Source organism: Hydra vulgaris, chromosome 15, assembly GCF_038396675.1.
Source record: "Hydra vulgaris chromosome 15, alternate assembly HydraT2T_AEP".
NCBI classification, from domain to species: Eukaryota; Metazoa; Cnidaria; class Hydrozoa; order Anthoathecata; family Hydridae; genus Hydra; species Hydra vulgaris.
The window spans coordinates 35,842,501-35,895,000 of NC_088934.1; the positions used below are offsets into that span (position 1 = coordinate 35,842,501).

The 52,500-nt window shown below is 27.6% G+C and overlaps 1 protein-coding gene and 1 long non-coding RNA gene across 2 annotated transcripts in view; both read left to right on the forward strand.

The window, feature by feature from the left end:
- Window positions 1–13,380: 13,380 nt before the first annotated feature.
- Window positions 13,381–25,427, forward strand: LOC136091452 (uncharacterized). Its single transcript, XR_010643989.1, has 11 exons — window positions 13,381–13,603; window positions 15,172–15,463; window positions 15,549–15,648; window positions 15,798–15,975; window positions 16,293–16,581; window positions 23,638–23,703; window positions 23,975–24,270; window positions 24,516–24,621; window positions 24,706–24,793; window positions 25,004–25,145; window positions 25,285–25,427. It is a non-coding gene; the product is annotated as an uncharacterized LOC136091452 (long non-coding RNA).
- Window positions 25,428–37,882: 12,455 nt separating this feature from the next.
- LOC136091285 (TNF receptor-associated factor 5-like) overlaps window positions 37,883–52,500 on the forward strand; it is a 138,562-nt gene continuing 123,944 nt past the window's right edge. Inside the window, exons 1-2 of the mRNA XM_065818648.1 lie at window positions 37,883–37,936; window positions 38,014–38,122. The gene's annotated coding sequence lies outside the window, so the exon portion shown is untranslated. The remainder of the gene's footprint in view (window positions 37,937–38,013; window positions 38,123–52,500) is intronic.

The window sequence follows — 52,500 nt, forward strand, 5'->3', positions numbered from 1 at the left end:
TTAGAGTCAAGACACCATGCTGGGTTTTTCATTTCATAGCTCGTTCCCAAAAGAGTTCGTAATCTTCTCTGCTTTGGGATTTTTAAAATCATAAATAAAAAAATTATTTGACTAAAACCACACCATATTTAGTTAAAAGGCAACCATCTTTTACATTAACTTTTATTTTATTAGACACTTATGAAAAATTATTATTAAATTTACAAAAAAAAAAAAATCCGAATGCGTTACAAACACATTGTTCTTGATGAGTAGTTATTTTTGCAGATCGCGTAAAAATGTATTATTTCTTAATAACGTATGTTACTATTGTACTTGTCTGATTCTTACAGAAGATCATTCTTGCAACAAAAGTAATAAAATAATGAGAAAAAACGTTGTCACCATTCAATAACACTTTTAGCGAAGACATGAAACTATTGATTCAGTTGACAAATAATATTCTCAAGGAATAAAAGTTATGGAATGTCTTAAAACATTTTTTTGCATATATAAAACCTATCTGCTTAAAATATTTACATATATGATTTTCTCTAATAGCTTTAATTTAAAATTTTTATTTTATGGGGGAAAGAAGAAAGGCCCCATTAATTCCCCCCCTCCGGCTTTACCGCTCTGATATATATATATATATATATATATATATATATAAATATATATATATATATATATATATATATATATATATATATATATATATATATATATATATATATATATATATTGATATTTGAGGCTGTTTTGTATTATAATAATAAAACAAAACTCATAGTCGTAAAAGAGTGCTCATCATTAAAAAGATACTACAAATAGAGCGATATACATATATATTACCGAAGAAAAAACAAATTTTTCTATGGTACTTTCAGTTTCAGGCCTATCCGGCAATCATCAGCCATGGTTATCCAATGGCTGATGATTGCCGTATAGGCATGAAACTTAAAGTACCATAGAAAAAGTTGTTTTTTCTTTGTTAATATATATGTATATATATATATATATATATATATATATATATATATATATATATATATATATATATATATATATATATATATATATATATATATATATATATATATATATATATATATATATATATATATATATATATATATATATATATATATATATATATAAATATATTCATATATATGTATATATATATATATATATATATATATATATATATATATATATATATATATATATATATATATATATATATATATATATATATATATATATATATATATATATATATATATATATATATATATATATATATATATATATATATATATATATATATATATATATATATATATATATATATATATATATATATATATATATATATATATTATGTATATATATATATATATATATATATATATATATATATATATATATATATATATATATATATATATAAATACATATATATTTATATTATCTATATCTATATATATGTATTTTTATATATACACTGCAGGCCAAAAGTTTCCGGACACTTGGATTTTGTTTAATTTTTTAATCAAAACTCCCATAATTATTTCAAAAAAATTCTTATATCATATTTATTTTATAAAAGATACATATAGTTACTATTTAAGAAAAAAAAAAAGACAAAAAATACTAACAACACTATTATTATTAAACTGTCTTTTCGTCAAAAAATAACCCACGAGTTTTTATCACTTTTTTTGCGATCCGTGGCATCCTATTTATTAATTTATCTATAATTTCGGGTGTAGTTGATAACCAGGATTCTTCTAATATCTGCCACAGGTGCTCTTTGGATGTTGGGCATTTTTGTCTGACCTTTCTGTCCAATTCTTCCAACAGTAACTCCATTGGGTTCAAATCTGGTGATTGAGCCGGCCAGGTCATGTTTTTGAGGACACCATTATCCTCTTGAGGTGTGTTTAGGGTCATTTTCCTGCATAAAAACAAAACTACGACCAATAGTTCTTAAGCCAGAAGGTATAGCATTGTTTTCTAGAATTGTTTTATATTGTTCTTTTTTCATAATACCCTCAATTTTAACTCGGTCACCAACACCAGCTGAAGAAAAACATCCCCATACCATAACTGACCCACCACCATGCTTGATTGTCGGCACTAAACACTCTGGGATCATTTTTTCTTTTGTTGTTCTTCTGATGTAAATTCAACGTCTTTGCCCAAACAGTTCAAATTTGGACTTGTCGGTCCATAGTACTTTTCGCCAGTCTCCTTCTGTCCAATTTTGGTGGTCTATAGCCCATTGTAACCTTTTCTTTTTATTTCCAATCCGTAGCAACGGTTTCCTGACCGCTATACGGCCAGAAAGTCCTGCTTGTCTAAGACGTCGTTTCGTAGTGGTTAATGAAATAGATTTTGAATGACTCCTATTAAAGCCTGAAGTTATTTCCGGGGCCGTAAGTCTTCGATTCCTTTTACTCATCAATATTATGCTATTATCTTCTGCTTTTGTTGTTTTCCGTGGTCTACCAGATCTTTTTTTGTCTTCAACAATGCTTGTTTCTTTCCATCGTTTGATGGTATCTTGTACAGTACTTCTGGCAACTTTTAATTTTTTGCAAATTTTACGAACTGAATAACTTTCTTTATGTAATGTAATTATTTCAGAACGTTTTGCAACCGTTAAAGAAAGTTTCTTACCCATATTTTTAGTTAAATAGTCGAATTATAAAATTTTAAAATTTTTTTCAAGATTTTTTAATGTAACCATCATTAATACCAAATGAAAACCAAACAAAACTAAATATTCTTAATCATTTTAGTCGGCTATCATTATATTATAAATATTTACTTCATGTTTCAACAAATAAATAACTTTAACAAGACCAAACTCTTAAGAGTAATGTAACGCCATATATCAAGTTAAAATAAACAATTAAAAAAAAAACTTACTTATTTAAGTTTGAGGTCAGTAATACCCAATTACTGACCTCAAACTTACATAAACACTTAAAATTAGTAAGTGTAAGTATTATAAATTAATTTTATTGGTTAATTTAATGATACAGGATAGATTTTAGCTTTTTATATAAAAATATCATGTGTCCGGAAACTTTTGGCCTGCAGTGTATATATATATATATATATATATATATATATATATATATATATATATATATATATATATATATATATATATATATATATATATATATATATATATATATATATAGGTATAATTATAGTTATATTAATAATATTAGTAATATTAATGGAGGATATTTATTTGGAGCGATATTAGCCAGATTTATTATACTTGAAACAAATTCGAGTTTTTATATCTATCATAAAAAAGATCGTTGTCGAAACTTGTGAATATGGAATTAAAAAGAAACTCAAGTATATATTGTTTTAGAGTCCATTATAAATTTTTTTATCCTTATATTGAAGTGAATAGCTATGCCTTTTATAGGATTAGGATATGTTTTCTATAGCGTTCCTTGCCGGCACAAATACGTATATAATACGTATTATATACGTATTTTAAAATATTACAAAAAGTATTTAAACTGTCTTGTATTGGTCTTAAAGGCAAACTTTTAATACGCATTAATAAATATAAATTCAAGAGGTATTTTAAATATTTACGTATTTTAGATTTGCGAACAATGCGTGAATAATACCTTAGCAAGATAACTCATAAAATCTTTTTTTGCGTCGTTTTTTTTAAATTACTTTTTTTTTTTCAGAAAGAATACAATATTTTTTGAATATATTATTTCTAAAAAGTAAAATTAGATAAATAATTATTTGTCTAAAACATTATTATCTGTGAATTTAAAATTATAATTTCAAACTCAAATTAACAGTTTTTTATGCGATACTTTTGTAAACTAAATTATATATGCTTTTTTTACAGCACAAAAGATTTGATTTATCAAAAACAACTTAATATATCATATCAATATTAAACTTATTATATTTCACAATACAACATTTTCAATTTGATGCTTGATCGCATTTTAGTTGTCCAGGGGCATTCTTCAGCTTATTTCCTATAGCTGCTGTAAGTCCTTTTGTTTTAATGTTACTGAATTACCTGATGACTACCTCTAAAACATAATTAATTTGATTTTGAACTATTAATATGGAAAGAAAAAAAGTATACCATAACGGGTAATGCGGAAGTTATTGAACAAATCCTAATTTCGTTATTTGAGCATAATAATTAGTTTTTGTGGTTTAATGCGTAGGCATAAACGTTCTATAAAATATAAACTTTATTATTTGAAACACAATTATTTAAAATGAGGTTAAATGCAGCTGAACGAGAATCTTTACGAAAGCGACTAAAAATGTTATTTGTAAATAAACCTAGTATTTAAAAAAAATAAAAAATCGTAAATCATTTTGAAAAGGAAGGATTACCTCGAAGTACAATATATGAAACCTTAAAAGACTTGAAACTTTTCAATCGTTTTCTGATAGAAAGCACCCTGGTCGTCCGACATCCTGGACTAGAGAAAAGAAAGCCGAATTAACGTGACTTTTCAACAATTAAAATGGGGTCAGTCAGAGAAAAATAGGGATTAAATTCGGTGTAAATCAATACACAATTGATCGTCAGTTAAAAAAAATGAATATTAAATATAGAAAACATGAAAAGACTCCAAAATACACTATAGAACAACAAATAAAGGCAAAGAAAAGAAGCAGGAAACTAGTTAACCAACTCTATAACACAAAATCGCGTCTAGTTATCGATGACGAATAAAACTTTTGTTTTGCAGGGGACAACATGCCTGGAAAACCTGGATACTACACAAACAACAAAAAGACATGCCCAGAAAGTGTTAGTTTTATAGTAAAAGAGAAATTTCCAAAATAATTATTAATGTGCTTAGCCATATCTGACCGTTGTATGTCCGAGCCATTGTTTCGCACTTCCAAGGTGGTAGCAATCAATTCATCAATCTATATTAATGAATGTTTAGAAAAACGACTTCTTCCATTTATTCACAAGTATCATGGAGACTTTAACTATTTAATTTGGCCAGATTTAGCAATTTCTCATTATTCTGAAGATTCTCTAAATTGGATGGACCAATATGTCTATTACGTTGATAAAGAATCCAATCCCCCAAATGTGCCTTAAGCACGACCAATTGAAAATTTTAGGGGACATTTGGCACAGAAGGTTTACGAGGGAAATTGGCAAGCTTCAACAGAGCAAGTTTTGATTGATCGCATTAAACTAAAACTACAAGAATTTGATTTAAACTTTTTATAGTCGCATCTGAAAGGCGTCAGAGCAAAATTGAGATCATTTACAGATGGTGGTGATTTTTCATATAAAAAATAAAACAATTTTATTAAAAGATAAATGCTTTATTTTAAAAAAATATAACAGTAGTTTTTTTTTTTATTTATAAATAAGTTATTGACGTTTTTATTTTGTCCAATAACTTCCGTATCACCCGTTATTACATTAAATATTAATCTCCGTTGTGCAATAAAAAAATTAACTTTCTTACCTTGAATCACACTGAAGAATCGCAAATTCTTAAATACTATCTTTGCTTCCCCCTGTCTAGATGACTTTTTTATGTTCATTTTCAACATAACGGAAATGCTAAATAACATTAAATACATTTTTTTAAATTTCTCTTCATTATATTGATTTATGAAACAGAAATTTTAAAATATATAAATTAGGTTATTTATCTTAAACACAAAATTATGACATACCTGTCTAAAATATTGTGTACCATTTTGCCACAATCATTTCCTCCAACACATTTTAACATTTCTATCTATAAACAGATATAACAAAAGTTACAATATAAAATGTATATAAAGTTAAAGAGAATTAACCAAAAACTATTATTACTAAAAACTTCAACATAATGTGTGGAGGACCTAAAAAACAAAGTGTCATATATAACTTGAATGTTCCTGATTTAACACAGCTAGATTACTAAATAACAAGTAGATTAAACCTAACTAGATACTAATTAGATTACTTAACTTTAATCAAGTTTGCTTTTTGCACTCCATGCCTAGGTTTCGAAAAAATATATTAACTTAAAGCATTACTCCTTATTGATGCATCTTTCAATTCATTATTTGCAGCATATAGGTCTGAAATGTCATTAACCTTAACTATATTGATAGCTCCATTGACACTCGGTGTGTTTAATAAACGGTTAACCCCATTTCTAATTTCTATTAACAGCTTTAGGGATTGCTTTCGATATAAAATAATAATCAGCTATATATAGTAGGGCGCTCTTGAGAAGCATGGTGAAAAAAAAATTCTCTCAGAACCTTGCTCCCTGGCAATTTTCCCATTCGTTCATCTATTTTGTGATAAAATACAAAATATCAAGTCGTTTAGTCATGTTTAAGCCTTGCCACCAGCTCCCTGAATTTCCTTATTAAAAGTTACATTAGTCCTTTTTCTAAACTTATTGAAATATTTTTCTAAAATTTTTTTAGGAAAAAAGTTAAATGAAAAAAGGTTAAACAAGAATTACTCATCAGACAGAAGCAGACTGTATTGTTTGTTTGAAAAACATTTTGTTTATTTTAAAATTTTTTAACAAAATATGACAAACAGATTTGATTAAAACATATTATGTAAAATTTTGTGGCGCTGTATAGTGTACATATTACACTATAATACGGAATCATTAGTTTTGAAGGAACTGTTAAAAACGATCATGAACAGACCTGTCCTTAGGAAAGATATTGATATCTGGTTATTAAGAAAACCCTTAACTGAATTATTACCAACAAGAATTCCTTTGAAAAGAGATGTGCTGCGTTTTTTCTTCTTTTTGAAGGACGGGTCGATGAAACAAACCAAACATGTCAGTTGTAATGGTGATATAGCGGAAAAAGTTGCAGTGGAAATTAAAGATCAATGGGATAAAGCTGGAATTGCAATACAACGCAAAGATAAAGTTAAAGCTAAAATATTGGATCTCTATAAAATTTATATAACACTCCAGAAGAAAAAAGGATGTCAATCGAATGAAGCAAAGGAAAAAATGTTTACTGAAGATATGAAAAAATAATTTTATATTGTTCACCAAGATGCTCAAAACAAAATAGAAACTTTGTGGTAGGCTTTGTGATAGTGAGTAAGTGAATGTGAAGGCTTTGTGGTAATGAGCAAAAAAAAGAAGATGTTGAATTTCTTACAGCAGTTAAATCTTAAGAAAGAGTTATTTTGGGACTAGAAGACAAAAAGTACAAGCGAAAAGTTTGTACTTTTTGTCTTCTATCTCAAAAAATACAGCGAGCGAGAATTGAATTGGCAAGAAAAATGGCTGAAGAACTGAGAAGTCAAAATAATCTGGCAGCAACAATGAGCACCAATCCTGAATCGACAAGTGTTTACTCCCCCGAGTCAGACATGGAATCAGAAGAGGATATTAATGTTACATGTAGTTCAGACAAATGTGAAGATGAAGATTTTGAATGACAGGAAGCTGATACTGTTATAAGGAAAACCAAACCCGACAAACAAGCAGTAGGACGGCTGCTAAAAAGCTTTGAACAGAGAATGCCAATGAGATTGAAACTACATTTGTTTCCCCGAAGTACGTAACATTACGTTGGGATGGGAAAATTGTTCCTGAGGATGCTGAGCTGCTAAGTGCTCTTGTGGCTGGGATTCCAAACTATAAAGAAGATAAATTTCTTCTGTTTCCAGTATCTTGGATGAAACTGGTGCTACAATGGCTAATTCTCTTGTAGCTATTCTCTTGTAGTCAAGTGGAAAGTAAAACAGCCCATTGTTGGTCTTGTTTTCTATACCACTGCATCAAATTCAGAACGGAAAAATGATGCATGGTACAGTTGGAATTGATGCTAAACAAGAAAGTTTTATATTTTTCTTGTCGTCATCATGTGATGAAGAGATATTTGTGTTCCGCTTGGCAACAGATTTTTGGTCCAACATCCAGTACCGACACCCCTGAAATAATGGAATTTAAAAAATCTTGGGATACAATGAAACATCCATTAAATTTCAAAATTTTAAATAATATTGGTTGACGTCTCAAGCAACAATATAAAAATATTGTTAATTTCTTGCAACAAATTTTGGCCTCAGAAGGTAACAGCATGCCTCGTGATGACTATAGAGAATGTGCAGAATTTGTGCTCATACTTCTAGAAGAAACGCCTCCTCGTGGAGTGCACTGGCTCAAGCCTGGTGCACACCATCATACACGCTGGATGGCAACTGTTACATACCGTGCTAAAATGTATGCTTTTGGTGATCAGCTGAATTATGATCCTGAAAAAATGGAAAAGTTGCGTTGTATTTGCACATTCAATGCCCTATTTTATGTGAAAACTAGTATCCTCAGCAAAATTGGTACATCTGAATGGCAAGAAATCCTGGCTCCTGTTCAATTTACTTGGAATTGAAACAGCCTGGTTGCACTTGCCTCCAAATCAGTGGGAAACCGACAATAATTTTCAAGAAGCGGCTATGTTTATACGTTATGCAAAAGTTGTCAATGATTTAGCCGAGAGGGCAATGAAGCTCATCACAGACTTTGTAAATACTTTAACAAGAGTCGAAGCACAAAAACAGTACATGTTACAAATGGTGGAACAACACCGGCGCAATGTACAAGATTTCAGAAAAAAACACTGGAAAATCTATGCAAAAACTTACATAATTGTTTATCCGAATACGGCTGAATCAGTATTTTTCTTAGGCCTAACATTATCATATCATGGTAGGTAGGCTAGATCATTGTTTACACCTAAATTTTGATTGCTTAAATTCAAACTTTAATAACTTTAGTACACTTCGAACAATTTATGTTACTTTTTCAATGTTAAACAATGTGGCAAACATTTTTGTCATGGTGGCAAGGCTTATAGTTATTTTAAAATCTTGGAGTATGATTTTTTTCACTTTAAATACTGAAAGGAATGGGAAATTACCTGGGGAGCAAAGCAATTTTGAGAGAAAAAAATTTGGAGCACCCTAATATATAGCTGATTATTCTTTTGAATATATATTTTAATCACAACTAGAATGGCACAAAAACTAATAAAAACATTTAACTCACTTTCTTCAGACATAAAAAATTCATCTTTGATGTTGTCTTTTGCAGCCACAATGGTAATAATTTCTATAAATAATTTATAACATTTTAAAATATTGTTGAAATTTTATTTAGTTGCGGTTTCCAATATAAGCTATAAAAATGTATAACTATGCTTAAATGAACAAAATTTATTAGATATAATATTTTAATAAAGATAATTAGAAATACCATCTGGATTGGGCCACAAATAAAATTTTTCATGCTGTGATATGATCTTAATAAATCACTTTACTGACAACTTTAATCAAGATATTATTGAGTATTGCAACTATTATTAAATATCATATTTAATAATAGTACTGTTGGGTATCTTGATTAAGTCGTCAGTAAAGTGATTTATTAAAATTCCATTACAGCATAACAATTTTTACTGCAAGCTTAATCCAGATGGTGTAGCTACACCAATGTTTATTTCATTGTATAAAAATCAAATGCATGATGTAAAAAACATCCTGATGATCCTAATTTTTTTACATCATGATGTAAAAAAAAATTTATTTTAAATTTTCCTTTAATATAGACACAACACTTGTGATGAATTTAAGAATGCCAGAAAAAATTAAATAAAAACAAAAATAACTCTTTAATATATTTTGTAAAAGAGGAAACTAAAATCACCTTCCTTAGCAATTGGCAAGTCTTTTGCTTCATTTTCTAAAGAAATAATAATTTAAATGGATTACCATTTTGAACTAATTTAAATATACATTTAAATTAAATTATAAATAGCATTTTGAAGTAAAAATATCAAGCAATATGAAATCTTAGCACATCATACAACTATTTTTACATTCATTATTATATATTATCAAACATTCATACCAGATTTTTTAATTGACGTTGTTCCTGTTGTAAACTCAAAGGAACTTGTATGACGTTTTGTTTTTACTGATTCTCAAGACTCTGTATGATTGGTATGAAGATCTACACAGTGAGATTCTAATAAAAGCATAAATAATAAAATAAATATATACAAATATTTCATAATCTTACTTTTGTCAACCATTGGTAAATCTTGAATTAAGTTTTTTATAAACAAACTTACAGTATTTGTTGAAAAAACTGCTTCTTTTATATATAGAATGAAAACTTGGATTAATAATAATAATATGATTAAATATATAACTAAAAAATAATAATACTTTTATTTTCCTTGAAAGTCATCATGAGCGGTTTAGGAAGTTCAGGTTCAACACTAGTATTGATTCCTAATAAATAGTTATAAAAATATTTTATAGTTTATAAACATATAATTTAAAAACAGTATATTAGTATTGAGCTATTAATATGAAAATTTATAAACTGCAGCATTTTCTAAATCTATCTCCTCCTCTGTGCTACATTGCTCTGCTCCAGAAGTAAAATTATAATCAAGACAGAGCTGTTTATCTTCTAAAAAAAACATTACCAATATACTATAACTGGATATATTACAAATATAGATTAAAATTATACAATCAAATCAATTACCAACGACAATTTTAGTTTTAATCCAATGAAACTTTCTCCATGTTTTGTCAACGCCAAATTGTTCCAAAATGGCTCTTTGGACTAACATAGTTGATGGCCAAAATACCACAAACTTATTTTCATTTACCGAATGTGCTGGAATAACATCTTCAAATTGAGAACCAGCTTTTTCTTCCCACACAACTTTTGTCCAAAGAAACTTATTTTAAATAGTTTTGCTTGCCATATTTAACTAAACCAAAGCTAATATAAAAATAATTATCAAAGATTTTGATTTTATATTTGACTAATTAGTAGATCATTAAATTAGAGAAAGTTATTTAAACCAGTTTTATTTTATACAAAGATCACTTTTAAATAAAATCAAATGAATTCATGAACTAATGACATACAAATGAAACGCGGTTCTTTCTTTTACAAAAAACAGATTCATCTATTTCAACAATGCAACCAGGACCGCCTATTGGGTCAGGATTATTGAGGAAGTACTCGACGCAAATGTCTCTGCAAAATTGATTCCAATCAACAATAGTGTGATCAGATGCAATATTAAGCTCTTGCCTAAGATCGCTTACCGAAAACTCTCGACTTTTATTTGCGCCTCTACTCCAAACGTAAGTCAAGCCTAATACCTGCCACAAGTGTAAATGGGATTTCTTGAAGAAGCTGCCTTTTCTTATACTAAAAGTTCTTTTACAACGTTTCACCGGACATCTCCAAATTACTTGATCGATTGCATTGTTTTTAGCTTGCTGTGTGCACGGAACGCCACATACACTACAACTCATACTTTCAGCCAGTAAACCATGAGTTATGCACCAACGAATTGTATCTTCTAAATTGCATTTAAATTTTGCTCCAATTTCTGTTAACGAAAGTGAGTCAAAGTCGTTCATTATTGGTCTTCGAAGAGCCTTGTTGCTTTATATACTTATATACTAGCGCAAAATGTCATTTTTACTTCCAAAAATGCTTTTAGAACATATAAAGGGGGTTAAATTAAAACTTTTGAAAAAAATTTAAAGAAAGTCATGACAGTTTCAAACAAACTTTTTAAAATTGATAACTTTGTTAATTAATATTATCTAATTGAAGAATTATTTAAATATATTTAATAAAAGTTATATTTCATTTACATAATACCAAAAAATTAAACACCCCAGTTAAAACAAATCGTTATCGTAAAAAATAGCCACCAGATATTATTTATCTTTTCATTTGTCCACATTCTAAGGTTCTTTTCATATTTGCTTCGAACATTTTCAAATATCAATTTTAATGCTGATGGAAACCAGCTAAGTTTATTGCGCAAGGTTAATAGTAATTAATTTTGATAAGATTTAGAAAAAATGGCGAATATTAGCGTTTATAATGGGATTTTTTTAAACTTTGACGTCGAATTAGAGCACTTTCCGTTAATTTTCAGACCTATGTTTTTATACGGTTCTTAATCAGCATAAAATTCTCTATCATAATCAATCATAAAAAAAGGGGGGGGGGGAGAAACTGCAGTAGCGCCTCGTGCTGGTGCATCACATATAAAAGTTTTACAGCATATATCTTATCATTAAAGTGAATACCATCATTTCTCAAAATATTTATTTCATTTATAAAATCATCAAGATAATCTGTAACACATTTAGGTTTGCTTGTTCCAGAATATAAAGCAATACTAAAAACATTTGAGCCATCAAAATTACCCGAAATAGGCCAAAGCTGAACCTTTGATGATTTGAATAAAGGAAGTCTATCAATGTTGATATATAGGTTTACAGAATCGTGGTTTAAATAAAAACTCGGAAAAAACTGACTTCTTTAATACTGCACATTTATACCAAAATAGATATATTCTGTAATAGAATATCGTAACCGCCTAGAATACCATATCCCCCATAGAAAAATTTAAAACGCAGACACGCTTTTAAGTAATAGCATTTCGAAGTGCACCAACTACGTCCGCCAAGTTTGTAAACATTGTTCACAAACTTGTTCATAATCAAATATGATTGTTATTCATGGGGGATATGATATTCTAAGTGCTAAATTGATCTTATTTCCTATATTTTACTAGGTTTTAGGTTGAATACGATTGTTATACATGGGGGATATGATATTCTCAGTGCTAAATTGATCTTATTTTCTATATTTTACTAAGTTTGAGGTTGAATACGATTGTTATACATGCGGGCTATGATATTCTAAGTGCTAAATTAATCTTATTTCCTTTATTTTACTAGGTTTCAGGTCAAATACGATTGTTATACATGGGGGATATGATATTCTAAGTGCTAAGTTGATCTTATTTCCTTTATTTTATTAAGTTTTAGGTCAAATGCGATTGTAATTTATGGGGGATATGATATTCTAAGTGCGCAAATTGATCCTGTTTCCTTTATTTTACTAGGTTTTAGGTTGAATGCGATTATTATACATGGGGGATATTATATTCTAAGTGCTCTATTTTTTGCTACAAAAAATTTAAATACGATGTTTTAAATAATTTCCTGTATTTTACTATGTTTTAAGTTTAATAGGATTATATGTTTTAAGTTTAATAGGATAATTATTGTCAATGTGTGTACACACATTGACAATAATTATCGATTACAAAGCACTTAATTTTCAAAAACCGCACAAACGTTACTTCTTTTTCTTGTTACAACCATTTCAACAATTTATGTATTTGCAATTATTTCATCATATAATTTTTATGTAACTTTATACATGTAAATGTTGTTATTTAGCATAACATTATGTTAGAATTTTTAGATAGACGGCTCTTTATTATTTGGAGCAATTATTTTTCAAGGATTAATTTGATTATTACTTTTATACTTAAGTTGTTGTTAGGGTGTTGTTTAAAAATAAAAAATTCAGACATTTCTGGCCCACAATGGAAAAAGAGACAAAAAATGACGAATATTTTGATAATTTTTTTAAATACTTAACGGAAAGCAAATACCCGTCTGGTCTAGAAAAAAATGACAAACATAGTTTTAGAATTGTGGCAAAAAGATCTTGTGTACAAGGTATGGTAAAGAAAAGTTTTACAAATTTATCAAATAATAAGCATATTTTAAAAAATAGCAATTAATTTTAGATGGAAAGCTTACGCGTAAAGTTTTCGTTAATGGGAATTGCTTTTATGCAGACATTATTAATGATATAGAAGTGAGACTGCAGATATTTACTGCAGAACACAACAGTCCTATAGGTGGTTATAACGGACAAACAAAAACAACTGCAAAGATAATGGAAAAATATTATTTGCCTAATATTAGTGGAGACTTTAAAAATTGGGTAATTATTACTAAATAACAAAATTATGTTATTTTGTTTATTTAAGTTTATTTTCAATACGTGTATCCAATAATTTTTTATAAGACGCACATTTTTATAATTAGCTATTTATCTGACTTTGTTTTGACTATATTTCACAGGTAAAAAAGTGCAAACGTTGTCAAAAATCTGGTCATCTACTTACTGTACCAGAGCCATTACATTCGATAAAAGTAAAATTTATTATTTTATTAAGGTGGCAACCCACTATTGAAAGTCTTAAAAAAAAAAAATTCTTTCTATATTTTGGAAGTTTTAACCTTTATAAACAATAAAATATATAACAATGGAAGAAAAATTAATAAGTTTGCCCTAATTTTGTTCCTTAAAAAGGGGTAAATATCCAAAAGTTCCTTAGCAACGGCCTTAGTGACAGTTGGAACTTTTTTTTCCAGAACTAATATGCCCTTTTTTTCCATATTTTTACTGTACCTTAATCAAGTTCTTATCTACACTGTTAAGTTATTCCCGAGCTAAATGACATTGGTCAAAAGTACTAAAATCAGACCATTTTTGAATTTGCGGCTTTTTATTTTTGAATTTTTTTTTCCAATGCGTTTTTCTCCATTTAAAGATTTTCTACCTTCTAACAAAGATATCTTTGGTTTTGTTCAATATTTTTCTTTGAAATTTTTTACAGAAATAAAACTTAGTTAGAGTCAAAAATATATATACTATGGTATCCCATTCAAATTAAAATTTGGGTCAATGGGGCCATTTTTTAGGGATTTATATAAAATTGTAAATTTCAGAGAATTGAATAAAAATATCAGTTTTATTTTTGACTCAGCACACAGCTCATATAAAAAGCAAGGTTTTTGAAAAGTTTCACTTGATTTGGAAAACTCTGCAACTAGTTATCCTTGTTAGAAAATATGCTATTTTTGAGTTAACTATGCGCATAATTAATGACGTAATGTTAAAAATATAAATTTTATGTTTTTTTTGTCCTACTTGATTCCAATGCAATTGAAATGTTTAAATATGGGGGAATAAAAGGGTTCATTTAAAGATTTTATTTAAATAGTGGGTCTCCACCATAATGAAAAACCTTATAACTAATTTTCACTAACAATAATGAATTAAATACATGTATTGATACATAAGTTGCAAAATAAAACTGGGAAAACTAGTTTCACAAATAAAGCAGCAGTGAATCAGATGTTATACCCCCATTTCTATAATCCATAAGCTTTAAGTTTGAGCAAGAAACAATAGTGACCTGAACGAGGTTGAAATTGGGTAACAAACTTATCAGATATTTGTCTTACAACTTCCTTATCATGCCGAAAGGAAGTAATAATACTTTTTTTTAGACAACACGAGTATGGCAAATTATTGGTATCAATTTTGCAGGACCATTTACAGAGACATCAATGGGCAACAAATACTTTATGAGTTGCACAGATTTGTTTTCAAAATGGCCCGTTGCATACGTATTACCAAACAAGGAGAGTATAACGGTAGCAAAAGCAATAATAAAACTTGTAACAACTTTTGGATTTCCGTCTGTAATACTTTCCGACATTGGAACTGAGTTTTGTAATGTGGTAGTAAACTTATACTTAAAAACATCTAGTTTTCAATTATATGAATGTTTGAAAAATAGATTAAAATTTGTTCATTACTATTTAGCTAAACGATGAAATGTATAGAGTCCTTGGAATAGAAAGAAGGAAAACTGCCATCCGCAAACAAATGGTCAAGATGAGAAGACAAATAAAAGTATAAAAAGGTTGACACTTACTTTTAGATAAAATTAATTACTTTTCTTATGAGGTTTTTGGTTTGAGGTTGAGGTTTTATTTTTACTGTTTGTAATGTTTAAAACTAAAGTAATGATATGAAACTGTTTTTGTAAAATGCAATTAGTTGTTCATGTAGCATTTTTTTATGAAAAAAACAAGAAAACTTGTTAATGACAATCAATCAAATTGGGATAAATTCTTAGATGTTGTTTTGTACCCGCTGAGAATTGAACGACAAACATCCACAAAAAGTGTCACGATTTCAGATAATGTTTGGTGGTCGCTTACGTATTTGCAGTAGTGAGTAAAAGGAAGTAAGTACTTTTTGTATAATTAAGTTAAATAATAAAAGTTAACAAAACCACCAAAAAATTTGCTTTTATTGTTAGTATATTACATGAAATAATATAGTTGTTCAGGGCATAGCTATATTAGCAGCGACTGATGAAGAAGTTAAACTTAAAGTAGAGAAAAATAAAAATAATATTGAAATTTTAACAAGTTTGATTACCAAGGTAAATTTGCAAAATAAATTATTTTGGTTTGTAAGGTAACAGCTACTAGCTTTTACTTCTTCATTATTTTGGAAAATTTTATTAGTGCGCATCTATTTTTTATATATTTATTTTAGAACATAGAAGCAGCTCAAACAAAGCGAAAAAGATATTATAATGAGCGAGTTGGGAGAAATACGAAAATAGAGGAAGAATTTATTGCTATAGGTGATAAAGTTTTGCTTCTGGATATACGAGGTAAGAGAAGCAAAGGTGCCGTTTTTAAGCCAAGATTTAAAAGTGCATATTATGTATTATCTGCTACAAAATGCGGCAATTTCAAGCTAACTGGAGAAAATAAAGTTCCTTTAAAAGGAACACATAAAAGGTTGCATATAAAGAAGTTTATTGAAAGTAAAGATAAAGGTATTTAGATTATTATAAGTTTGGGAAAAAGTAAATTGTGTCAATTAGTTTTCAAAAACAAAATTCAAATATTTTTTTAATTTAGACCCATTGCAATTATTAAATGAAGCAATAAATGAAAAGACACATATTTTACCAGAAATGATAGAAGGTAATTTTGTTTAATCACTTTTACAGTTTTTGGGAATTTTTTTATTATTTTAAATGTTGATTTGTCAATATTTAATGAAATAAGAGTTTACTTTTTATGAAAAATCAATTCAGAAAAAAGCCTAATAGTGCAAGATAGCATAAATAGTTTTTTATCAATATTTTCACACATCTGTTTTGACTGTTCTTTAAAATGCTTTTTATATAAGGGCTTTATAATGTAAAGAAAAAAAAAAAAAAAAAAACCGGCGATAAAATCTCTTATATTTAGTACATTACCAGCACAAATGCCAGTGATATGCCAGTTTTTAACTGATTATTTAAACAAATTCAGGAATACATTTTATAGTAGACTTCAAACACTTTTTTCTAATTTATAAATACTTATAGAACTTGATAACAATTCAAAATCCGGCATACCATGTAAAAAAATCTGGTACAGCCCTAATTTTCATGTTTAAAGAAAAAAATGCTCATTAATATTTATATTAATACCCAGTTTAAAGATATAAAAATTTTTGCCTTTTTGTTTAGATGTGATTTGTGCAATAAAAAAGCTGCTTGATTGAAGATATTAATGGTACGTAGTAATAGGAGGTGTACTCAGAAAATCGTAGGGTTGTGTGCTAAGTATTGGATTTTAGAATAATTTTATTTGGCTAACCTCCTACAAATAATGATGTAGTCTAGTGTATCGTATATGTATTATTAGAGTAATGAAGTTTTGTAGTGTAACAAAAAGTTAAAAAAAAAAGACGTATTTATATTTATTTTAACTAGCAGTAAGCAACCCGTAATACGGGTTAGTAATAAATAAATAACAATTTGACTTGATATATTATCTAAACAATATAAAATACAAATTCATCTATTTGGGCTGCCATTGTCCAGGTTTTATCGCTGAAGAACGCTATAAAAGGTTTAATTAGTTTAGCATTAGTTTAGCATTGTGCTCTCCTCCGTAAAAATTTTACAATAGCAACCTTGAGCTTTTATTGGTCTTGGGATTTAGTAGAGACCACGTAACTTTAAATATTAGGTTATTTTTAATAACAGCAAGCACTAGAGAAGGAAAGCCAAGTACAACTTACCAATACCAAAAGAAAAAAGAGATAATCTCAAACTACAAAAGCATTACTTTACAGATTTATTATTGTATTTTAGAATAAGTAAGTTTATTAATAAAGGGGAGCATTATTTTTTATATTTATTATTGTGTTCATGAATTAGCGACTCGTAAAACATTTCTTAAACATGGTCAAAATCAATTATGGTAACAAAAAATACATTTGAGCTTAGTAATAACAGAGCGTTCCACAAGCGATCTCTTTTATTATTAAACTTTCGTTAAACAGAACAGACAGACTGTGTTTCAAAGACAATGTGTTAAAAAAAAGTTACAATAAGTTATTATATTAATAAATTAGTTGTTTTTAATGACATCGGCAAAAAATACATATTAGCACAAAATAGCAACAGCACAATTAACCATTAAAAAAAAAGCTTCGTAATGTTATCACTAAACAAAATTATTTTTAACTCAATAGTTTAGAATTCCAATTTCTTCTTAACTGTGAAAAATGAATAACACAGTAAATTTCATATTATATGAATTTACGAAATTAAAACGATGTTTCAACAGTACGTAAACTAATAAAGCAATGACAACTAAAAAAAAACAAAAAGCGAATACAGTTATGTTTGAAATTTAAAAAAAATATACAAAATCATTTTATTTTAGGATAATAATAATCAGTTATTTGAAAATATATTAAAATTTGATTCGTAAAAAAATGCAGTGACTAATATTAGAACTAAAATATATATAACAAATCTGATAATAGTCTAATTTTTTACAGTCATAAAAAAATTTATTATAATAATGATCTTTACCTTATCAGTCGTGGTATTGTAGAATATCTGAAAGAAATGAGAAATAAAGTTGAGTATAATAAAAAGTAGATATATGTAAGGTTGAATTTTAATTAAAATATAGATATTAGCACTTATCTGATGAGTCCAAGAAATTATATTTGGTAACTTTGAAAAAAGAAAACGATATGTACCTTAACAAATTCTAGTACTTATATTTTGATACTGATTATAGTAAGATATATACTTAGTTTTAGTTCTAAAGTGTGTTAAGTAAAAAATAATTAACGGAAATTAAGACCACCCAGCACTATATAGTGCAAAGTAATACCACAACTTAGTAACATCTCTCGACTGGCAAGGATAACAATCTTGCTTTACGCACTGCTAAGTAACACGACTTTTTAAACTTTAAAATAAAATAAAAAAACAGAATATAAACTTTAACAGAATATAAAAAAACAGAATAGATAATCTTTGAACATATCATATTTTATAAAATATTAACATTAACTCTAATACAAATGAAAACATACCTATCATAAACTATTAATCAAACTTTGAAAATAAATTTAAGTGTACTTTTTATTTACCACACACCATTTTAGCGGTTGTAGGCAAAAGTAATAAAAAATTTGATTTAACAGATCTTTTTATTACTCTAACTTTTTAATTGTATCCGTAGCACTTTCATAGTTTTTTTTAAGACTTCAAAGTAAATAAAAAACTAAAACGCACCCTTATGGTCTGACATGATTTTAACCAAGGTTGCTTACATCTTCATATTAGGCACCATATTGGATGCTTCTTAGCTGACATACTCAATATAACTTCTAAATGACCTTTTGGGTAAATAACTTCCCCAGAAGCAGGTGGAATACCATCTTCTCCAACAAATAATTATAATCTAGAATAGTATCACTTCTTGATATACAATACATTCTTTTTGTCTGGCAACATTTCTTAAATTTTGAGAATGATTTATCTCGTTTTGGCCAATCTCTTTCATTAATGTTATTATTACTTTTAACTCATCTAACCATGATGTTCTAATATAGGTATAAATTAATTTCTTCTTACCGAGCAGCATTTCTTACAGTTTGTTGACAATTAATTTCAGCTTGCCTAATCATTTCATTAAGATATAAATTATTTTTAAGTTGATAGTATTTCTGCTAATAACTTATTTAAGCCTAATATCATCCATTTAAATTTCACTTTTATTAAACATATTAACAGTGGTATTACTACTGTAGTAACAAATAAACATAAAAGAATTTCAAGAGTTATGATCTTTCCTATAAAATTATTTACTGCTATTTTAAGTGAACATAAGAATAAAATAAACAACTTTGATAAATCACCATTATTTTAAAAAGAAAAAGAAAAAATTAAAATATCAAAATATTAATAGTCGAAAGTTGTAAACATATCTTCAGTAGTAAAAATATCTATCAAGAGATAAATAATAATTCAAGATTCAAGTAAAAATCAACAAAACCCTGCAATTCTAATTACGAAGATATTACTTAATAATAATAAAAAAAACAAAAACATAATGTTGAATTTTATTGGTTTCCTATCTATAAAACAAATTTATATAACTATTTAAAAGAAAAAAAAGAAAAAAAGAAAAATGCTTTATGTAATGTAAAGCAATTTATTAAAAAAACTCAAATGTACAATACTTTAGAATATATGATATATAAACCTCTACAAATTAACTCATTAGTTTAACCACTCGTTTACCATTGAGGTCGAAAATTGATAAACAAAAATTAAAATAATTTATTATTATTATTTAAAATAAAAATTTTTAAAATAAAAATATTTTTATTTAGGGTTTATCCATGTTTTTTTAGCAATATCAGTATATTTTTATCTAAAGTAATAAAAAAGATGAAACCATTTAAGAACAAACTTAAAAATATAAATATATATTCAGATACCTTTGACAACTTCCAACAGAGTTTTTTTTACTTTTTTCTATACCTTATTTATTTTATCTAGGAGAAAGTATACATTTAGATTCAGAGAAATTTAAAATATACTGAAATATATGCAAGTTTACGTAAATACACTTACAAGACACAAATAACAGTCTTAATTTATTTAAAGAAAAGGAAACAGGCTGTAAAAATTAGAAAAATACAAATAACCAACAACAAACATTTATTTAAATTTTTATTGAAAAATTAAACAATGAACAACATCAATTCCACTTGAAACTAAAAACTTATCAGCTCTAATCGGCTTGTAGACCTTGCTTGAAAGACCATGTGGAGTAAAGGAAAGCATTTAAAAAAGCCTAGAAACTTCTGTATTAAAAGCGAAAGCGAAACGACACTACTATTTAATTAACGTATTTATATTAAGATGAAATATAGAAAAACAAACATATAATAACACAATTATATCCTAAACCACAATTCATGCAAGAGAAATTATTATACATTTATTGAATAGCCAGAAACATTTTTTTTAAAGAGCAAAGGTTTTAACAATACTATAGATAAATTTTATTTATAACAAAATGTTGTCGTGGCTTTTATCCTAATTATTAAAAGCATGTGAAAGCATGAAACTACTCATAACGTTAGACCACATCTAAGAATTATAGTAATCTACATTTTCAATACTAACATCTTTAACACATAGCTTTAAATTTAAAAGTACAAATTAAAAAAAGATTACAATAAATTAATTACTTAATAAAATTTTAAAAATATTTAATATTACCTATCATTTCAAGCTACTAAACATTATCTACATAATGTCTATTTAAACATTTTCAACTCGTACCATGAAATGTCGTGACTTCTTTAAGAAAACACTTGGTTAAGAAAAGTCTGGAAATCACTTAAAAACTAAGAAACAGTGTATTTTACAGAATACAGAACCGTAACTAATATCGAACAATAGGCGTAACGATGCGCACTAATAATAATAATAATAATAATATTCACTGTGCTATTTATATTAAGAAACAAAAGCAGTGAGTTCTAGTAATAAAACTACCAATTAATCATTTTAACAACAGACACTAACATAAAGATAAGCCAAAGGTAAAAACATTACACAAAAAGTTATTAAAGATAATGTTAAGTATTTTCAGAATAGTTATATTGAAGGCTAGGCAACACTTAGACCTAAAGCAGCTTTGCTGGTAAAGCACCTAAACACCGCTTTACTGGTAAGGTTGACAAATCTTGTTCTTGATTATTATCTCAAATATATTGTGTTTTATAGTTATACTAAGTATAAAACACAATTTTTTTTTAATGTTATATAACATATAAAAACACATCATTTAACAATCATGTACACATTAGATAAAATACATTTCATACAATAGTATTATAAAAACACATTTATATAAGCACATTTATAAAACAACATATATCACCACATACACGTATTTATCAAAAACTTTTTAACTTTGAGCATAATATAAACATATATGCAAACCTTTAACAACTATAAAACAACATTTATTAGCATCAATTATTTTTAATGTAACAAAGAACGCAGACTACAATGCACAACATTATAATGAAAAAGATGAAACCATTTATTAAAAAAGTTAAAAATTTCTAATAAATACATATTCAGATACCTTAAAATGTAGCATGACACAACATTCTTTTGACAAATTCCAGAAGATTTTTTTTAATTTTTCTATTTTGTATTCCTTATTATTTTTCCTAAGAATATAAAGTATACATATAGATATAGAGAAATATAAAATAGATTTAAATAAACGCAAACTTATGTATGTAAACTTACATGACCACAAACAACAGTCTTATTTTTTTTACTTTTCATATTAAATGCATAAATAAAATTTTATTCTTATTATTCTTCCGACAAAAAATAACCTTAATCTATAAATAAGAAAATGAATTGAACTTACTAAAAAAGCCATCAGCTCTTCCTGACTGATCCAGAAAATAAAACAATACTTGCTTAAAATGTTCTAAAAAGACCAACGACAAAACTGAAACAGTTTACTAAAAAAGAAACATTCTACTAAAAAGCCTATTTTACCAGTCATTTTAGTTCTAACTTCTTCAAAAAAATGAAAACAGGGTAAAAAAATTGGAAAAACAAAAACAACCAAAAAAAACAAACGATTATATAAATTTTTATTTTAAACAACGAACAACAGTAATTCTTCTTAAAACTAAAAATATATCAGATCTAATTTGCTTGCTGACCTTACTTGAAAGACTGCATGAAACAAATAACCGCGCTTGAAAAAAAGTCTAGAAACTACTTAAAAACTAAGAAATTGTGTATTTTACAGAATACAGAACCGTAAGTAACAATACGAACAACAGGCGTAACTATGCGCACTAATAATATTCATAGCGCTATTACTATTTAGATTTAGTTCACAGGAAATAAGCTAATTGAGTCACTTGGAGAGATGACATCAATTAAAGCTGTAATTGGTATTTATCCAAATTTAGGTGGCTGCAAATACGATTACTCAATACAAGATACCTTGCAAGACTGCCTAAGTGATGAGGTTGTATATTATTTATCTGAGACTATTAGCAAACAATCAAGAAAAAGTAAATTTTATCCATAAAACTTGTTTGTATTTTTAAGAAAGGTACTTCATAAACGTTTATATATTAAAAAAAATCTTATTTCTTAATTCATAACTCTTACATATTAAATAATTTAATTGGAATATCAAAATTTTTATTTTTTATTTCATATTTTGAAATATTTTAACTTTTATTTTGGGCAAAGAAAATTTAAGTTTTGGCGCCAGCTGGGTTACTTTCGCTGGAAGAGTTGCGACTTCAAACTGACTTAATACAAAGACAATACGAGGTATTCAATTTTATATATATATATATATATATTTATATATATATATATATATATATATATATATATATATATATATATATATATATATATATATATATATATATATATATAGTAGTTAACCAAATTGAATTGTGAATACCTTATAATATATATCATTAAAGTAATAATAATTTTAAAAATATATTTTAGAACGAGCTGTTTAAACTACATATTTTAATATGTTGTGTTGTTGGAAATGCTCATTGGACACTTACAGTATGTACAATGCTATTATATTACTTTTATAGAATGTTTTTTTCTGTATGAATTTTTAAAATTTTTAAATGTGGATGGGTGTGTCATTTAATAGTCACAGTTTATAGTTTAGTATATTATATCACAGTTATAGTCATTAATAAGCAGATTAAGTAAATCTAAAAATATAATTTTTGATTATCAAATTATTTTATTGCATTACAATTGATTATATTGCACATTTTCTCTTGCTCGGCATTGTCTCTAATTTTTACCTAATATTCTGTTGCAGGTTATTAAACCAAGTGAGAAAATAATTCATCACATTAACCCTCTGGGTGAACTCAAAACTTCTCTAATGAAAGAAAAAATAAAAAGGAAGTATGATCTTCAAATGTTTTCAATCATTATTATTACATTTTGATTTGCATGTTATTTTTCAAAAATAATTTATATATTTTCAAAACTCTAGTAGTTACTTGTTTCAAAGATTTATTATTTTTAGGTATTTTGGAGAAATTCGAACTATTGACATCACCACATACATTACAGACTGATAGAATATCATGTGGAGTCTTTTGTCTTAAGGTATATTGAAAATATTGAAATAGTGGTAAAGTAAATAAAAAAATTAAAAATAGAAAGGTGCTTCAAAAAGATTTCATGTGTGCTATAATAGCAAGTTTATTCCTAAAACAATGTAAATTTAAATAACTAAATATTATTAAGGCAAAACAATATACAATGATTTTAGTAATGTTTTAAGTTTTTTATTTTAAAGTTAATTCTAAAAAATTGAACATTTTTTTTAAAAAAAAGCATTTAATTTTTAGTTTGCTGAAAACTTTATCAATGGAGAAAAACTGACACAGATTTTTAAAATTGAGTATGTTCAAGAGTATAGAAAACGAGTGGTTAAGTTATTGATTGATATAGGAGGTTTATTAACTGTGAAAATCATTATGAAAGTATAGAAATGTTTTGAAATTTTAATAGATGCTAATGATGCAAGTTTAAATATAGGTCACAGAAGTTGGCAAGATGAACTATGTCGTTTATGTGGCAATAAAAAGGACCAAAAAGAAATAAAGATCAAAAGTTAGATAAATGGGTGTAATAAAAATATTTCATTGATGATGTTTTTATTCATTTAAAGATTAAGTGTTTTGTAATCGATAATTATTGCTCATGTGTGTATAATAATCCAATTTGTCCTAAATCATAGTAAAATATACGAAATCATTTAAACAATCGCTATTAAATTATTTATAGCAAAAAAAGTTTTTTTACAGATAAAATGTGGCAATTGTGTTTCAAACAGATGGTTTCATACAGAATGCATTGGTTATTTTTCAGAATGCATTGGTTATTTTTCAGAATGCATTGGTTATTTTGCAGAATGCATTGGTTATTTTGAAAAAAAAAATTGCTCCTTTACTTGCTCAAATATTTCTCCTTTTCAAGTAAGTTTATATTCAAATTCATGAAACATTCTTTTTTGCTTGTTTCAATTTAATTTTTCTCATTTAATAAGGTAAATATAAATTATAGAATTTTAATGAAATAAAATATACTACAAATAACTGTAAAAATTTATATTAGGTTAACATTGCCGAAAAAAAGATCAAGACAATAAAACAATAAAATTGAATATGGTCTATACATATGAGAAATTATATAGTTTATATATATGTTAATTAAGAATAAAATTAAATATATATGAAAAATAGCAATTTTTTTTAATACATATTGTACGTTTTCCCCAAGGCCCGAGAGAGCAACTATTTTGTATTTTTAATTTTTATTCGAACTCCGAAACTTTTATTCGATTCTCCGAAACACGAAACTTGACGAGCTATGCCGCTGCACGGAGAAACAAAATTGAGCGCGGTACTTCCTGGGACGTGGTGGTGATTCGAACTCTAAACCTTTTGCATACAAAGCGAGCGCTCTTTCCACTACCCCACTATCGCAAGAAATAAGATCAACTTAGCACTTAAAATGTCATATCTTCCGTGTATAACAACTGTCTTCGACCTAAAACTTAGTAAAATATAGGAAATAAGATCAATTTAGCACTTAGAATATCATATTCCCCATGTATAACAATCGTATTCAACCTTAAACCTAGTAAAATAAAGGAAATAAGATCAATTTAGCACTTAAAATATCATATCCCCCATGAGTAACAATCGTATTCAACTATGAACAAGTTTGTAAACAATGTTTAGAAACTTGGCGGATGTAGTTGGTGCACTTCTAAATGCGATTACTTTAAAGCGTGTCTGCGTTTTAAATTTTTCTATGGGGAATATGATATTCTAGGCGGATACGATATTCTATTATATTCTATTATCGGATACGATATTCTATTATCACAACTTCGGTCGGACTCTAACGATATGGATTTTGGTGTGCTGTCTGACTCAGAAGGCACACCAAAATTGACATTTTCACTAATCGTCACGTTATTGCAAACTGAAACTACATTTTTAACACAATAAGTATTAGCAACCAAAGAGTTATTTTCAATAGAACTAAAACTATCCTCCTCTTTAACGATTTTCTTAAGTTCAGCATTTAATCTTCCGTATTTACAATAATACGTCATTTCTTTAAATGTTAACCTTATAAAACGTGCTCAATTTGGTTTTACGACGCGGAAATTGAAAACCTCTTATAGAAAGTACCTCTTTATAGAACTACAGCTCAAACAATGTATTTAGTTCATGTGTAGTATTCAGGTATACCTACTTAAAACGTATACAATTTGTATTATCTTTATAATACAAATATAAGACAAATAGAATATGTATTGGTTTTACCAAACGTATTTCAAATAATATGTGCACGAATTTATATTTTTATATTACGTTTTTAGTAATTAGTGAAATGATTAATTGTAATAAAGAAGATGGAGATAAAAAACATTGTAAAACAATTTATAACAATACAATTTTTAATAGAATAATACAGTAATTTTCAAACTTGAAAAACTTCGTAAGAAATTCCTCCCGAAGTAGCTCCTCCCAAAGCTTTACTTTTTTATTTTTTTCCATTTATTTTTCTGTTTAACAATAAATAATCAACATATATATACCAGAAAGAAAAAATATGTCTGTAGAACAAAGAAGACTGTAAAACCTTGTCAACAAACACCGTTTTTGTATATAAAATAAAAAATAAAAACTTTCTTTTCTACTACGATCTTTATAAAATAAAGAGTTAAACACAGGAGCTCAAAGAAGATGAATATAACAATACATCATCGCAATCTTTTCATAGAGCCCCTTCATACATTTTCAATAGAATATAGGTATTGAATTAAAAACCCTAATAGGCATAAAACTGCTGCGCTAATCGGTAAATCAAAAAAAGATCAAATAAAATAAATACTACAATAATTAAAATTACTTGGTGATCTCTTTAAGCACAAATGGTTCTCAAATTTTAGAATTTCCTTGTTTATTAGAAACTTAATTGAACTTTACGACTTTGCCATACATTTGAAACTATTCCATACACACTAAAAATTAAAGGTAGAAATTTTTAGTTAAGGTAGGATATGTGATATACCCTTAGTAAGGTACAATTTCTACCTTATAAGGTAGAAAATTATACCTTTAAGTTAGAAATTTGTATGACAAATTATTGTTTTTAATATAATTTTCTACCCTAAAAGGTAGAAAATTATACCTTACTAAGGGTATATCACATATCCTACCCTAAGGTAGAAATTTCTACCTTTTTTTTTTAGTGTGTATATTTGGTTCTCGATATGCAATGCTATATTCAGCATATTTATTAAATTTTTGAGTTTATATTAGTTACGTATATATACTCGTAGATAATATTTTTCATTTATGTTTATTTCAAACTAGTTATTAAAGTTTGCAAGAGAGAGTTTTTTATTGAATTGATACATAAAAATTAAATGCTGATAGATATTTATTTCAAAAACATCAATCATTTTCATATCTTTTATTATAGTTTGGCGTGTTAATGCTTATTTTTAGAGTAGATAATTCTGCTAGCATGTTTTTGTAGACTATAAATTTTTTTAACTTTTGATGGTTGCGTACTCGCCCATGTTACGTTTGCATAGCTAATGAAGCAATGAATTAGCCTAAAATATAAAAGTTTGAGACTTTGTTTAATAATATATAAGCGAACTCTATACATCACACCAATAATATCAGTTCTTTTAGATTTAATACATCTTATTTGAGGAAGCCAGAATAAATTCTCATTAGCAAAAACTCCTAAGAATCTAATACTGGCTTGCTTTTTAAGTCTTCATTAAAGATAGGGTCAGGCAATTTAAGAGGAAGGTTTTCCTCTTGTGGGTTGTTATGGAATAATATTTAGTTTGTTTTCTCTGTTGTAAGTGTGATTTTGTTAGCCCTAAACCAATTATTTACTTTATTCAATATTCAATATTCATATCTATTTATAATTTCTTGATATCATTGTTAGTAAGAAATATATTTGTATTATCAAAAAACATGGCTGAATGAAGTTTTAAATATGCATTGCAAAAATTATTTATAAAATTAAAAATAGGAGTGGACCAAGGATAGATCCTTGGGGGACTCCACATAAAACATTTAAAACTCCAGATTGTATATGATACACGTATTGTTTTCTATTGGTAAGATAATCTTTAACCCAATTGTAAGTTTTATTAATTATACCATAGTGCTTTAGTTTATCTAATAGGGTGCAATGGTCAACTGTGTCAAAAGCTTTTGATAAGTCAATAAATACTTCTTGAGTAACTTTGTTTTGTTTAAAACCATAAGTTATTGGATTAACTAATTCAATAGTTGCATACTCTGTTGAGACGTTTTTTTGAAATCCAAACTGGTTTGGGTAAAATAATTTGTTTTTAGTCAAGTGATTATAGATTTTATTATAAATTACACGTTCAAAAAGTTTTGAAAATACAGAAAGTATTGATATAAGTCTATAATTGGTTATGTCTGAATGTTCATTGCATTTAAAAATAGGCATTTCTTTTGCTATTTTAAGTACATCAGGTAAAACTTCCGATGATATTGAGAGCTTAAGTAAATGGATCAGAGGTCTGCTCAGAAAGATTTTATTAAAGATAACTAAATCGCTAGTTATTTCATCAAACCCTGGTACTTTCTTTTTTTAAAAAAGGAAAAGGCTTTTTCGAATTCTTTTTAGTTGAAATTATTATCATACATGATAGCGTAATTTGCGGGTTTTAGGTAGTTTTAAAATGAATCAGATGTTGGACTTATTTTAATCGCGAGACTAGGACCAATATTTATAAAATATTTTTTAAATTCTTCCGAAATTTTTTTGTTTTACAGAATACAGAGTTGTTAATATTAATTTTTTTTGGTAAAGAAGTTGAAGTTATTTTTTTCCTTCCCATTTTCTCATTAATGATGGACCACGTTTTCTTATTATTAGATATGCTCTTAATGATTTGATTACTTTAGCCTTTTTGATAAGATTTTGGTAAATATATTTAAAATTTTTGTAATTTATCTCACTTTCAGTGTTTTTATTTTTTAGATATTTATTATAGAGCTTTTGTTTCTTTTTTAACATTTTATCAGTGATTTACCCATCCACGGATTGAGAACTGTTTTTGTCTGAATTTGTATGTTTATTTTGAGGACAGGTTTCATTAAAGCAATCTAGGAATATATCTACAAAATTATTAAAAGTTTCGTTAGTGTCATGACATCTATATCATAAATATCCCGATTTCAAATTCCATTTCGATGTAAATATTAATTAAATTATTGTCTATTGCCATTGCCGAAATTTTTGACACTCGTATTTTGACACTCGTGTTATTAATTGCTTACAAGACATTAAATTTAAGTAGCATATAGAGTTTTTCGGTTCCGGGTACCCGGACTCGGAATCGACGAGTCTGTGGGTAAATACTCGGATCCGATACCCGGTTTAAGGCTCGGCGAGTCTTATGGTTCGAATGTTTTGCTTTGTTTTGTAGGCAGTGGTGCTTCGTCAAGCTGAATCCCTACCTTTTCTAGAAAAATATAGTAGAAGGCTTTGTGAATCTAACTTAAAGTTGAACTTTGCCACGGCTTTTTAGATGTTTTGAGAGCATTTAAGTTTATGTATGTTTCCATGTATGTCCGAATACACACTAAAAAAATTAACTTCATAACTTAAATTTTTTCTAATCAAATATTTTTATATATAAGCGAATGCTTTAAAGGATTTGCTAATATAATATGTTTCTATATTGGAAAATTTTTTAAAAGGATTCGCTTATATATAAAAACATTTGATTAGAAAGATTGAAGTTAATAAGTTAATTCTTTTAGCGCGTATATAAAAAACTAAAAAAAAAAAAAAAACACTTTTCATTTATTAATTACTTCTCTATTTTAGGAAAAAAGTGAAATATCATAATTTTACTAGAATATTTTTTACAGCCCCATTATGCCTAAGCACTTCAAAGTGTGGGAGTATTTCACTCAATGTATCGATTTGAAAAGTAGAAAATGAAATAAGTGTTCAACGATAATATCAAACAAAGATGGAAATACTTCACCAATAATTAAACATTTAAAAGTTAAATATGGAATATTTTAACTCGTGTACAGCTGCAAAGTTAGTTAAAAAAGTAAAACAACATTTAAACACATATAGCTTGTTCAACCAGCGACGGTGCAAGTGTAATGATAAAATTTGGACGAGAATTTCCTAGCCTCTATAATTTGTGTTTGAGTCACACTATACACTTAGCTGTTTGTGATGTACTATATAGAAAAAAAAGTATTACCATCTTGCAAGATTAAGATTACGTTGATGGAGATAGAAATGACTATTGTCAAGATGATATTAATGATGATCAAGATGAAAATTTCTGAAGAGTGCAGCGGTGACGTCGAAAAGTACGGACAAGTTGAATTAACAAATTTAGGCAATGTAGAAGAAAATATAAAAAGTGTTTGTATAATTGCTAAATTTTTTAAAAGTTCTTCTGTGAGAAATAATATTTTGCAAGAAAAGATCTAAATAATTTTAGGAAATGAACTTCAGCTAGTGTTGACGTAAGAACTCGATGGAACTCAATTATCGAAATGATATCTAAATTTTTAAAATTATTTTATATTATTAAAGAAGCTCTGCAGGATTTGGAAGTGTACATTTAAGAAAAAATAATAATATTGAATTATTAAATAAATTTGAAAATACTCTAAAGCCTATTAAATTAACTGTTGAAGCTCTTAGCAGAGATAATGCTAATCTTGCAACAGCCCGATTAGCAATTGATTTTATGTTAAGAAAAATAAAAGAATCCATTGTAATTTATGTAGAGAGCTATTAATGACGATGTAAACTTGAATAAATAGCCGTAAAATCAAGAAATAGAAGAGCTATTAGATTCTCTTGTGGACCCGGACCCGAACCCGGACCCGATAAATATTCCTAGACTCGACTCGGACTCGTCGGGTCTAAAAATGCCGGGTTTTCCCAAACCCTAGTTTTTATACGAAAAAATGATTTTGTTTTTGGAGACTTTGAATAAGTTATAGCATCAAGGTTCATGTCTTCAATAATGTATAAAGTTTTATTTTCTTCATTTATTTTTTTAATTGTATTTTTGATAAAAAATACAATTAAAAAAATTTCAAATGATTAAATTTTACCACTTGGTGGACGATAAACACATCCAATTAAAATATTTCGAAATTTTTTATTTATAATTTCATTGAAAAGGCCTTCATAATTATCGTTTGAGAAGCATAGAATGCTTTTTACCTTAAAATGATGTTTTTTACCTTAAAATTATGCAAGAGAATTTTCAAAATCATCCCAAGTCTCTGAAAGAACTATGACGTCGAACGTGTATCTTGCAATATTTTAACATTCTTTTGGTTTCTTAAAATTTTGCTGCATGCTTCTAATGTTTATATGCAAAATAGAAAAGGAACAATGATCGTTTATTATTTTAAAATCAAAAGGATCAATATATGGCGCGTCAAATAAGTTAATTTGGTTTTCTTGAAAAATATTTATTTTTTTTATTCTTCAGACAGGTTATTTAAAAAGTTACCGTCAAAAGATTTTAAATTTTCAAAATGCGTAGCTATTTTTAACGAATAATTAAAAAGATAAAAAAATCTATCCGTAGATGAAAACAAAATGAATTAAACCAAAACTTTAAAAAATCTTACTCGTTTCTGTGCGTCAAACAACCAGCTGCGCTGTGGTCAATATCTTCTTTTCCGTGCGTCGAACCAACAATTAGTTTGTGAATGTTTTCTGTAAATTCATGAACAATAAGTTAATCGTACACAACTTTAGCGTAATAATCATTTTGTCGATGAAGCTCGGCCTGCTAAAAAAGTTCTTTTTGTATTTTTTGAGTCGTTAAATTATAATCTTCGTTTATAAAGATATTGCTCCCTTTTAATTTTATAGCTTTTTCTAAGATTACCTTTTTATCTTCATAATCACGAAGCTTCAGAATAACTGTTCGAGCTCGTTCTACTTTAGCGAGTCCCACTCGATGGACTCGTTCAATTTTAATATCTTTCTCTATTCCAAGTTGTACGTTAAGAAGTTTCTATTATTTTTCTTTTGTTATATCCCAATCTTTTTCTTCGTTTGTTTTAACTACCCTATCGATTCGTAAGTTATTTCGTCTTATTCTATCATTATCATCTACGCTCATAAGTTTTAGTGCGGTATTGTCCGACGATATTTTTTCCAACATTTTTCTGACATTTGTTAAATCTTCACAAAACTTATTTATTTTTTCTCCAACTACTTTAACTTTTTCTTCGCATACGCCACCATTAAAATTCAATCTTTATTTTATTTCGTCTAGTTCGCGACGAACATCTTGAAAACTTGTTTGAAAATTATCAAACTTATGATTCCTGCTTGAAATAGCTTCACGAAAAAAATATAAAATCGTTTCTTTTTGTAGATTCAGAATTTCCCTCATCATAGCAATGGAAAAAAATTCGTACGATTTAGCCATTAGATAAATAATATTTCGTTAAAATAATATCCACGAAACTTTTTTTTTATTTTTTATCACTCTAAAGAAAAACCCGTCCGTTCACCACGATGTTCAAATTTTTTACTAAACGTTTGTTTATGTTGCTATTCCTATTGTAGGTAAAAGACTTGGTAAAAGTTGAGATGCAAGTACTCCTAATGGGGGCAAAAATTTTCCACGCATTCGTCTTTTTTTAACAACACCTCTTTTGCGACATCTTTTTTGCAACAGCATCTTTTGTGAATTTTCTGTGATTATTATAATAAATTAAATTAATGCTTTTATTTCGTTGTTCATTTAATCATCATGGTATAAAAGAAGATAATAAAGAGGGTGCTACAAGAGCTGCTAATAATGGAAGTAATTTACAGCGCGTTCGTCTCCTTAAACGTCTTTTACGTGCTTTAATACATGTGAATAAATAAGTGTAAAAAATTTTTAATACGTGCAAATTTACTTTTTCTATTCGTTATTCCATTTTATTTTATTATGTTTACCATAGCTCTTAAGTTGAAGTTTTCATGCCTTTGCGACAGCTCTAAAGTTGGGTGAATTTTTGAGCAACTATTAACCGAAAAACACTGTTAGGAAATCACCTGATCCGCGAATCCGTTTTTTTATTCATTTTCTTGTTTTTCTCTTATATGTTTTTTTAGGCATTACGTTGTCTTTAAAGATAATCATGGGCTAAACCTCTCACGTCTAATTTAAGTAATCGTTTGGGTAAATTTGCCGCTTCATCCATGTCTGTGATGACACCGCCCTATTCTTTTACAATCACGACGTCTTCGTGCCATACAGTTTGTTTTATTAACAAAAACAAAAATATAAATGATTTTTTAACGTGTTTTTAAAAATTAAATAGTCATGAACTTATAAAAAATACAGTTCAAACATGGTCATTTTGACAGAAATGAAAATGTCGTATAGTAAATTAAGATGGTTTAAATTTGTTAGGAGAATATGAGTAATTATCGTCTTCTCCTATTCCAGTTTAAACCGACAGAGCTAGATATTGAAGATACAAAGTTAATAAATCTTTAAAAACCTCTGTAAATTGTTAATTTGAAACAAATTAATTCCTGCATTGTTGTAGGAGGTTTGCTGTCGATGAAATTGTAATCGCTCGTTGTGTCTACGACTATCGGCTCGGTTAAATTTGATTTACTAAAATAATTTGATAAATTTTTATTTATAGGTTTTTTTTTTAAATTATTTCAAATTTATTATTACTTTTTTTCGCGCGCTATTATAAGAAAACGACGAAAGGAAGGTGGAGCGAAAGACTGCCTTTGCCTCTAGCATCATCATCATCACCATCATCATCATCATTTTATATATGTATATATATATATATATATATATATATATATATATATATATATATATATATATATATATATATATATATATATATATATATATATATATATATATATATATATATATATATATATATATATATATATATATATATATATATATATATATATATATATATATATATATATATATATATATATATATATATGCATAATTATTTATACTAGCAGTAGGCAACCCGTAATACGGGTTTGAAGTTAATAAATTATTAATAATTATTTTATTTGTTTTCTCTAATGAAGTATAAATTTATTAATATTTTTTTAGTTCTGTTTACTTATATTTTTCATGGCTTCTTAGTTAAACGAAACTGTTAGCTTCATTAAAGATACAATTAATCATTTATTCCGCAACGTTCGAACATTAAATGCGCAAATCACAACAAAATCGTTTTGTTAAATTATAACTTGAATTATATTCATAGATCATCCAAGCCTTATTTTAAAATTGCGAATAACTGTTTAGGTAAAATACTCGGAATATATTTTCCTTTCCTTCCTCTTAATTTTGCTTTTAGTTGAGTAGTTTCTAATTTTTTTTTTAACTTTTTTTTATTTTGCTAAGAGTGATGAGTGAAGCTTAAAAAATAAATATTCACAAAATTTATACTCTAACTTGTATCTTAATATAACTTATTAATATATAACTTGTAAACTTGTATGAAAAGAAATTGTTTTTGATATCCGGAAAAACTATAAATTGAAAAATATATCCGCAATTCCGGATAAGGCTAATCCCTGTATACTGCTCCTATAATATTAAAGCTTATTACTCAAGCTATCTTTTTTTTTAATTATCCAGCAGAAATTAAAATAATAATTAAAAATAAATAAAAATAAATAAATATGTCGATTTACTTTATGTTAACGTATATTAACATATATTTATTTCAGCATTCATCCAATCCAAGTTTATTCTAATGCAAAAAATGTTTAGCGAAAAATGTCCGGAATATATTCTGCCTTGCGTATGTCTTAACTTTGCGTTAAAATTATTAGTTTTATTTAAAACGTTTTATTAATTTTTTTTTATAAGTGAGGTTAAAAAAAAAAGGCAATTGCTTTTACTCGACATTTTTGAAGTAATTGTTACGCTTTACGTTAATACAAAATTGAGCAAAATCGATAAATATTTTCACATAAAGGTGAGCAATTAGTCTAAAAGCGTTGAATAAAAGCAATTGCTTTTTTTTATTCACCCGGCCTAGTGAGCTGAAAAGGCTAAAAGAAATGTTAAAACCATATAAAACAGTTGTAAATATTAAATATTTAAAATTGGATTCACTTTTTTTTAAATAAATTTTTTTACATGATAAATAGTTTAATATGTAACAAAAATGTTTTAAAAAATCTATATAAAACATATTTTTCTTAAAAAACAATTAACGTTGAAGGCACTTTTCCAAATGAGTTATAATAGCCGCCATCTCCAGGACCGGGGAGTCAAGCATAGCCTATTGTAAAGAAAACCATATTAAAATAATTAAAAATATTTATTATCGATAGGGACGACGGTTAAACATTATAAAAGCTACGCGATTCCATGCTAGTAGGAAGTTATAGAAAAATAAGTAAAAAGTAAAAAAAAAATTAAAAAAGGACAAAATAGAAAGATTTTTAGAAACTACTTAATTTTGTGAGCACTTTGGCTATGGTGTTCATTTTTGAAACCAATGTCTTTATCTTTAATGAAAAGCCAACTCGTTTAATCTCATTCAAAGAGCAAAAATATTAATAACACCAAAGATAAAAAAAAAAGAGATATAAACAATTGTATTATAGTAATATCAAATGCTATATTAGCTTTTAGTGAATAATTAAAAGCAGTTAAAGAAACTACCTGTAATCATTTTTAACGATAGACACCACGGGAAGTTAACCCAAGCTGTCAATCAACACAAAACATTACAACAACAACATCACAGCAGTTGCGCAAAGCAATAGCAAATAGCTAAAGATATTTGTAGGATGAAATAACACAAAATATTAACAGACATGTGTTTTATATATATAGCTATAAAAGGCGTGACAACAGACATTAAATATAACAGTAAGGGATCGTCCATAAATTACACAACGCAAAATATATCTAAAAACAGAGGTTGGAAATATTTAGCTCTTTTACGCGTCAATTTTCATTAAACTTAATGCGCTAATTTATCTAAATATTAAAACCCTGCGAGGGAAAACTTTTAAACTGTTTTATATTATTGTATAAGTTTGCGTTACGTAACTTACGGACGATCCAAACACCTTTTGGCACTAAGTGCTGTCTCACAGCTCTGCTAACTAAAGCTCTGGCGGCAAAGTTTGTAACCTTGCTGATTGCTACTTTATTTTTATTTTTATTTTTAAATAGATTTTTAGTTATAAAGAATAGCCGGCTAGCATAACAGTCTAGCTCTTCACACACTGCAAGTCACTTGCTTGGCTAGTTTAACGGCCTAGCTCTACACACACTGCAAGTCACGGCACTTGCTTGGCTAGTTTAATAGCCTAGCTCTACATACACTGCAAGACACAACACTTTTTTGGCTAGTTTAACGGCCTAGCACTACACACACTTGCTTGGCTAGTTTAACGACCTAACTCTACACATTTGGCTATGAATTATAACACTAATAACTATTTAAAAGCAGTTATAACAGTAGACAAAATAACAAAAAATGGTTGCATTTTCTATATTTCTTTATAAAAAAAATTAAATGTTTAATGTTAAAACAATAATCATTTATAATTTAAGCATATTTAAATAAAACAATTTTGAAAAACATTTATTAAATAAATCAAAATTTATGCTATTTTGTTAATGCAACATTTGGAATTTTATATGGAATTTTGGAACAAATGTTTAAACAAAAAAAACGTACAAATGATAAATAAAAAGTGCAATTGATAATTTAAAGTATAATTAATAACTAAAAGTCATTACATACATCATACAGCTTGTGCTTGCAAGATATGAACATTTAGAAATGTGAAAAACCTAGACTATAAATTAAGAACATTAGAAAATATAACATTATTTGTGTAACATTTTCCACCTACCATACCTTGAATGGTATGCTTATCAATTTTGAAAAACAATTTATTAAATGCTCTTGAACAGGCAACGTACAGTTGCCCAGGAGAAAAACACGTTTTTTTTTAGATATACACCAACTCTGTCAAATGTTGACTTTTATTAATTGTCATTGAGTATTCCAGTCTGACAGGAAACTGACGACGTTTCAGAACAAAAGGTAAATTTTGCCATTTACTAATACTCTTTCTCGTGTAACTCGTCATTTATTTAGGTCTTATCCTTTTTCTGTGACTATTCCTAAGAGCTCCAAAAGGTTGTTTGCATTCCTTTTTTCCTAAAACACCAGTTTTGTGTGACTAACTCCCTTCATCTTGTTTTCCCGATTTATTTAATTTGCAATTTTTAAAGTTGTCTGTTAATTATGCTCTTGCTTCTTAAACATTATTGTTTCACTTTTAGTAACTTCGAACTCAATTAGTCGTTGCTCGCAGCTTTGGTGGAAGTGAATATGTTTAAAAAATATGAACTTGGCTAAATGTATTTTATAAGGCATGTCACATTAATTTGATTCTCAACAACAAGATAGTACCTTTTTCTCATTCCTTCTAAAGTTATTTAATTATTTGTCATTACGTACTTTGAATCTCAAGAAAGCAAATATAAAACTATAAGTTTTTAAAGAACCAATTAAAGTATTAATGTAACATGAGCATCTAGGTAATATGAGCATAAGAATATAGTTTAAGTGGTAAATTTTAAGTTGCTTTTTATTTTTTGAATTCACATTACGTGGTGAAAATAGAAAGCAGTATAACTAGCGTAAGTTTATACGCAGTTATTTGCGATTCTTATCTAATTAAAACGCTTTTTAATTTTTTGTTTTGTCCAAATATTAGCATTACAGATGAAACAATCTCTGGTGCAAAATTATGATGTTTAAATATAGATATTTAGTTTTTCATAAAGAAAAATTTACAAGCAAGAAATCCGTTTTGTTTTTGTTTGGTAAGCAATTCATACAAACATTTATTTTTGACTTCATTTAAAGATATTATTTTTGTGTAATATGAGCATGCTTAATTAACGCAGTGTTTTTTATTGAAATAATTATTACCTACTTTAAAGTCTTAAAATTGATGCGGTTTTAATTGCCACTAAGAGTAGCAAAACATAGTTATTAAAATTTATATTAAAACGATAAAAAATATATCTCTGTTTTTGAAATTCAAAAAAGTAGTATTTTTATTGTTTAAACGTTTGAGTTAATAAAATCAATATTTGAGTAAAACAAAGTAGTATTGCTTCAATAAAAAGATGCTTAAAATTTGATTTTTTTAATGATAAGCTTTGTTAATAAGGAACCATTATATTCTAAAAATTGGTTCTAACTTAGAATAGGTATTTCTTTACTTACTTAATGTTATTTTTTCGTAACTAATTTCAAATGCTCGTATTATCTTTGTCTGGGTAATATGAGACTTTTGCTACTTTTTTTAAAATCTCTGTGTTTTTTAAAAAAAATTTTGGATGCCAAAATATGTTAGTTGGGCATAAGTATTATACCCTAAAAACGGTTTGTTCGCAAAACTTTTGAATCCAGCACAATCACTTTTAGAATTATTTCAACATGACAATATTTAATCTACCCTATAAGTACACACTAAAACACAAACTTATAGACACGTATACGCGCATATATAAAGTATTTTAGTAGATATAAAAGGCGGGTTAAACGTCACCCTCTTGAAAACTTTGCAAAATATCACCGAAAATAGATTAAGTTATAAAAAAGAGATTGATAAAAATTGACTGAAAGTTAAGCTTTTTCTTGAGGCTGATATAGAAAAAGATTATTTCAGCGCCGCAAATTTAACTTAAGATAATGATCAATCAGATTTTGTAGTCAGGCAATCCATAAACATGTGGTCCAAAGCTGCACCTGTCCTTAACAACAATGATATTTGTTATTAAGGACAAAAAAATTGCTTCAGCTAAAAATATTAAACAATTCGTACACTATCTGCCAACGTTTTTAGATGCGAATAAGGCATTTATTATTTTCACATTAGCAATCAAAAAGGTTTTAAGTTGACTTAATACTCATTCATTATGGTCAAGAAAAATCTTACTATACATTGACTAAAACCTTTCCTGTATGTCTTACTACACTCGTAAAAATAAAAAATTGAAGCACTCCAATTGCAGATGTTTACGTCAATTTTCTTGGGCTGACCTACTAGAAGCTCACCAAAAGGATTGTTTTGATATTGGCAATAAAGCATAGCGAACAGTGATGCCAAAATCCGGGAAAATACACTTAAATTTAAAAGCTATTACAGCTAAATGAAAGTCTGTATTTTATCTATAGTGATTTTGAAAGTTTAAACGTGTTGAAAGCGCTCTCTACAGCTACAAGAAAATTTCTGCTCGCCTGATAGCAAAGCAACTACTTTGCAGTTATTGCTGTACAAAAGTTCAAAGCTATTGACAAGCCGATGGTCCAGTTTTATACAGCAATGAAAATACGGAGAATGACTTTCTAGCTAGCATCCAAATCAAGATAGAACGAGTAAACAAGGCCTTCAAAAATCTAGCGGAAGTTTTTACGACTGAGGACGATCAAGCCTAATTCACAGAAGCGACATTATGTTGCATCTGCAATGAACATTATGTTTAGGATAAAGTTTGTAATCATTATTACATTGCGGGAAAGTACGAGGTGTCTCTCACAAAGAATGTAATCTCAAGTTATTTACTCAAATAAAACTAAAATCCGATTAGTATTTTAATGTCACAAATATGGCATGGAAGGCGTTATTAAAAAAGACACAAGTATTTCTTGAGCTACTTATCTACATTAACATCTTGCTACTTACCGACAACAACATGTAAAAGGTATTTCTATGGTGAGTAAACGTTTTGCAAAAGCAAACAACCCTAAGTGCCCCAACTAAGTACAAACTAAGCCAAATGGTCTTATTATGTATTTCAACGATTGTAATCATTGCTGGGAAATGATTGCAATCATCATTGCAATCAATGATTATTGCAATCGCTACTACGCTCAAGTTTCAAGTGGTGTCAACCATCAACAGACGAAATAGAGTTCAGACTGTTGTAATTGTAATGAAAACAATAATAGAAACAATAACTATTGTTATTGTATTGAATATTTCAGAAACAATAACAATACCTGTGATTTACAGTTATTGTAATACTGTCTTGCTAGAAACGGGTGCCACAAGCAACCTTGAATTTAAAAATTATAATGTATACGTAATGTATATACTTATTTGGCTTTCCTGGCTTCACTTCGCTTCTCAAAATAAATAAAATTATATAAGTAAAGGGCTGCTAAAAACAAGCGTAACGGGCGTCTCTGAACTTTCTAGAGCCAAAATAATAATAAATGCGCGGCAAAAGAATCTAAATACTTTAAAATACAATAGTTATTGAAATATTAATATAATACACCACAATCCTTATTATAATTGCTTTTCATAACGTTAATATAATAGCTACTGAAATTGTTTTTCATCTCTGCGGTACAATAAAAAAGTTATTGTAATTGTTTTACATCACAGCAATACAATAGTTTTAGAATTTCAATGTATTGTTAGAACAAAAATAGTACTATAGTTATTTTGAATGCTTTTCATCACATCAATACAAAAATAATAAATAATGTTTTAACTACATCTCTGGTTTTATAATACAATGTTGTTGTTTTGGAATATGTTATCGAATTGAATTTTTACAATTAAAGTTACAACATTCTAAACCCTAAGTATAAGTTCTTGTTTGACTTCCTCTTAGAACCCAAAGAGGAAGTTTTCCTTATCATGATCTGGTTGACGGATCTAGCATATTTTGGTTCTCGAGAAGTGTAACTTCCAGACATGCAGTGAACTCAAAGCATTTGCATGTTTGTACTTATGTCAAAAATTAGGGGGATTAAAACTATACATGGTCAGGGTTAGCATAGGTTTAAGGTTTTAGAACCAAGAGATTTGAGGCTCGAAACTCGATCTAGCTCAATAAGCGATATTGGTAAGGAAAGAGGCGTGAACTTCTTAGCTAAGTTGTTTTCTGCAGTGCTCGGTTATAAGACCAATTAAAGAAATAATTCTTTACCAATTAAATCATTCTTTACCAATTAAGTAGTTCTTTACCAATTAAATAGTTTTTTACCAATAAAAGAACTAATTGCTCGTGATAAGACCAATTAAAGAAATTTTACCAATTAAAGAACTCTGTACCAATTAAAGAAATAGTTGCACGGTGATAAGATCAATTAGTGAAACAATTGGTTAAAATAAAAATCAAAATAACGTTTTGCCATTTAATTTGTGTTAAAAACCTAATGGCTAAAAAATTAGGTAGCTTTTTTGGTTACGTTAGCTTTAATTTGTTAAGAAATATTCCTCCAACTTCAGAATGCCTATGAAGAAGATTGTTTTACATTAGGAGTTTTTATTGATCTGTCCAAAGCTTTTGATACCATAAATCATCATTTACAATATTTAACTACTATTATTATAAACACGTAGAGCAGTGAAACCATAATTTTTGCAAAAACTACCAATGTTGATGTCAATGGAAACAAAAACTTATTCAAAGTACTTTAAATATTCTCCATTTTTTATTTTTGTTGTTACGCAATGTTTTGTTGTTTGAACTAGGTTTGATTTGTTAAGTGGGAAAATCACCCCATTTTTGTATTTTTTCAAAATGACTTTCAAAAGTAAGTTGTGGGTAAGTTTTTAATGCCATATGGCTAATTTTCACATAAGAATAGGAGATTATAGGAGTAATTTCAGGGTTAGGATTAGGGTTAGGCTTAGGGTCAGGGTTAGAGTGACCCTGACTGTAATCCAGGGCCGGACTAACAAAATCTTACAGCGCTCAAAGTGGCATAGTGAGTTTTATAAGCACTCTGACCATAAAGAAAATGGATCCTGTAAAAGCAAAGTACGGAGCTTTTTGAAGGCGCCCTCTCGGAAATTGTTTTTCGCCCCAAGCAACTGCTTTCTTTATTTGTTCAATATTCCAGGTCTTGTCCTTTCCAATTATTTTCTAGACTACACCACTATAATAAATGCATTTTTTGAAGCCCAGTCCAATAAATATAAGGCAAGATAAAAATAAAAACTATTTGAAAATAAAAACGTGTTTTCGGTTTTAATGTTACAGACTAATGATAATGTCAATTATACTATAATCAACGCTGTAGCCCAGAAGTACGAATTCTCTCCCGACTAAGCTTCGTGAGATACCTAACAACCACACCCAATGCTTCTAATTGGACCAAATATTATATAATAGGGATTATGTAATAGAATATCATACTTGTCTCGATTATCGTTTCTACAAAAGAAAAATGTTAACAAAAACGCAAGTCAAAGTAGTAACATTTAAAAGTGTACATAGGTTGTACAAAATAAATTTGAGTGCTCAGTTTCTCCACATTCCCCTTAAAGTGTTTTTGATCACAGTTTGATCTCTCTAAAATTATTATTTTATTCTTCATCATCAGAATCCCTAAATTATCGTACGAGGACTTTTTCGGTGATTTTCTTCATGACCCATTAAACACAGATTGGTTCAGAATTGGTCAATATTATGTTGAAATCGGTCGAAAAATAGATAAAACGTTTAGCGACCTATTATTGACTAAAAATCGAAGCTTGATTTCAAATGCATATTTCAAACTTTTTTATATATACGTTTACTAAACGTCGATCTAACGTTTAGAATATCGACTTACATTAGTCAATATTGTAAACCTTTAATCGACCTTAATTAAACCTAAACATTTATAGATCTAAAATCTACGCTCTAAATCTTGTAATTTATACGTTTATTAAACGTTAATCAAACCTTTGCAATAATGACTAATATAAGTTATTATTCTAAACGTTTGATCGACGTTTAATAAACGTTTATTATATCATAAAATAGAAATATAGCCATTGGTCAAAAGACTCACATAACAGCTTAAATCACGCGGTTTAAATAGGCATAATTAAAACGAAATTAAAAAAAAGCATTTTTAAATTACTTTTTATTGGCTAAGTAATTAATTTAGATGCGTTTTCAAGACTCACTTCCGTACAACAACTGAAAGCAAAACGACTGTTTAATAAATAATGAACGAGTGTCGGGAGCACCATTTTAATTCATGAAAGTTAAGACTCTCTTATCGCGACAATCTACCTTCTTAAATGCCAACAAATTAATGGACTCAGATGATTTAGAAATTATTGATTGCAACATTGACACAGTTAAAAAATATGAGTTGCTGGTCTCACGTTATGAAAGTCCTGCTGCAAGAACGTTTTTCTTAAGTTTTATAAACAGTTTAAATTTATTTTGTAAACGCTATTATGATGGTGTAACAGTAGGTGTTCATCTTTGCATTAATCAAGACGTTTAATAAATTAATAATATTTTTTTTTTTTATTTTAGATGCATTTTAGCTTAATTTAGTTACATTAGCTAAAGAAAATTGGTAGAACAGAGCTGGTAAAAGCCACTGCATAATGACGCGACATTCCGAAATTTTTAATATCAAAAATAAACATGGATGATACAGGAAATTTCGGAATCTTCCATTCAGAAAATTCTCTATTATGTAAAGATGTTCTGTGTATTTCCAATTTTGATTTATGAATGTATATTTAAAATGCTAACTACATTACTCTAGTTTTTTGCGGTTTCAAATCAGGTTACGAAATCAGACGATCAGGATAAGAATGTGAAAGATGTTACACAAACAGGTGCATGATATACAAGTGGTAGACGGTATTCTAGGACAATTATTGATAACGCATAAACCAGTGATCCAAAATATTTGTTTATGAGTTTATTAATTTTATAAGTAATCTTTGACTTAATCCTAATGTAAACTTTTATTTTCAGCTAATGAGATTAAACTTAAGAAATATTTGATAGAAATTTTTTAATACAATATTTCCACTGTTAAAAACTTGATTATTTAATTTTTTTTAATTATCGAAACATAAACAAGTCACAGGTTAGAAATTAGCCTTTTAGGTTTGATTTTGGAACACCCCAAATATTTATATAGATTCTTTATAACAAACCTTTAAGCTTCACAGAACTGTAAAAATTAAAGTCCTGCAGGTGGCACATTTTCTGAAAAACCATTTAAAGTGGGGGGACCTACAAAATTTCATGTTCAAGTAAAGAAACTTCCTGAAATAGTGCAAACCTTAATTTATTGCATACTAATACTAACATCAAATAATGATTTTCTGCCAAAAAAAAATTAAAAATAAAATCTAGGAACATGGAATACACAACGTTTTTGGGGCACCGACCCCAAATGGGGCAAATAAAAAAATTAAAATTTTTTTTGTGCAATCTCATAGGTAATCTAATTTTGTTCATAAAACTCAAATTTAAAAAAAATATAAAATTACAGTTCAAGAGTTATGACCAAAAAACTTTTGATCCCCCTCCCCTTCCAAAAAAATTAGAAAGTTTGAAATTTTAAATAACCATAACTTCTAAAGTGCACATAGTTGTTTTATGAAACTTGAAAATTGTCAATGAATTTCTATTTGGGCTATGAACTAACAAAAATATTTTTTCAAATGCGTAAGCCCCCTCAAACAGGGCAGTTTTCCTGAATTTTGGGGTACTCTTGTTCGAAAGCTTAAATCGCAGCTATTTTTGGGATACTTCTCTTTTTTATTAATACCAAGATTTACATAAAAAATAATATATTTAGTAATATAAAGATCAACTTAGCTCAGCTTTTGTTAGTACGTATTACTCAATATTTATTACTACTTGTTAGTTGTTTATTGTTATTTAAAGATTTGATAGATATAAATAATGATGACTAATAACATTCCAACAAAGTAATTTGATTTATTTAAATTAGAAGAAATTAATATAAATTTATTTAATTAAAGTTCACTTATAAATTTTGATAAACTATTAATAATTTTAGTAAGTATTAAAATTAAAGAATTCATAATGCCTCATTTAATGTCGAAAGAAGGATTTAAGTTCAAAAGATCTCATAAGTTAAACAGACTTTTAGTCTGTGCTTGTTGCTTTACTAAAAACACTAAGTGTATTCCAGTTACAGAAAACTTGGAAAGGCTTGCTGTAAAGCATTGTCACAATGACTATAGTATGAAAGTAATGAAGTATCCAGCTGGACTATGCCTTACGTGTAAAAGAAACTTGTACTTGGTTAAAGCTGGAAAACCTCCTTCAACATTTGTTAAACAGAAATGGAACAAGGAAACTTTAAGCAATTTCTACTGCAATAGGAGCTGCAAAAAATGTAAAATTTGTAAATTGGCAACTAATAAAATCTCAGGTTCTATATTATGCTTCTTTTTTAAAAATTAGTTAAAATTAAATTCATTAAACAGTTCTTTAAATAAATATAAACAAATAAAACAAAAATAATATAATTTCAGAAAAAGTTGGTGTTAACAAGAGTTCAAATGTTGCTTGCTTAAAGATTTGTCAAAAATGTTTTCACGTTATTGGTAAAGGTATACGCCATAAATGCTACCCTAGAAAGCAATCAAATAATCTGGCAACTTATGTATTAAATAAAGATGTTAAAGTAAAATATTTATCTAAATACTATTATTACAACTAATTTTTTAAATCAGAATGTTTCTTATTATTATTATCTCATTTGTAAAATAGTTAGGTTTTACAGCTTTCACTGTATTGCATAGGTTCAAGGCCAAGTAGTGTCCAATATTCTGAAAGGTTTATATTCCAATAATGAAATGGAAAAAGGTGAAGAAATGTTGTATTCGACTGGTATAATGTTAAAAAACTTGCTTTCTTTTTATATATTTGAAAATGTTTTGCCTTTCTAAATTTTTGTCAATTATATAGGTGGTACTAGAGTCCCTATAACTTTAGGTCAAACTTGTACGAAACCGATAGAAATACCATTTTCTGAATTTAACAAGTTAGTGGTTTGTTTGCAACTGACTCAGTTCAAAACTAATGTACTCTTGAAGACCTTCCAAAAAAATGGAGTTAAGTTTAAAAGTAATATAGAAAAGAAATTGGATGATAAAACAAAAATACTTAAGAACTTCTATGCTTTAGAAAACGTTTCCTTTGAGGAAAAAAAGAAAGGTGTAATAAATAATGTAAAAAGGGATTTAGTTTATGTAAAAGATATTACAGAGTATATTGACTTTGTAATTGAGTACAGAAAGCAAGATCTCTTTAGTACTTATGTAAGAGTAGATACAGATTCAGGTATGAGCATTTGATTTGTAATAATATAGATGGATAATAAACTATAAATTTAAAGAATAATGAGTAAATAAAAACACCTTAGGTGGAGGTTCAATGAAAGTTATTGCAAACTTTTTTAACCCAAACCAACACAGACAGAATGACCGGAATGATAGGGGAACTTACTCTGGAATAAATTCTGCGCTTGTATTGGCATACTGTGAAGATATGCAAGAAACACATAGCAACCTCACATTATTAACAGAAAAACTTCAACTTCATAATTGTAAATATTCTCTTACATCTGACCTTAAACTCATAAACATTTTGTTGGGAATTTCGGTAATTAAATTACTTAAAAACCTTGAAATTTATTCTATAAAGGAAATAAATTTTGTATATATATATAACTATTTATATAACTAAAAAATATTTATAGACTCATGGTGGAAAATACAGTTGTGCCTGGTGAGATGGGGAAGCTGTTCTGAAATCTGGTCAACTTAGAAGCTTCGGAGACCTAGATAACTATTACCGCTAGTATGCTGATGCAGGTTTTCCTGAGAAACAAATAATGAATTTTAAGGTTACCGTTATTTATATATTTGTAATCTAATAAAAAGCTTTTGATACAAAACTATCGTGTTCCATTTATTTTTATTCAGAATGTTGTGAAGCCTTGTCTTATAAAGGAAGACGATCCTGAGAAGCTAGTAATAAGCATAGTGCCTTTACCAAACTTCATCTTCTCATGGGTTTGGTAAACCACATTTGTAATTATATTATACCACTCTGGGAAGGTTTAAAAGATTGGGTTAATAGTCTTGGTGTTATACGGAAAGGTTATCACGGAGGTACATATGACGGTAATGTTTCAAGAGCAATATTGAAAAATGTAGACAATCTTGCATCACGAATTCCAATAAAGTTTTTCCCTTTAGTTGATACATTAAGGATGTTTGACAGAGTTGTTACTGGTACATTTAGTAAACCACTAGATCCAGAGTATCACAAGCTTATCCAAGACTTTACAAGAAGTTTTGAACATTCTCAAACATACTGTTCAGAAGTGAGTACAATAAAAACTCGTTATGTTTAATAACTTCTTTAAATTTGAATAATTTCATTATAAATACTTATATATTTTAGTTCTTGAATAAAAGTCTCAGCGTGACATGGAAAGTACATGCCATAAGCGCTCATCTTGGAGCCTTCATAGATATGCACAGCTGCTCTCTTTCAAGATACAATGAACAATCAACAGAAGCCTCGCACCAAAAAATGAAGTTTGTTGTAAACCGATTTAATGTCTCTGTCCTTAGCTCGAAGCATGGTGAAAGAAGTAAACGAATTGCTGAAACTTTTTCCAGCATGAACATGTTGTTATTGATGTTTTATGGAATATTCTTTAGTGAATCTAAACAAAAAATATTTACTAAAAGTAAACGGGCTTACAATTATTTGGCATTTTGAAGAACAAAATATTTTTACACAAAGTCATAGTATGGTCATAAATAACAAATCTGTCCTAAAAATAGCTGCGATTTAAGCCTTCGAACCAGAGTACCCCAAAATTTAAGAAAACTGCCCCGTTTGAGGGGGCTTACGCATTTGAAAAAATATTTTTTTTTATTCTTAGCCCAAATAGAAATTCATTGACAATTTTCAAGGTTCATAGATAAAACTATGTGCACTTTAGAAGTTATGGTTATTTAAAATTTCAAACTTTCTAGTTTTTTTGAAAAGGGGAGGGGGATCAAAAGTTTTTTGGTCATAACTCTTGAACTGTAATTTTATATTTTTTTTAAATTTGAGTTTTATGAACAAAATTAGATTACCTATGAGATTGCACAAAAAAAATTTTAATTTTTTTATTTGCCCCATTTGGGGTCGGTGCCCCAAAAACGTTGTGTATTCCATGTTCCTAGATTTTATTTTTAATTTTTTTTTGGCAGAAAATCATTATTTGATGTTAGTATTAGTATGCAATAAATTAAGGTTTGCACTATTTCAGGAAGTTTTTTTACTTGAACATGAAATTTTGTAGGTCCCCCCACTTTAAATGGTTTTTCAGAAAATGTGCCACCTGCAGGACTTTAATTTTTACAGTTCTGTGAAGCTTAAAGGTTTGTTATAAAGAATCTATATAAATATTTGGGGTGTTCCAAAATCAAACCTAAAAGGCCAATTTCTGACCTGCGAAGTATAGTGCACAAACATTTTTTTTCTAAATCCCCACAATATGAAAGTGTTTTATATAAGTTTATAACTTTATATATAGTTTTATAAAATAAGAGTTTAGTATACGTAGTATAGTATAAAAGTTTATAAACATATTATAATAGTTATAAAAAATATAAAAAATAAGATCAGGTCTTTTATAACTATGTCTTATTTATAAATTGCATTACTTTTATAACTATATCCTATTTATAAATTTCACGACCTGTATATCTCTTATTACTTATATAAAGTTAAAAAGTTATAACGTAATTTTAACTTTTATTAGTTTTAAAACTTAAATAAATTAAATTTACGTTAACTAAATCAAAGAAACTAATAGACAAATTTAATATACGTTTACTTAGACTAAATCTAAACGCTTTATTTACGTTAATTAGACTTGATTTAAACGTAAATTAAACAAAATTTATACGCTTTATTTACGTATAATAATCCTATAATAGACGTCTAAAATACCTTTGAATATAGACGTTTTATGGACATTTGTTCTAAACGTTAATCTGGATTTCATTCTAAACGGATAAATGACCAAATCTGAACGTTATGTTGAAACGTTGTTTTGACGTTTAGTAGACGTTAGTGTGTTTACTGGGGATGTTCCTTGGGTAGAAATTTTTTGTCTTCCTGCTGACAAATGCACTTGTAATGTAACTTCATGGTTTCAGGCTGGCATTGCACCTTTATTTTCCTCTCCATGGTTTTTCTCTCATTGAGCAGCTGCAATTTCTGATTGTAAACATCACTTGTGTCTGAAAATCATTTTAAGTTAAAAAAATAATTCAGTTGCTTTTAAGTACGAGGATAACAAGTTTTTTAAAGTTTTATTTTAGAAAAGAAAAAACCATAAAAATATTTAAGTTTGCTCCTTATAGCGCCAAAGTAAATTTGTTATTTAAGATTCTCTTTGTAACACCAAAATTCTTTTACTTTTAGTACCGTTTGGCAACTTCATTTGGTTATTGTAAGTGATTAAGAAACAAAATTATAATGTTTTACAGTTCAATGGTAAGAAAAATATTAAGGTATTGATACAATATCAAGTTTTAAGGTTGCAAAACAATTAGGTTAAATATTGTATATAATCAACCAAAATAGGCATCAAGTTGACTTATTAATATTGAGTCAATATTGAGTTTTAATGTTTATCAAAGCATATTTTTTCTAAATCGAAAATAAATTTTAAATAAAATAACCAATGAGCATTGAATTTTAAACATTTTAAAAAAATGTTTTTTTTTAATTTTATACACGGTCTGAGTTGCATATTATCAGGATTATTGCATGTTATAGGATTACTCTTCTGACATTTAAATTTTTTGTAATATTGGCACTGTGAACCCAACCCTCCCCCGTAACAACTGACATTGTAGCCCATTTTGTGTAATGTTTAAAAAAATAACGCAGTAGCTTATGAATGTTTATAAATAAAAACGAATAAAAAAATTATTGTGTTATTTATTTAGCGCCTATAACTCAAAATTTATTTTATACTAAATAATGCTTTTTTTAAGCCTGTCGCTATGAAAATAACCGTTGTTAATTTCTCTTGCTCGGAGACTTTATTTCTTATATTTTGACTACGATGAAAACAATAATGCTTTTAGCACAATATGATTATATTAAAAAATAAATACTCCTTTCTTAGCGGAATCAGATGTTAGGTATTTAGGTAATTTTCTTAATAAATTTTCTTTTTTTACACGTGGCTTAAGTCGCTTCTTTTCTGGGTTTGCATAAGTTAAACAGATTTAAGAATACTTTTCAATTGCACTGTTGGACGACAATGTATGGATTGATAGATATTTTTTAGTTTAATGAACACAATGTGTATTGAATAACCGCCTTGTTCGCCATAAAGCCTAAATCCCGCTTTGCATTTTTCTTAAAAATTGGAATAGCGTGACGTTCCAACATATGCAATTTTGGCAAAACTGAGGCCTGGGGCAAATTTTCCCAATAAAGTTACATCAATTCGTTCATCTTCTTTTATTTCTTAACAATTTAAATATCAATGTAACTAAAAGTTGATAAAAAAATCAGAAATAAGATTTATCTATTTTTCTTTATAAAAATAATAAGTGAAACTTACTTAAAGTACCTAATTTTCAGTTGAAATAATATTTCTGGAATAAAATATGATATAACACTGAGCAAATTTATCAAATAGCTGCTTGTGTTGGTTGCTAACCTCAATTGATTTCATATGAACAATTGTCCCTGAATACCCTTCATCATATATAAACTTAGCAATAGAGTTGCATAACCAAAGTATTCAAGGTCTTTAAAAAGAAGTAATTTAAAATAAAAAATTGTAAAATCATTATTTGCGATCTATTATTTATTAGTTAACAATTTCGTACTTGTTAGTTCTAAAACACCGAACAACGAACCCTGACGAACAAGGTTGCTGTGCGGAGAATTAAGTTGAGAGAATTAACTTGTCTAAAAACAAACACAAAATACTAAGCATAACATCAATAGATTTTATAGTCCTTAAACCAGTGACTTTGCAATGATTGTAAAGCCATGGACAAAAATAAATAAAATTTTTATTACATTTTTAAATTAAAAAACTTTTTTTAATTTTTTATTTTTTCTGAGCCTTTAAAACCACTTGTGCCCGGGGCCAAAAGCATTTTTGCTCTCATTGCTAAGTCACCGTTATTAACAATTAAGGTTGATTTGTCTAACATTAAAGAAGGCATTCTAATTGCTAACATTAGCATTTCATGAATGAACTTACTTGATTAAAAACATTTAAATTTGTGTCTTATTAATTGGTATTATTAATGGATATAAATAGCATTTTTTTTTAGTTTATATAAATTTAAAAAGAAAGCAGCATTACTAATGTTGAATAAGTTCACTATTTGCAATCTTAAATACTACTCTTGAATGCATAATAGAACAGGGTATGACAATAATGGTGGAGGAAGTGAGGATTTTTTTTCGTTTTTTAAATGCTTGTTTTGTTTTTTCTTCGTTTTTCAATTAAATGTTTTTAATATAAATAGACTTTCAAAGTCCTAATTACACTGCAGTTAATCTTATTTTCAGTTAAATAAAAAATTTTTGTTGGAAAAAAGTGAAATTCAAAGTACTTAGATTATTATAGTGAAACATTTATTGTTTTTTACCAACTTAACTACTAGAAATTATGATTATAAACTAACGGTCCATTAATTTCCTTTTTTCTTTTTCATTGTTAAGTAGCTTAATTTCTGTCAAGTAGAGAGATTGAACATCATCTACACCATCTGAATTGTTTACTGCAGCTAATACACGACATCGTTATTTATTTAATTTGATCTTCAATATTGAAATGCTCTTTGAATATTCCACAAATGCTTTTGTTTATTTATAAAAACCTCATACTCATCTGAGCATTTCATGCTGTTTTATCGTGGTTCAGCAAACAAGTGTATATATATATATATATATATATATATATATATATATATATATATATATATATATATATATATATATATATATATATATATATATATATATATATATATATATAAGCTATGCTATAAAAATAAATAATGTTTTCAACTAACTTAAACACTTGCAGAAAATAAAAACCTAGATAAATTTTTAAGCTTTAATAGCTACCATCTTAGTTGCACTAATTGTGACTTAAATGTTACAGTTTGGCAATATATTTTTTTTACTTCTGAAAGGAACGATTTCAGGAGCTTTGAGGACTGTCAACAAACTGCAAAGATAGATGTTCCTGACACAACTTCTATATTTCTTTTGACTATAGCATTTCTTTCTCGTATTGTTGCATTTGATACCTCATTGCTTGTGACATATGCCTTTGGAATAGATGAAAACAAAACCGGCTAAAACAATAAATAGTCTATAAAGAACACAGCTAT